This window comes from Megachile rotundata, chromosome 11 (genome assembly GCF_050947335.1).
Source record: "Megachile rotundata isolate GNS110a chromosome 11, iyMegRotu1, whole genome shotgun sequence".
Classification (NCBI taxonomy): domain Eukaryota; kingdom Metazoa; phylum Arthropoda; class Insecta; order Hymenoptera; family Megachilidae; genus Megachile; species Megachile rotundata.
The window spans coordinates 5,121,112-5,193,200 of record NC_134993.1 but is presented as its reverse complement, the minus strand read 5'-3'; the positions used below and the strand labels follow the sequence as shown (position 1 = coordinate 5,193,200).

At 42.9% G+C, this 72,089-nt stretch overlaps 1 protein-coding gene across 1 annotated transcript; it reads right to left on the bottom strand.

Moving 5' to 3' along the window:
- Window positions 1-53,988: 53,988 nt before the first annotated feature.
- LOC143265393 (uncharacterized) lies at window positions 53,989-58,321 on the bottom strand. Its single transcript, XM_076537220.1, has 3 exons — window positions 56,045-58,321; window positions 54,165-55,880; window positions 53,989-54,120 (listed from the first exon to the last, which is right to left on the bottom strand). The coding sequence occupies exons 1-3, from the start codon at window positions 58,319-58,321 to the stop codon at window positions 53,989-53,991; spliced, it is 4,125 nt and encodes a 1,374-aa protein (XP_076393335.1).
- Between the last annotated feature and the right edge of the window lie 13,768 nt (window positions 58,322-72,089).

Genomic DNA, 72,089 nt, shown 5'->3' with positions numbered 1-72,089 from the left:
TCGTGATTGTGTGATCGTGATTGTGTGACTGTGTGATTGTCTGATTGTGTTATTGTGGTTGTGTGATTGTGATTGTATGATTGTGATTGTGTGATCGTGACTGTGTGATCGCGACTGTGTGTTTGTGATTGTGTGATTGTGATTGTGTGATCGTGATTGTGTGATCGTGATTGTGTGACTGTGTGATTGTCTGATTGTGTGATTGTGATTGTGTGATCGTGACTGTGTGATCGTGATTGTGTGATCGTGATCGAGTGATCGCGACTGTGTGTTTGTGATTGTGTGAACGTGATTGTGTGATCGTGATTGTGTGATCGTGATTGTGTGGTCGTGATTGTGTGATGGTGATGGTGTGATCGTCATTGTGTGACCTTGATTGTGTGATTGTGATTGTGTTATCGTGATCGTGTGATCGTGATCGTGTGATCGCGACTGTGTGTTTGTGATTGTGTAATCGTGATTGCGTGAGCGTGATTGTGTGATCGTGATTGTGTGGTCGTGGTTGTGTGATGGTGATTGTGTGATCGTCATTGTGTGACCTTGATTGTGTGATTGTGATTGTGTGATGGTGATTGTGTGATCGTGATTGTGTGATCGTGATTGTGTGATCGTGATTGTGTGATGGTGATTGTGTGATCGTGATTGTGTGATCGTGATTGTGTGATCGTGATTGTGTGATCGTGATTGTGCGATTGTGATTGTGTGATCGTGACTGTGTGATCGTGATTGTGTGATCGTGATCGAGTGAACGCGACTGTGTGTTTGTGATTGTGTGAACGTGATTGTGTGATCGTGATTGTGTGATCGTGATTGTGTAGTCGAGATTGTGTGATGGTGATTGTGTGATCGTCATTGTGTGGCCTTGATTGTGTGATTGTGATTGTGTGATCGTGATCGTGTGATCGTGATCGTGTGATCGTGATCGTGTGATCGTGATCGTGTGATCGTGATCGTGTGATCGTGATCGTGTGATCGTGATCGTGTGATCGCGACTGTGTGTTTGTGATTGTGTGATTGTGATTGAGTGATCGTGATTGTGTGATCGTGATTGTGTGATTGTGATTGTGTGATCGTGATTGTGTGATGGTGATTGTGTGATCGTCATTGTGTGACCTTGATTGTGTGATTGTGATTGTGTGATTTTGATTGTGTGATTGTGATTGTGTGATTGTGATTGCGTGATCGTGATTGTGTGATCGTGATTGTGTGACCGTGATTGTGTGATCGTGATTGTGTGATCGTGATTGTGTGATCGTGATTGTGTGACTGTGTGATTGTCTGATTGTGTTAATGTGATTGTGTGATTGTGATTGTATGATTGTGATTGTGTGATCGTGACTGTGTGGTCGTGATTGTGGGATTGTGACTGTGTGATTGTGTGATTGTGGTTGTGTGATTGTGATTGTGTGACTCTGATTGTGTGAGCGTGACTGTGTGATCGTGATTGTGTGATCGTGACTGTGTGATCGTGGTTGTGTGATCGTGATCGTGTGATCGCGACTCTGTGTTTGTGATTGTGTGAACGTGATTGTGTGATCGTGATTGTGTGATCGTGATTGTGTGATCGTGATTGAGTGGTCGTGATTGTGTGATGGTGATTGTTCGATCGTCATTGTGTGACCTTGATTGTGTGATTGTGATTGTGTGATGGTGATTGTGTGATGGTGATTGTGTGATCGTGATTGTGTGATCGTGATTGTGTGATCGTGATTGTGTGATCGTGATTGTGTGATCGTGATAGTGTGATCGTGATTGTGTGGTTGTGTGATTGTGTGATTGTGTGATTGTGATTGTGTGATTGCGATTGTGATATTGTGATTGTGATTGTGTGATCGTGATTGTGTGGTCGTGATTGTGTGATGGTGATGGTGTGATCGTCATTGTGTGACCTTGATTGTGTGATTGTGATTGTGTGATCGTGATCGTGTGATCGTGATCGAGTGATCGCGACTGTGTGTTTGTGATTGTGTGAACGTGATTGTGTGATCGTGATTGTGTGATCGTGATTGTGTGGTCGTGATTGTGTGATTGTGATTGTCTGATCGTGATTGTGTGATGGTGATTGTGCGATCGTCATTGTGTGACCTTGATTATGTGATCGTGATGGTGTGTTCGTGACTGTGTGATCGTGATTGTGATTGTGATTGTGTGATTGTGATTGTGTGACTGTGATTGTGTGATCGTGATAGTGTGATCGCGACTGTGTGTTTGCGATTGTGTGAACGTGATTGTGTGATCGTGATTGTGTGATAGTGATTGTGTGGTCGTGATTGTGTGATGGTGATGGTGTGATCGTCATTGTGTGACCTTGATTGTGTGATTGTGATTGTGTGATCGTGATCGTGTGATCGTGGTCGTGTGATCGCGACTGCATGTTTGTGATTGTGTGATTGTGATTGTGTGATAGTGATTGTGTGATTGTGATTGTGTGATCGTGATTGTGTGATTGTGATTGTGTGATCGTGATTGTGTGATGGTGATTGTGTGATCGTCATTGTGTGATCGTGATTGTGTGATTGTGATTGTGTGATCGTGATTGTGTGACGGTGATTGTGTGATCGTCATTGTGTGACCTTGATTGTGTGATTGTGATTGTGTGATCGTGATCGTGTGATCGTGATCGTGTGATCGCGACTGTGTGTTTGTGATTGTGTGATTGTGATTGTGTGACTGTGATTGTGTGATCGTGATAGTGTGATCGTGATTGTGTGATCGTGATTGTGTGATCGTGATTGTGTGATGTTGATTGTGTGATCGTGATTGTGTGCTCGTGATTGTGTGATTGTGATTGTGTGATTGTTATTGTGTGATCGTGATCGTGTGATCGTGACTGTGTGATCCTGATTGTGTGATCGTGATTGTGGGATTGTGACAGTGTGATTGTGTGATAGGATTGTGTGACTCTGATTGTGTGATCGTGACTGTGCGATCGTGATTGTGTGATCGTGACTGTGTGATCGTGATTGTGTGATCGTGATCGTGTGATCGCAACTCTGTGATTGTGATTGTGTGATCGTGATTGTGTGATGGTGATTGTGTGATCGTCATTGTGTGACCTTGATTGTGTGATTCTGATTGTGTGATTGTGATTGTGTGATCCTGATTGTGTGATCGTGATCGTGTGATCGTGATCGTGTGATCGTGAGCGTGTGATCGTGAGCGTGTGATCGTGATCGTGTGATCGTGATCGTGTGATCGTGATCGTGTGATCGCGACTGTGTTTTTGTGATTGTGTGATTGTGATTGAGCGATCGTGTTTGTGTGATCGTGATTGTGTGATTGTGATTGTGTGATTGTGATTGTGTGATCGTGATTGCGTGATCGTGATTGTGTGATCGTGATTGTGTGATCGTGATTGTGTGGTCGTGATTGTGTGATCGCGACTGCATGTTTGTGATTGTGTGATTGTGATTGTGTGATAGTGATTGTGTGATCGTGATTGTGTGATTGTGATTGTGTGATCGTGATTGTGTGATCGTGATTGTGTGATGGTGATTGTGTGATCGTGATTGTGCGCTCGTGATTGTGTGATTGTGATTGTGTGATTGTTATTGTGTGATCGTGATCGTGTGATCGTGACTGTGTGATCGTGATTGTGTGATCGTGACTGTGTGATCGTGGTTGTGTGATCGTGATCGTGTGATCGCGACTCTGTGTTTGTGATTGTGTGAACGTGATTGTGTGATCGTGATTGTGTGATCGTGATTGTGTGATCGTGATTGAGTGGTCGTGATTGTGTGATGGTGATTGTTCGATCGTCATTGTGTGACCTTGATTGTGTGATTGTGATTGTGTGATGGTGATTGTGTGATGGTGATTGTGTGATCGTGATTGTGTGATCGTGATTGTGTGATCGTGATTGTGTGATCGTGATTGTGTGATCGTGATTGTGTGACCGTGATTGTGTGATCGTGATTGTGTGATCGTGATTGTGTGATCGTGATTGTGTGATTGTGATTGTGTGATTGTGATTGTGTGATCGTGATTGTGTGATCGTGATTGTGTGACCGTGATTGTGTGATCGTGATTGTGTGATCGTGATTGTGTGATCGTGATTGTGTGATCGTGATAGTGTGATCGTGATTGTGTGGTTGTGTGATTGTGTGATTGTGTGATTGTGATTGTGTGATTGCGATTGTGATATTGTGATTGTGATTGTGTGATCGTGATTGTGTGGTCGTGATTGTGTGATGGTGATGGTGTGATCGTCATTGTGTGACCTTGATTGTGTGATTGTGATTGTGTGATCGTGATCGTGTGATCGTGATCGAGTGATCGCGACTGTGTGTTTGTGATTGTGTGAACGTGATTGTGTGATCGTGATTGTGTGATCGTGATTGTGTGGTCGTGATTGTGTGATTGTGATTGTCTGATCGTGATTGTGTGATTGTGATTGTGTGATCGTCATTGTGTGACCTTGATTATGTGATCGTGATGGTGTGTTCGTGACTGTGTGATCGTGATTGTGATTGTGATTGTGTGATTGTGATTGTGTGACTGTGATTGTGTGATCGTGATAGTGTGATCGCGACTGTGTGTTTGCGATTGTGTGAACGTGATTGTGTGATCGTGATTGTGTGATAGTGATTGTGTGGTCGTGATTGTGTGATGGTGATGGTGTGATCGTCTTTGTGTGACCTTGATTGTGTGATTGTGATTGTGTGATCGTGGTCGTGTGATCGCGACTGCATGTTTGTGATTGTGTGATTGTGATTGTGTGATAGTGATTGTGTGATCGTGATTGTGTGATTGTGATTGTGTGATCGTGATTGTGTGATCGTGATTGTGTGGTGGTGATTGTGTGATCGTGATTGTGCGCTCGTGATTGTGTGATTGTGATTGTGTGATTGTTATTGTGTGATCGTGATCGTGTGATCGTGACTGTGTGATCGTGATTGTGTGATCGTGATTGTGGGATTGTGACAGTGTGATTGTGTGATTGTGATTGTGTGATTGTGATTGTGTGATCGTGATTGTGTGATCGTGATTGTGGGATTGTGACTGTGTGATTGTGTGATTGTGGGATTGTGATTGTGGGATTGTGATTGTGGGATTGTGATTGTGTGATTGTGATTGTGTGATTGTGATTGTGTGATTGTGATTGTGTGATTGTGATTGTGTGATTGTGATTGTGTGATTGTGATTGTGAGATTGTGATTGTGTGATTGTGATTGTCTGATCGTGATAGTGTGATCGTGATTGTGTGATCGTGATTGTGTGATCGTGATTGTGTGATCGTGATAGTGTGATCGTGATTGTGTGATTGTGTGATTGTGTGATTGTGTGATTGTGTGATTGTCTGATTGTGTTATTGAGATTGTGTGATTGCGATTGTGATATTGTGATTGTGTGATCGTCACTGTGTGATCGTGATTGTGTGATCGTGATCGAGTGATCGCGACTGTGTGTTTGTGATTGTGTGAACGTGATTGTGTGATCGTGACTGTGTGATCGTGATTGTGTGGTCGTGATTGTGTGATGGTGATGGTGTGATCGTCATTGTGTGACCTTGATTGTGTGATTGTGATTGTGTGATCGTGATCGTGTGATCGTGATCGTGTGATCGCGACTGTGTGTTTGTGATTGTGTGATTGTGATTGTGTGATCGTGATTGTGTGATTGTGATTGTGTGATCGTGATTGTGTGATGGTGATTGTGTGATCGTCATTGTGTGATCGTGATTGTGTGATTGTGATTGTGTGATCGTGATTGTGTGATGGTGATTGTGTGATCGTCATTGTGTGACCTTGATTGTGTGATTGTGATTGTGTGATCGTGATCGTGTGATCGTGATCGTGTGATCGCGACTGTGTGTTTGTGATTGTGTGATTGTGATTGTGTGACTGTGATTGTGTGATCGTGATAGTGTGATCGTGATAGTGTGATCGTGATTGTGTGATCGTGATTGTGTGATCGTGATTGTGTGATGGTGATTGTGTGATCGTGATTGTGTGCTCGTGATTGTGTGATTGTGATTGTGTGATTGTTATTGTGTGATCGTGATCGTGTGATCGTGACTGTGTGATCCTGATTGTGTGATCGTGATTGTGGGATTGTGACAGTGTGATTGTGTGATTGGATTGTGTGACTCTGATTGTGTGATCGTGACTGTGCGATCGTGATTGTGTGATCGTGACTGTGTGATCGTGATTGTGTGATCGTGATCGTGTGATCGCAACTCTGTGATTGTGATTGTGTGATCGTGATTGTGTGATGGTGATTGTGTGATCGTCATTGTGTGACCTTGATTGTGTGATTGTGATTGTGTGATTGTGATTGTGTGATCCTGATTGTGTGATCGTGATTGTGTGATCGTGATCGTGTGATCGTGAGCGTGTGATCGTGATCGTGTGATCGTGATCGTGTGATCGTGATCGTGTGATCGCGACTGTGTTTTTGTGATTGTGTGATTGTGATTGAGCGATCGTGTTTGTGTGATCGTGATTGTGTGATTGTGATTGTGTGATTGTGATTGTGTGATCGTGATTGCGTGATCGTGATTGTGTGATCGTGATTGTGTGATCGTGATTGTGTGATCGTGATTGTGTGATCGTGATTGTGTGACTGTGTGATTGTCTGATTGTGTTATTGTGATTGTGTGATTGTGATTGTATGATTGTGATTGTGTGATCGTGACTGTGTGGTCGTGATTGTGTGATTGTGATTGTGTGATTGTGATTGAGTGATCGTGATTGTGTGATCGTGATTGTGTGATTGTGATTGTGCGATTGTGATTGTGTGATCGTGGTTGTGTGATCGTGATTGTGTGATCGTGATTGTGTGATCGTGATTGTGTGGTCGTGATTGTGTGATGGTGATGGTGTGATCGTCATTGTGTGACCTTGATTGTGTGATTGTGATTGTGTGATCGTGATCGTGTGATCGTGATTGTGTGATGGTGACTGTGTGATCGTGATTGTGTGATCGTGATTGTGTGATCGCGACTGTGTGATCGTGATTGTGTGATCGTGATTGTGTGATCGTGATTGTGTGGTCGAGATTGTGTGATGGTGATTGTGTGATCGTCATTGTGTGGCGTTGATTGTGTGATTGTGATTGTGTGATCGTGATCGTGTGATCGTGATCGTGTGATCGTGATCGTGTGATCGTGATCGTGTGATCGCGACTGTGTGTTTGTGATTGTGTGATTGTGATTGGGTGATCGTGATTGTGTGATCGTGATTGTGTGATCGTGATTGTGTGATCGTGATTGTGTGATTGTGATTGTGTGATCGTTATTGTGTGATGGTGATTGTGTGATCTTCATTGTGTGACCTTGATTGTGTGACTGTGATTGTGTGGTTTTGATTGTGTGATTGTGATTGTGTGACTCTGATTGTGTGATCGTGACTGTGTGATCGTGATTGTGATTGTGATTGTGTGATTGTGATTGTGTGATCGTGATTGTGGGATTGTGATTGTGTGATTGTGATTGTGTGATGGTGATTGTGTGATGGTGATTGTGTGATCGTGATTGTGTGATCGTGATTGTGTGATCGTGATTGTGTGATCATGATTGTGTGATCGTGATTGTGTGATTGTGTGATTGTGTGATTGTCTGATTGTGCTATTGTGATTGTGTGATTGCGATTGTGATATTGTGATTGTGTGATTGTGATTGTGTGATCGTGACTGTGTGATCGTGATTGTGTGATCGTGATTGTGTGGTCGACATTGTGTGATGGTGATTGTGTGATCGTCATTGTGTGGCGTTGATTGTGTTATTGTGATTGTGTGATCGTGATTGTGTGACTCTGATTGTGTGATCGTGACTGTGTGATCGTGATTGTGTGATCGTGATTGTGTGGTCGAGATTGTGTGATGGTGATTGTGTGATCGTCATTGTGTGACCTTGATTGTGTGATTGTGATTGTGTGATGGTGATTGTGTGATGGTGATTGTGTGATCGTGATTGTGTGATCGTGATTGTGTGATCATGATTGTGTGATCGTGATTGTGTGATTGTGTGATTGTGTGATTGTCTGATTGTGTTATTGTGATTGTGTGATTGCGATTGTGATATTGTGATTGTGTGATTGTGATTGTGTGATCGTGACTGTGTGATCGTGATTGTGTGATCGTGATCGAGTGGTTGGGACTGTGTGTTTGTGATTGTGTGAACGTGATTGTGTGATCGTGATTGTGTGACCGTGATTGTGTGGTCGAGATTGTGTGATGGTGATTGTGTGATCGTCATTGTGTGGCGTTGATTGTGTGATTGTGATTGTGTGATCGTGATCATGTGATCGTGATTGTGTGATTGTGATTGTGTGATGGTGATTGTGTGATCGTCATTGTGTGACCTTGATTGTGTGATTGTGATTGTGTGATTTTGATTGTGTGATTGTGATTGTGTGATTGTGATTGTGTGATCGTGACTGTGTGATCGTGATTGTGATTGTGATTGTGTGATTGTGATTGTGTGATCGTGATTGTGGGATTGTGATTGTGTGATTGTGATTGTGTGATCGTGATTGTGTGATGGTGATTGTGTGATCGTGATTGTGTGATCGTGATTGTGGGATTGTGATTGTGTGATTGTGATTGTGTGATTGTGATTGTGTGATGGTGATTGTGTGATGGTGATTGTGTGATCGTGATTGTGTGATCGTGATTGTGTGATCGGGATTGTGTGGTCGAGATTGTGTGATGGTGATTGTGTGATCGTCATTGTGTGGCGTTGATTGTGTTATTGTGATTGTGTGATCGTGATTGTGTGACTCTGATTGTGTGATCGTGACTGTGTGATCGTGATTGTGTGATCGTGATTGTGTGGTCGAGATTGTGTGATGGTGATTGTGTGATCGTCATTGTGTGACCTTGATTGTGTGATTGTGATTGTGTGATGGTGATTGTGTGATGGTGATTGTGTGATGGTGATTGTGTGATCGTGATTGTGTGATCGTGATTGTGTGATCATGATTCTGTGATCGTGATTGTGTGATTGTGTGAATGTGTGATTGTCTGATTGTGTTATTGTGATTGTGTGATTGCGATTGTGATATTGTGATTGTGTGATCGTCACTGTGTGATCGTGATTGTGTGATCGTGATCGAGTGATCGCGACTGTGTGTTTGTGATTGTGTGAACGTGATTGTGTGATCGTGACTGTGTGATCGTGATTGTGTGGTCGTGATTGTGTGATGGTGATGGTGTGATCGTCATTGTGTGACCTTGATTGTGTGATTGTGATTGTGTGATCGTGATCGTGTGATCGTGATCGTGTGATCGCGACTGTGTGTTTGTGATTGTGTGATTGTGATTGTGTGATCGTGATTGTGTGATTGTGATTGTGTGATCGTGATTGTGTGATGGTGATTGTGTGATCGTCATTGTGTGATCGTGATTGTGTGATTGTGATTGTGTGATCGTGATTGTGTGATGGTGATTGTGTGATCGTCATTGTGTGACCTTGATTGTGTGATTGTGATTGTGTGATCGTGATCGTGTGATCGTGATCGTGTGATCGCGACTGTGTGTTTGTGATTGTGTGATTGTGATTGTGTGACTGTGATTGTGTGATCGTGATAGTGTGATCGTGATTGTGTGATCGTGATTGTGTGATCGTGATTGTGTGATGGTGATTGTGTGATCGTGATTGTGTGCTCGTGATTGTGTGATTGTGATTGTGTGATTGTTATTGTGTGATCGTGATCGTGTGATCGTGACTGTGTGATCCTGATTGTGTGATCGTGATTGTGGGATTGTGACAGTGTGATTGTGTGATTGGATTGTGTGACTCTGATTGTGTGATCGTGACTGTGCGATCGTGATTGTGTGATCGTGACTGTGTGATCGTGATTGTGTGATCGTGATCGTGTGATCGCAACTCTGTGATTGTGATTGTGTGATCGTGATTGTGTGATGGTGATTGTGTGATCGTCATTGTGTGACCTTGATTGTGTGATTGTGATTGTGTGATTGTGATTGTGTGATCCTGATTGTGTGATCGTGATTGTGTGATCGTGATCGTGTGATCGTGAGCGTGTGATCGTGATCGTGTGATCGTGATCGTGTGATCGTGATCGTGTGATCGCGACTGTGTTTTTGTGATTGTGTGATTGTGATTGAGCGATCGTGTTTGTGTGATCGTGATTGTGTGATTGTGATTGTGTGATTGTGATTGTGTGATCGTGATTGCGTGATCGTGATTGTGTGATCGTGATTGTGTGATCGTGATTGTGTGATCGTGATTGTGTGATCGTGATTGTGTGACTGTGTGATTGTCTGATTGTGTTATTGTGATTGTGTGATTGTGATTGTATGATTGTGATTGTGTGATCGTGACTGTGTGGTCGTGATTGTGTGATTGTGATTGTGTGATTGTGATTGAGTGATCGTGATTGTGTGATCGTGATTGTGTGATTGTGATTGTGCGATTGTGATTGTGTGATCGTGATTGTGTGATCGTGATTGTGTGATCGTGATTGTGTGATCGTGATTGTGTGGTCGTGATTGTGTGATGGTGATGGTGTGATCGTCATTGTGTGACCTTGATTGTGTGATTGTGATTGTGTGATCGTGATCGTGTGATCGTGATTGTGTGATGGTGACTGTGTGATCGTGATTGTGTGATCGTGATTGTGTGATCGCGACTGTGTGATCGTGATTGTGTGATCGTGATTGTGTGATCGTGATTGTGTGGTCGAGATTGTGTGATGGTGATTGTGTGATCGTCATTGTGTGGCGTTGATTGTGTGATTGTGATTGTGTGATCGTGATCGTGTGATCGTGATCGTGTGATCGTGATCGTGTGATCGTGATCGTGTGATCGCGACTGTGTGTTTGTGATTGTGTGATTGTGATTGGGTGATCGTGATTGTGTGATCGTGATTGTGTGATCGTGATTGTGTGATCGTGATTGTGTGATTGTGATTGTGTGATCGTTATTGTGTGATGGTGATTGTGTGATCTTCATTGTGTGACCTTGATTGTGTGACTGTGATTGTGTGGTTTTGATTGTGTGATTGTGATTGTGTGACTCTGATTGTGTGATCGTGACTGTGTGATCGTGATTGTGATTGTGATTGTGTGATTGTGATTGTGTGATCGTGATTGTGGGATTGTGATTGTGTGATTGTGATTGTGTGATGGTGATTGTGTGATGGTGATTGTGTGATCGTGATTGTGTGATCGTGATTGTGTGATCGTGATTGTGTGATCATGATTGTGTGATCGTGATTGTGTGATTGTGTGATTGTGTGATTGTCTGATTGTGCTATTGTGATTGTGTGATTGCGATTGTGATATTGTGATTGTGTGATTGTGATTGTGTGATCGTGACTGTGTGATCGTGATTGTGTGATCGTGATTGTGTGGTCGACATTGTGTGATGGTGATTGTGTGATCGTCATTGTGTGGCGTTGATTGTGTTATTGTGATTGTGTGATCGTGATTGTGTGACTCTGATTGTGTGATCGTGACTGTGTGATCGTGATTGTGTGATCGTGATTGTGTGGTCGAGATTGTGTGATGGTGATTGTGTGATCGTCATTGTGTGACCTTGATTGTGTGATTGTGATTGTGTGATGGTGATTGTGTGATGGTGATTGTGTGATCGTGATTGTGTGATCGTGATTGTGTGATCATGATTGTGTGATCGTGATTGTGTGATTGTGTGATTGTGTGATTGTCTGATTGTGTTATTGTGATTGTGTGATTGCGATTGTGATATTGTGATTGTGTGATTGTGATTGTGTGATCGTGACTGTGTGATCGTGATTGTGTGATCGTGATCGAGTGGTTGGGACTGTGTGTTTGTGATTGTGTGAACGTGATTGTGTGATCGTGATTGTGTGACCGTGATTGTGTGGTCGAGATTGTGTGATGGTGATTGTGTGATCGTCATTGTGTGGCGTTGATTGTGTGATTGTGATTGTGTGATCGTGATCATGTGATCGTGATTGTGTGATTGTGATTGTGTGATGGTGATTGTGTGATCGTCATTGTGTGACCTTGATTGTGTGATTGTGATTGTGTGATTTTGATTGTGTGATTGTGATTGTGTGATTGTGATTGTGTGATCGTGACTGTGTGATCGTGATTGTGATTGTGATTGTGTGATTGTGATTGTGTGATCGTGATTGTGGGATTGTGATTGTGTGATTGTGATTGTGTGATCGTGATTGTGTGATGGTGATTGTGTGATCGTGATTGTGTGATCGTGATTGTGGGATTGTGATTGTGTGATTGTGATTGTGTGATTGTGATTGTGTGATGGTGATTGTGTGATGGTGATTGTGTGATCGTGATTGTGTGATCGTGATTGTGTGATCGGGATTGTGTGGTCGAGATTGTGTGATGGTGATTGTGTGATCGTCATTGTGTGGCGTTGATTGTGTTATTGTGATTGTGTGATCGTGATTGTGTGACTCTGATTGTGTGATCGTGACTGTGTGATCGTGATTGTGTGATCGTGATTGTGTGGTCGAGATTGTGTGATGGTGATTGTGTGATCGTCATTGTGTGACCTTGATTGTGTGATTGTGATTGTGTGATGGTGATTGTGTGATGGTGATTGTGTGATGGTGATTGTGTGATCGTGATTGTGTGATCGTGATTGTGTGATCATGATTCTGTGATCGTGATTGTGTGATTGTGTGAATGTGTGATTGTCTGATTGTGTTATTGTGATTGTGTGATTGCGATTGTGATATTGTGATTGTGTGATTGTGATTGTGTGATCGTGACTGTGTGATCGTGATTGTGTGATCGTGATCGAGTGGTCGGGACTGTGTGTTTGTGATTGTGTGAACGTGATTGTGTGATCGTGATTGTGTGACCGTGATTGTGTGGTCGAGATTGTGTGATGGTGATTGTGTGATCGTCATTGTGTGACCTTGTTTGTGTGATTGTGATTGTGTGATCGTGATCCTGTGATCGTGATCGTGTGATCGCGACTGTGTGTTTGTGATTGTGTGATCGTGATTGCGTGAGCGTGATTGTGTGATCGTGATTGTGTGGTCGTGGTTGTGTGATGGTGATTGTGTGATCGTCATTGTGTGACCTTGATTGTGTGATTGTGATTGTGTGATGGTGATTGTGTGATCGTGATTGTGTGATCGTGATTGTGTGATCGTGATTGTGTGATGGTGATTGTGTGATCGTGATTGTGTGATCGTGATCGTGTGATCGTGATCGTGTGATCGTGATTGTGTGATGGTGACTGTGTGATCGTGATTGTGTGATCGTGATTGTGTGATCGCGACTGTGTGATCGTGATTGTGTGATCGTGATTGTGTGATCGTGATTGTGTGGTCGAGATTGTGTGATGGTGATTGTGTGATCGTCATTGTGTGGCGTTGATTGTGTGATCGTGATTGTGTGATCGTGATTGTGTGACTGTGTGATTGTCTGATTGTGTTATTGTGATTGTGTGATTGTGATTGTATGATTGTGATTGTGTGATCGTGACTGTGTGGTCGTGATTGTGTGATTGTGATTGTGTGATTGTGATTGAGTGATCGTGATTGTGTGATCGTGATTGTGTGATTGTGATTGTGCGATTGTGATTGTGTGATCGTGAGTGTGTGATCGTGATTGTGTGATCGTGATTGTGTGATCGTGATTGTGTGGTCGTGATTGTGTGATGGTGATGGTGTGATCGTCATTGTGTGACCTTGATTGTGTGATTGTGATTGTGTGATCGTGATCGTGTGATCGTGATCGTGTGATCGTGATTGTGTGATGGTGACTGTGTGATCGTGATTGTGTGATCGTGATTGTGTGATCGCGACTGTGTGATCGTGATTGTGTGATCGTGATTGTGTGATCGTGATTGTGTGGTCGAGATTGTGTGATGGTGATTGTGTGATCGTCATTGTGTGGCGTTGATTGTGTGATTGTGATTGTGTGATCGTGATCGTGTGATCGTGATCGTGTGATCGTGATCGTGTGATCGCGACTGTGTGTTTGTGATTGTGTGATTGTGATTGGGTGATCGTGATTGTGTGATCGTGATTGTGTGATCGTGATTGTGTGATTGTGATTGTGTGATCGTTATTGTGTGATGGTGATTGTGTGATCTTCATTGTGTGACCTTGATTGTGTGACTGTGATTGTGTGGTTTTGATTGTGTGATTGTGATTGTGTGACTCTGATTGTGTGATCGTGACTGTGTGATCGTGATTGTGATTGTGATTGTGTGATTGTGATTGTGTGATCGTGATTGTGGGATTGTGATTGTGTGATTGTGATTGTGTGATGGTGATTGTGTGATGGTGATTGTGTGATCGTGATTGTGTGATCGTGATTGTGTGATCGTGATTGTGTGATCATGATTGTGTGATCGTGATTGTGTGATTGTGTGATTGTGTGATTGTCTGATTGTGCTATTGTGATTGTGTGATTGCGATTGTGATATTGTGATTGTGTGATTGTGATTGTGTGATCGTGACTGTGTGATCGTGATTGTGTGATCGTGATTGTGTGGTCGACATTGTGTGATGGTGATTGTGTGATCGTCATTGTGTGGCGTTGATTGTGTTATTGTGATTGTGTGATCGTGATTGTGTGACTCTGATTGTGTGATCGTGACTGTGTGATCGTGATTGTGTGATCGTGATTGTGTGGTCGAGATTGTGTGATGGTGATTGTGTGATCGTCATTGTGTGACCTTGATTGTGTGATTGTGATTGTGTGATGGTGATTGTGTGATGGTGATTGTGTGATCGTGATTGTGTGATCGTGATTGTGTGATCATGATTGTGTGATCGTGATTGTGTGATTGTGTGATTGTGTGATTGTCTGATTGTGTTATTGTGATTGTGTGATTGCGATTGTGATATTGTGATTGTGTGATTGTGATTGTGTGATCGTGACTGTGTGATCGTGATTGTGTGATCGTGATCGAGTGGTTGGGACTGTGTGTTTGTGATTGTGTGAACGTGATTGTGTGATCGTGATTGTGTGACCGTGATTGTGTGGTCGAGATTGTGTGATGGTGATTGTGTGATCGTCATTGTGTGGCGTTGATTGTGTGATTGTGATTGTGTGATCGTGATCGTGTGATCGTGATTGTGTGATTGTGATTGTGTGATGGTGATTGTGTGATCGTCATTGTGTGACCTTGATTGTGTGATTGTGATTGTGTGATTATGATTGTGTGATTGTGATTGTGTGATTGTGATTGTGTGATCGTGACTGTGTGATCGTGATTGTGATTGTGATTGTGTGATTGTGATTGTGTGATCGTGATTGTGGGATCGTGATTGTGTGATTGTGATTGTGTGATCGTGATTGTGTGATGGTGATTGTGTGATCGTGATTGTGTGATCGTGATTGTGGGATTGTGATTGTGTGATTGTGATTGTGTGATTGTGATTGTGTGATGGTGATTGTGTGATGGTGATTGTGTGATCGTGATTGTGTGATCGTGATTGTGTGATCGGGATTGTGTGGTCGAGATTGTGTGATGGTGATTGTGTGATCGTCATTGTGTGGCGTTGATTGTGTTATTGTGATTGTGTGATCGTGATTGTGTGACTCTGATTGTGTGATCGTGACTGTGTGATCGTGATTGTGTGATCGTGATTGTGTGGTCGAGATTGTGTGATGGTGATTGTGTGATCGTCATTGTGTGACCTTGATTGTGTGATTGTGATTGTGTGATGGTGATTGTGTGATGGTGATTGTGTGATCGTGATTGTGTGATCGTGATTGTGTGATCATGATTCTGTGATCGTGATTGTGTGATTGTGTGAATGTGTGATTGTCTGATTGTGTTATTGTGATTGTGTGATTGCGATTGTGATATTGTGATTGTGTGATTGTGATTGTGTGATCGTGACTGTGTGATCGTGATTGTGTGATCGTGATCGAGTGGTCGGGACTGTGTGTTTGTGATTGTGTGAACGTGATTGTGTGATCGTGATTGTGTGACCGTGATTGTGTGGTCGAGATTGTGTGATGGTGATTGTGTGATCGTCATTGTGTGACCTTGTTTGTGTGATTGTGATTGTGTGATCGTGATCCTGTGATCGTGATCGTGTGATCGCGACTGTGTGTTTGTGATTGTGTGATCGTGATTGCGTGAGCGTGATTGTGTGATCGTGATTGTGTGGTCGTGGTTGTGTGATGGTGATTGTGTGATCGTCATTGTGTGACCTTGATTGTGTGATTGTGATTGTGTGATGGTGATTGTGTGATCGTGATTGTGTGATCGTGATTGTGTGATCGTGATTGTGTGATGGTGATTGTGTGATCGTGATTGTGTGATCGTGATTGTGTGATCGTGATTGTGTGATCGTGATTGTGCGATTGTGATTGTGTGATCGTGACTGTGTGATCGTGATTGTGTGATCGTGATCGAGTGAACGCGACTGTGTGTTTGTGATTGTGTGAACGTGATTGTGTAATCGTGATTGTGTGATCGTGATTGTGTGGTCGAGATTGTGTGATGGTGATTGTGTGATCGTCATTGTGTGGCCTTGATTGTGTGATTGTGATTGTGTGATCGTGATCGTGTGATCGTGATCGTGTGATCGTGATCGTGTGATCGCGACTGTGTGTTTGTGATTGTGTGATTGTGATTGAGTGATCGTGATTGTGTGATCGTGATTGTGTGATTGTGATTGTGTGATCGTGATTGTGTGATGGTGATTGTGTGATCGTCATTGTGTGACCTTGATTGTGTGATTGTGATTGTGTGATTTTGATTGTGTGATTGTGATTGTGTGATTGTGATTGTGTGATTGTGATTGTGTGATCGTGATTGTGTGATCGTGATTGTGTGACCGTGATTGTGTGATCGTGATTGTGTGATCGTGATTGTGTGATCGTGATTGTGTGACTGTGTGATTGTCTGATTGTGTTAATGTGATTGTGTGATTGTGATTGTATGATTGTGATTGTGTGATCGTGACTGTGTGGTCGTGATTGTGGGATTGTGACTGTGTGATTGTGTGATTGTGGTTGTGTGATTGTGATTGTGTGACTCTGATTGTGTGAGCGTGACTGTGTGATCGTGATTGTGTGATCGTGACTGTGTGATCGTGGTTGTGTGATCGTGATCGTGTGATCGCGACTCTGTGTTTGTGATTGTGTGAACGTGATTGTGTGATCGTGATTGTGTGATCGTGATTGTGTGATCGTGATTGAGTGGTCGTGATTGTGTGATGGTGATAGTGTGATCGTGATTGTGTGGTTGTGTGATTGTGTGATTGTGTGACTGTGATTGTGTGATTGCGATTGTGATATTGTGATTGTGATTGTGTGATCGTGATTGTGTGGTCGTGATTGTGTGATGGTGATGGTGTGATCGTCATTGTGTGACCTTGATTGTGTGATTGTGATTGTGTGATCGTGATCGTGTGATCGTGATCGAGTGATCGCGACTGTGTGTTTGTGATTGTGTGAACGTGATTGTGTGATCGTGATTGTGTGATCGTGATTGTGTGGTCGTGATTGTGTGATTGTGATTGTCTGATCGTGATTGTGTGATGGTGATTGTGTGATCGTCATTGTGTGACCTTGATTATGTGATCGTGATGGTGTGTTCGTGACTGTGTGATCGTGATTGTGATTGTGATTGTGTGATTGTGATTGTGTGACTGTGATTGTGTGATCGTGATAGTGTGATCGCGACTGTGTGTTTGCGATTGTGTGAACGTGATTGTGTGATCGTGATTGTGTGATAGTGATTGTGTGGTCGTGATTGTGTGATGGTGATGGTGTGATCGTCATTGTGTGACCTTGATTGTGTGATTGTGATTGCGTGATCGTGATCGTGTGATCGTGGTCGTGTGATCGCGACTGCATGTTTGTGATTGTGTGATTGTGATTGTGTGATAGTGATTGTGTGATCGTGATTGTGTGATTGTGATTGTGTGATCGTGATTGTGTGATCGTGATTGTGTGATGGTGATTGTGTGATCGTGATTGTGCGCTCGTGATTGTGTGATTGTGATTGTGTGATTGTTATTGTGTGATCGTGATCGTGTGATCGTGACTGTGTGATCGTGATTGTGTGATCGTGATTGTGGGATTGTGACAGTGTGATTGTGTGATTGTGATTGTGTGATTGTGATTGTGTGATCGTGATTGTGTGATCGTGATTGTGGGATTGTGACTGTGTGATTGTGTGATTGTGGGATTGTGATTGTGGGATTGTGATTGTGTGATTGTGATTGTGTGATTGTGATTGTGTGATTGTGATTGTGTGATTGTGATTGTGTGATTGTGATTGTGTGATTGTGATTGTGTGATTGTGATTGTGAGATTGTGATTGTGTGATTGTGATTGTCTGATCGTGATAGTGTGATCGTGATTGTGTGATCGTGATTGTGTGATCGTGATTGTGTGATCGTGATAGTGTGATCGTGATTGTGTGATTGTGTGATTGTGTGATTGTGTGATTGTGTGATTGTCTGATTGTGTTATTGAGATTGTGTGATTGCGATTGTGATATTGTGATTGTGTGATCGTGACTGTGTGATCGTGATTGTGTGATCGTGATCAAGTGATCGCGACTGTGTGTTTGTGATTGTGTGAACGTGATTGTGTGATCGTGACTGTGTGATCGTGATTGTGTGGTCGTGATTGTGTGATGGTGATGGTGTGATCGTCATTGTGTGACCTTGATTGTGTGATTGTGATTGTGTGATCGTGATCGTGTGATCGCGACTGTGTGTTTGTGATTGTGTGATTGTGATTGTGTGATCGTGATTGTGTGATTGTGATTGTGTGATCGTGATTGTGTGATGGTGATTGTGTGATCGTCATTGTGTGATCGTGATTGTGTGATTGTGATTGTGTGATCGTGATTGTGTGATGGTGATTGTGTGATCGTCATTGTGTGACCTTGATTGTGTGATTGTGATTGTGTGATCGTGATTGTGTGATCGTGATTGTGTGATCGCGATTGTGTGATGGTGACTGTGTGATCGTGATTGTGTGATCGTGATTGTGTGATCGCGATTGTGTGATCGTGATTCTCTGATCGTGATTGTGTGATCGTGATTGTGTGGTCGAGATTGTGTGATGGTGATTGTGTGATCGTCATTGTGTGGCGTTGATTGTGTGATTGTGATTGTGTGATCGTGATCGTGTGATCGTGATCGTGTGATCGTGATTGTGTGATGGTGACTGTGTGATCGTGATTGTGTGATCGTGATTGTGTGATCGCGATTGTGTGATCGTGATTCTCTGATCGTGATTGTGTGATCGTGATTGTGTGGTCGAGATTGTGTGATGGTGATTGTGTGATCGTCATTGTGTGGCGTTGACTGTGTGATTGTGATTGTGTGATCGTGATCGTGTGATCGTGATCGTGTGATCGTGATCGTGTGATCGCGACTGTGTGTTTGTGATTGTGTGATTGTGATTGGGTGATCGTGATTGTGTGATCGTGATTGTGTGATCGTGATTGTGTGATTGTGATTGTGTGATCGTTATTGTGTGATGGTGATTGTGTGATCGTCATTGTGTGACCTTGATTGTGTGACTGTGATTGTGTGGTTTTGATTGTGTGATTGTGATTGTGTGACTCTGATTGTGTGATCGTGACTGTGTGATCGTGATTGTGATTGTGATTGTGTGATTGTGATTGTGTGATCGTGATTGTGGGATTGTGATTGTGTGATTGTGATTGTGTGATGGTGATTGTGTGATGGTGATTGTGTGATCGTGATTGTGTGATCGTGATTGTGTGATCGTGATTGTGTGATCATGATTGTGTGATCGTGATTGTGTGATTGTGTGATTGTGTGATTGTCTGATTGTGTTATTGTGATTGTGTGATTGCGATTGTGATATTGTGATTGTGTGATTGTGATTGTGTGATCGTGACTGTGTGATCGTGATTGTGTGATCGTGATTGTGTGGTCGACATTGTGTGATGGTGATTGTGTGATCGTCATTGTGTGGCGTTGATTGTGTTATTGTGATTGTGTGATCGTGATTGTGTGACTCTGATTGTGTGATCGTGACTGTGTGATCGTGATTGTGTGATCGTGATTGTGTGGTCGAGATTGTGTGATGGTGATTGTGTGATCGTCATTGTGTGACCTTGATTGTGTGATTGTGATTGTGTGATGGTGATTGTGTGATGGTGATTGTGTGATCGTGATTGTGTGATCGTGATTGTGTGATCATGATTGTGTGATCGTGATTGTGTGATTGTGTGATTGTGTGATTGTCTGATTGTGTTATTGTGATTGTGTGATTGCGATTGTGATATTGTGATTGTGTGATTGTGATTGTGTGATCGTGACTGTGTGATCGTGATTGTGTGATCGTGATCGAGTGGTTGGGACTGTGTGTTTGTGATTGTGTGAACGTGATTGTGTGATCGTGATTGTGTGACCGTGATTGTGTGGTCGAGATTGTGTGATGGTGATTGTGTGATCGTCATTGTGTGGCGTTGATTGTGTGATTGTGATTGTGTGATCGTGATCGTGTGATCGTGATTGTGTGATTGTGATTGTGTGATCGTGATTGTGTGATGGTGATTGTGTGATCGTCATTGTGTGACCTTGATTGTGTGATTGTGATTGTGTGATTTTGATTGTGTGATTGTGATTGTGTGATTGTGATTGTGTGATCGTGACTGTGTGATCGTGATTGTGATTGTGATTGTGTGATTGTGATTGTGTGATCGTGATTGTGGGATTGTGATTGTGTGATTGTGATTGTGTGATCGTGATTGTGTGATGGTGATTGTGTGATCGTGATTGTGTGATCGTGATTGTGGGATTGTGATTGTGTGATTGTGATTGTGTGATGGTGATTGTGTGATGGTGATTGTGTGATCGTGATTGTGTGATCGTGATTGTGTGATCGTGATTGTGTGGTCGAGATTGTGTGATGGTGATTGTGTGATCGTCATTGTGTGGCGTTGATTGTGTTATTGTGATTGTGTGATCGTGATTGTGTGACTCTGATTGTGTGATCGTGACTGTGTGATCGTGATTGTGTGATCGTGATTGTGTGGTCGAGATTGTGTGATGGTGATTGTGTGATCGTCATTGTGTGACCTTGATTGTGTGATTGTGATTGTGTGATGGTGATTGTGTGATGGTGATTGTGTGATCGTGATTGTGTGATCGTGATTGTGTGATCATGATTCTGTGATCGTGATTGTGTGATTGTGTGATTGTGTGATTGTCTGATTGTGTTATTGTGATTGTGTGATTGCGATTGTGATATTGTGATTGTGTGATTGTGATTGTGTGATCGTGACTGTGTGATCGTGATTGTGTGATCGTGATCGAGTGGTCGGGACTGTGTGTTTGTGATTGTGTGAACGTGATTGTGTGATCGTGATTGTGTGACCGTGATTGTGTGGTCGAGATTGTGTGATGGTGATTGTGTGATCGTCATTGTGTGACCTTGTTTGTGTGATTGTGATTGTGTGATCGTGATCCTGTGATCGTGATCGTGTGATCGCGACTGTGTGTTTGTGATTGTGTGATCGTGATTGCGTGAGCGTGATTGTGTGATCGTGATTGTGTGGTCGTGGTTGTGTGATGGTGATTGTGTGATCGTCATTGTGTGACCTTGATTGTGTGATTGTGATTGTGTGATGGTGATTGTGTGATCGTGATTGTGTGATCGTGATTGTGTGATCGTGATTGTGTGATGGTGATTGTGTGATCGTGATTGTGTGATCGTGATTGTGTGATCGTGATTGTGTGATCGTGATTGTGCGATTGTGATTGTGTGATCGTGACTGTGTGATCGTGATTGTGTGATCGTGATCGAGTGAACGCGACTGTGTGTTTGTGATTGTGTGAACGTGATTGTGTGATCGTGATTGTGTGATCGTGATTGTGTGGTCGAGATTGTGTGATGGTGATTGTGTGATCGTCATTGTGTGGCCTTGATTGTGTGATTGTGATTGTGTGATCGTGATCGTGTGATCGTGATCGTGTGATCGTGATCGTGTGATCGTGATCGTGTGATCGTGATCGTGTGATCGTGATCGTGTGATCGTGATCGTGTGGTCGCGACTGTGTGTTTGTGATTGTGTGATTGTGATTGAGTGATCGTGATTGTGTGATCGTGATTGTGTGATTGTGATTGTGTGATCGTGATTGTGTGATGGTGATTGTGTGATCGTCATTGTGTGACCTTGATTGTGTGATTGTGATTGTGTGATTTTGATTGTGTGATTGTGATTGTGTGATTGTGATTGTGTGATTGTGATTGTGTGATCGTGATTGTGTGATCGTGATTGTGTGACCGTGATTGTGTGATCGTGATTGTGTGATCGTGATTGTGTGATCGTGATTGTGTGACTGTGTGATTGTCTGATTGTGTTAATGTGATTGTGTGATTGTGATTGTATGATTGTGATTGTGTGATCGTGACTGTGTGGTCGTGATTGTGGGATTGTGACTGTGTGATTGTGTGATTGTGGTTGTGTGATTGTGATTGTGTGACTCTGATTGTGTGAGCGTGACTGTGTGATCGTGATTGTGTGATCGTGACTGTGTGATCGTGGTTGTGTGATCGTGATCGTGTGATCGCGACTCTGTGTTTGTGATTGTGTGAACGTGATTGTGTGATCGTGATTGTGTGATCGTGATTGTGTGATCGTGATTGAGTGGTCGTGATTGTGTGATGGTGATTGTTCGATCGTCATTGTGTGACCTTGATTGTGTGATTGTGATTGTGTGATGGTGATTGTGTGATGGTGATTGTGTGATCGTGATTGTGTGATCGTGATTGTGTGATCGTGATTGTGTGATCGTGATTGTGTGATCGTGATTGTGTGACCGTGATTGTGTGATCGTGATTGTGTGATCGTGATTGTGTGATCGTGATTGTGTGATTGTGATTGTGTGATTTTGATTGTGTGATTGTGATTGTGTGAGAGTGATTGTGTGATCGTGATTGTGTGATCGTGATTGTGTGACCGTGATTGTGTGATCGTGATTGTGTGATCGTGATTGTGTGATCGTGATTGTGTGACTGTGTGATTGTCTGATTGTGTTAATGTGATTGTGTGATTGTGATTGTATGATTGTGATTGTGTGATCGTGACTGTGTGGTCGTGATTGTGGGATTGTGACTGTGTGATTGTGTGATTGTGGTTGTGTGATTGTGATTGTGTGACTCTGATTGTGTGAGCGTGACTGTGTGATCGTGATTGTGTGATCGTGACTGTGTGATCGTGGTTGTGTGATCGTGATCGTGTGATCGCGACTCTGTGTTTGTGATTGTGTGAACGTGATTGTGTGATCGTGATTGTGTGATCGTGATTGTGTGATCGTGATTGAGTGGTCGTGATTGTGTGATGGTGATTGTTCGATCGTCATTGTGTGACCTTGATTGTGTGATTGTGATTGTGTGATGGTGATTGTGTGATGGTGATTGTGTGATCGTGATTGTGTGATCGTGATTGTGTGATCGTGATTGTGTGATCGTGATTGTGTGATCGTGATTGTGTGATCGTGATTGTGTGATCGTGATAGTGTGATCGTGATTGTGTGGTTGTGTGATTGTGTGATTGTGTGATTGTGATTGTGTGATTGCGATTGTGATATTGTGATTGTGATTGTGTGATCGTGATTGTGTGGTCGTGATTGTGTGATGGTGATGGTGTGATCGTCATTGTGTGACCTTGATTGTGTGATTGTGATTGTGTGATCGTGATCGTGTGATCGTGATCGAGTGATCGCGACTGTGTGTTTGTGATTGTGTGAACGTGATTGTGTGATCGTGATTGTGTGATCGTGATTGTGTGATCGTGATTGTGTGGTCGTGATTGTGTGATTGTGATTGTCTGATCGTGATTGTGTGATCGTGATTGTGTGATCGTGATTGTGTGGTCGTGATTGTGTGATGGTGATCGTGTGATCGTGATCGTGTGATCGTGATCGTGTGATCGCGACTGTGTGTTTGTGATTGTGTGATTGTGATTGGGTGATCGTGATTGTGTGATCGTGATTGTGTGATCGTGATTGTGTGATTGTGATTGTGTGATCGTTATTGTGTGATGGTGATTGTGTGATCTTCATTGTGTGACCTTGATTGTGTGACTGTGATTGTGTGGTTTTGATTGTGTGATTGTGATTGTGTGACTCTGATTGTGTGATCGTGACTGTGTGATCGTGATTGTGATTGTGATTGTGTGATTGTGATTGTGTGATCGTGATTGTGGGATTGTGATTGTGTGATTGTGATTGTGTGATGGTGATTGTGTGATGGTGATTGTGTGATCGTGATTGTGTGATCGTGATTGTGTGATCGTGATTGTGTGATCATGATTGTGTGATCGTGATTGTGTGATTGTGTGATTGTGTGATTGTCTGATTGTGCTATTGTGATTGTGTGATTGCGATTGTGATATTGTGATTGTGTGATTGTGATTGTGTGATCGTGATCGTGTGATCGTGATCGTGTGATCGTGATCGTGTGATCGTGATTGTGTGATGGTGACTGTGTGATCGTGATTGTGTGATCGTGATTGTGTGATCGCGACTGTGTGATCGTGATTGTGTGATCGTGATTGTGTGATCGTGATTGTGTGCTCGAGATTGTGTGATGGTGATTGTGTGATCGTCATTGTGTGGCGTTGATTGTGTGATTGTGATTGTGTGATCGTGATCGTGTGATCGTGATCGTGTGATCGTGATCGTGTGATCGCGACTGTGTGTTTGTGATTGTGTGATTGTGATTGGGTGATCGTGATTGTGTGATCGTGATTGTGTGATCGTGATTGTGTGATTGTGATTGTGTGATCGTTATTGTGTGATGGTGATTGTGTGATCTTCATTGTGTGACCTTGATTGTGTGACTGTGATTGTGTGGTTTTGATTGTGTGATTGTGATTGTGTGACTCTGATTGTGTGATCGTGACTGTGTGATCGTGATTGTGATTGTGATTGTGTGATTGTGATTGTGTGATCGTGATTGTGGGATTGTGATTGTGTGATTGTGATTGTGTGATGGTGATTGTGTGATGGTGATTGTGTGATCGTGATTGTGTGATCGTGATTGTGTGATCGTGATTGTGTGATCATGATTGTGTGATCGTGATTGTGTGATTGTGTGATTGTGTGATTGTCTGATTGTGCTATTGTGATTGTGTGATTGCGATTGTGTGATTGTGATTGTGTGATTGTGATTGTGTGATTGTGATTGTGTGATCGTGATTGTGTGATTGTGATTGTGTGATCGTGATTGTGTGATGGTGATTGTGTGATCGTCATTGTGTGACCTTGATTGTGTGATTGTGATTGTGTGATTTTGATTGTGTGATTGTGATTGTGTGATTGTGATTGTGTGATTGTGATTGTGTGATCGTGATTGTGTGATCGTGATTGTGTGACCGTGATTGTGTGATCGTGATTGTGTGATCGTGATTGTGTGATCGTGATTGTGTGACTGTGTGATTGTCTGATTGTGTTAATGTGATTGTGTGATTGTGATTGTATGATTGTGATTGTGTGATCGTGACTGTGTGGTCGTGATTGTGGGATTGTGACTGTGTGATTGTGTGATTGTGGTCGTGTGATTGTGATTGTGTGACTCTGATTGTGTGAGCGTGACTGTGTGATCGTGATTGTGTGATCGTGACTGTGTGATCGTGGTTGTGTGATCGTGATCGTGTGATCGCGACTCTGTGTTTGTGATTGTGTGAACGTGATTGTGTGATCGTGATTGTGTGATCGTGATTGTGTGATCGTGATTGAGTGGTCGTGATTGTGTGATGGTGATAGTGTGATCGTGATTGTGTGGTTGTGTGACTGTGTGATTGTGTGACTGTGATTGTGTGATTGCGATTGTGATATTGTGATTGTGATTGTGTGATCGTGATTGTGTGGTCGTGATTGTGTGATGGTGATGGTGTGATCGTCATTGTGTGACCTTGATTGTGTGATTGTGATTGTGTGATCGTGATCGTGTGATCGTGATCGAGTGATCGCGACTGCATGTTTGTGATTGTGTGATTGTGATTGTGTGATAGTGATTGTGTGATCGTGATTGTGTGATTGTGATTGTGTGATCGTGATTGTGTGATCGTGATTGTGTGATGGTGATTGTGTGATCGTGATTGTGCGCTCGTGATTGTGTGATTGTGATTGTGTGATTGTTATTGTGTGATCGTGATCGTGTGATCGTGACTGTGTGATCGTGATTGTGTGATCGTGATTGTGGGATTGTGACAGTGTGATTGTGTGATTGTGATTGTGTGATTGTGATTGTGTGATCGTGATTGTGTGATCGTGATTGTGGGATTGTGACTGTGTGATTGTGTGATTGTGGGATTGTGATTGTGGGATTGTGATTGTGTGATTGTGATTGTGTGATTGTGATTGTGTGATTGTGATTGTGTGATTGTGATTGTGTGATTGTGATTGTGTGATTGTGATTGTGTGATTGTGATTGTGAGATTGTGATTGTGTGATTGTGATTGTCTGATCGTGATAGTGTGATCGTGATTGTGTGATCGTGATTGTGTGATCGTGATTGTGTGATCGTGATAGTGTGATCGTGATTGTGTGATTGTGTGATTGTGTGATTGTGTGATTGTGTGATTGTCTGATTGTGTTATTGAGATTGTGTGATTGCGATTGTGATATTGTGATTGTGTGATCGTGACTGTGTGATCGTGATTGTGTGATCGTGATCGAGTGATCGCGACTGTGTGTTTGTGATTGTGTGAACGTGATTGTGTGATCGTGACTGTGTGATCGTGATTGTGTGGTCGTGATTGTGTGATGGTGATGGTGTGATCGTCATTGTGTGACCTTGATTGTGTGATTGTGATTGTGTGATCGTGATCGTGTGATCGTGATCGTGTGATCGCGACTGTGTGTTTGTGATTGTGTGATTGTGATTGTGTGATCGTGATTGTGTGATTGTGATTGTGTGATCGTGATTGTGTGATGGTGATTGTGTGATCGTCATTGTGTGATCGTGATTGTGTGATTGTGATTGTGTGATCGTGATTGTGTGATGGTGATTGTGTGATCGTCATTGTGTGACCTTGATTGTGTGATTGTGATTGTGTGATCGTGATCGTGTGATCGTGATCGTGTGATCGCGACTGTGTGTTTGTGATTGTGTGATTGTGATTGTGTGACTGTGATTGTGTGATCGTGATAGTGTGATCGTGATTGTGTGATCGTGATTGTGTGATCGTGATTGTGTGATGGTGATTGTGTGATCGTGATTGTGTGCTCGTGATTGTGTGATTGTGATTGTGTGATTGTTATTGTGTGATCGTGATCGTGTGATCGTGACTGTGTGATCCTGATTGTGTGATCGTGATTGTGGGATTGTGACAGTGTGATTGTGTGATTGGATTGTGTGACTCTGATTGTGTGATCGTGACTGTGCGATCGTGATTGTGTGATCGTGACTGTGTGATCGTGATTGTGTGATCGTGATCGTGTGATCGCAAATCTGTGATTGTGATTGTGTGATCGTGATTGTGTGATGGTGATTGTGTGATCGTCATTGTGTGACCTTGATTGTGTGATTGTGATTGTGTGATTGTGATTGTGTGATCCTGATTGTGTGATCGTGATCGTGTGATCGTGATCGTGTGATCGTGAGCGTGTGATCGTGATCGTGTGATCGTGATCGTGTGATCGTGATCGTGTGATCGTGATCGTGTGATCGTGATCGTGTGATCGTGATCGTGTGATCGCGACTGTGTTTTTGTGATTGTGTGATTGTGATTGAGCGATCGCGTTTGTGTGATCGTGATTGTGTGATTGTGATTGTGTGATTGTGATTGTGTGATCGTGATTGCGTGATCGTGATTGTGTGATCGTGATTGTGTGATCGTGATTGTGTGATCGTGATTGTGTGATCGTGATTGTGTGACTGTGTGATTGTCTGATTGTGTTATTGTGATTGTGTGATTGTGATTGTATGATTGTGATTGTGTGATCGTGACTGTGTGGTCGTGATTGTGTGATTGTGATTGTGTGATTGTGATTGAGTGATCGTGATTGTGTGATCGTGATTGTGTGATTGTGATTGTGCGATTGTGATTGTGTGATCGTGACTGTGTGATCGTGATTGTGTGATCGTGATCGTGTGATCGCGACTGTGTGTTTGCGATTGTGTGAACGTGATTGTGTGATCGTGATTGTGTGATCGTGATTGTGTGGTCGAGATTGTGTGATGGTGATTGTGTGATCGTCATTGTGTGGCGTTGATTGTGTGATTGTGATTGTGTGATCGTGATCGTGTGATCGTGATCGTGTGATCGCGACTGTGTGTTTGTGATTGTGTGATTGTGATTGAGTGATCGTGATTGTGTGATCGTGATTGTGTGATTGTGATTGTGTGATCGTGATTGTGTGATGGTGATTGTGTGATCGTCATTGTGTGACCTTGATTGTGTGATTGTGATTGTGTGGTTTTGATTGTGTGATTGTGATTGTGTGATTGTGATTGTGTGATCGTGATTGTGTGATCGTGATTGTGTGATCGCGATTGTGTGATCGTGATTGTGTGATCGTGATTGTGTGATCGTGATTGTGTGGTCGAGATTGTGTGATGGTGATTGTGTGATCGTCATTGTGTGGCGTTGATTGTGTGATTGTGATTGTGTGATCGTGATCGTGTGATCGTGATCGTGTGATCGCGACTGTGTGTTTGTGATTGTGTGATTGTGATTGGGTGATCGTGATTGTGTGATCGTGATTGTGTGATCGTGATTGTGTGATTGTGATTGTGTGATCGTTATTGTGTGATGGTGATTGTGTGATCGTCATTGTGTGACCTTGATTGTGTGACTGTGATTGTGTGGTTTTGATTGTGTGATTGTGATTGTGTGATTGTGTTTGTGTGATCGTGATCGTGTGATCGCGACTGTGTGTTTGTGATTGTGTGATTGTGATTGTGTGATCGTGATTGTGTGATGGTGATTGTGTGATTGCGATTGTGATATTGTGATTGTGTGATTGTGATTGTGTGATCGTGACTGTGTGATCGTGATTGTGTGATCGTGATCGAGTGGTCGGGACTGTGTGTTTGTGATTGTGTGAACGTGATTGTGTGATCGTGATTGTGTGACCGTGATTGTGTGGTCGAGATTGTGTGATGGTGATTGTGTGATCGTCATGGTGTGGCGTTGATTGTGTGATTGTGATTGTGTGATCGTGATCGTGTGATCGTGATTGTGTGATTGTGATTGTGTGATCGTGATTGTGTGATGGTGATTGTGTGATCGTCATTGTGTGACCTTGATTGTGTGATTGTGATTGTGTGATTTTGATTGTGTGATTATGATTGTGTGATTGTGATTGTGTGATCGTGACTGTGTGATCGTGATTGTGATTGTGATTGTGTGATTGTGATTGTGTGATCGTGATTGTGGGATTGTGATTGTGTGATTGTGATTGTGTGATGGTGATTGTGTGATGGTGATTGTGTGATCGTGATTGTGTGATCGTGATTGTGTGATCGTGATTGTGTGATCATGATTGTGTGATCGTGATTGTGTGATTGTGTGATTGTGTGATTGTCTGATTGTGTTATTGTGATTGTGTGATTGCGATTGTGATATTGTGATTGTGTGATTGTGATTGTGTGATCGTGACTGTGTGATCGTGATTGTGTGATCGTGATTGTGTGGTCGAGATTGTGTGATGGTGATTGTGTGATCGTCATTGTGTGGCGTTGATTGTGTTATTGTGATTGTGTGATCGTGATTGTGTGACTCTGATTGTGTGATCGTGACTGTGTGATCGTGATTGTGTGATCGTGATTGTGTGGTCGAGATTGTGTGATGGTGATTGTGTGATCGTCATTGTGTGACCTTGATTGTGTGATTGTGATTGTGTGATGGTGATTGTGTGATGGTGATTGTGTGATCGTGATTGTGTGATCGTGATTGTGTGATCATGATTGTGTGATCGTGATTGTGTGATTGTGTGATTGTGTGATTGTCTGATTGTGTTATTGTGATTGTGTGATTGCGATTGTGATATTGTGATTGTGTGATTGTGATTGTGTGATCGTGATTGTGTGATCGTGATCGAGTGGTCGGGACTGTGTGTTTGTGATTGTGTGAACGTGATTGTGTGATCGTGATTGTGTGACCGTGATTGTGTGGTCGAGATTGTGTGATGGTGATTGTGTGATCGTCATTGTGTGGCGTTGATTGTGTGATTGTGATTGTGTGATCGTGATCGTGTGATCGTGATTGTGTGATTGTGATTGTGTGATCGTGATTGTGTGATGGTGATTGTGTGATCGTCATTGTGTGACCTTGATTGTGTGATTGTGATTGTGTGATTTTGACTGTGTGATTGTGATTGTGTGATTGTGATTGTGTGATCGTGATTGTGTGATCGTGATTGTGTGATCGCGATTGTGTGATCGTGATTGTGTGATCGTGATTGTGTGACTGTGTGATTGTCTGATTGTGTTATTGTGATTGTGTGATTGTGATTGTGTGACCGTGACTCTGTGGTCGTGATTGTGTGATCGTGATTGTGGGATTGTGACTGTGTGATTGTGTGATTGTGGTTGTGTGATTGTGATTGTGTGACTCTGATTGTGTGATCGTGATTGTGTGATTGTGATTGTGTGATCGTGATTGTGTGATCGTGATTGTGTGATCGTGATTGTGTGATCGTGATTGTGTGATCGTGATTGTGTGATCGTGATTGTGTGATCGTGATTGTGTGATCGTGATTGTGTGACTGTGTGATTGTCTGATTGTGTTATTGTGATTGTGTGATTGTGATTGTATGATTGTGATTGTGTGATCGTGACTGTGTGGTCGTGATTGTGTGATCGTGATTGTGGGATTGTGACTGTGTGATTGTGTGATTGTGGTTGTGTGATTGTGATTGTGTGACTCTGATTGTGTGATCGTGACTGTGCGATCGTGATTGTGTGATCGTGACTGTGTGATCGTGATTGTGTGATCGTGATCGTGTGATCGCAACTCTGTGTTTGTGATTGTGTGAACGTGATTGTGTGATCGTGATTGTGTGATCGTGATTGAGTGGTCGTGATTGTGTGATGGTGATTGTGTGATCGTCATTGTGCGACCTTGATTGTGTGATTGTGATTGTGTGATGGTGATTGTGTGATCGTGATTGTGTGATCGTGATTGTGTGATCGTGATTGTGTGATCATGATTGTCTGATCGTGATTGTGTGATTGTGTGATTGTGTGATTGTCTGATTGTGTTATTGTGATTGTGTGATTGCGATTGTGATATTGTGATTGTGTGATTGTGATTGTGTGATCGTGACTGTGTGACCGTGATTGTGGGATCGTGATTGTGTGGTCGAGATTGTGTGATGGTGATTGTGTGATCGTCATTGTGTGGCGTTGATTGTGTTATTGTGATTGTGTGATCGTGATTGTGTGACTCTGATTGTGTGATCGTGACTGTGTGATCGTGATTGTGATTGTGATTGTGTGATTGTGATTGTGTGACTGTGATTGTGTGATCGTGATAGTGTGATCGTGATTGTGTGATCGTGATTGTGTGATCGTGATTGTGTGATGGTGATTGTGTGATCGTGATTGTGTGCTCGTGATTGTGTGATTGTGATTGTGTGATTGTTATTGTGTGATCGTGATCGTGTGATCGTGACTGTGTGATCCTGATTGTGTGATCGTGATTGTGGGATTGTGACAGTGTGATTGTGTGATTGGATTGTGTGATTGTGATTGTGTGATCGTGATTGTGTGATCGTGATTGTGTGATCGTGATTGTGGGATTGTGACTGTGTGATTGTGGGATTGTGATTGTGGGATTGTGATTGTGGGATTGTGATTGTGGGATTGTGATTGTGTGATTGTGATTGTGTGATTGTGATTGTGTGATTGTGATTGTGTGATTGTGATTGTGTGATTGTGATTGTGTGATTGTGATTGTGTGATTGCGATTGTGATATTGTGATTGTGTGATTGTGATTGTGTGATCGTGACTGTGTGATCGTGATTGTGTGATCGTGATCGAGTGATCGCGACTGTGTGTTTGTGATTGTGTGAACGTGATTGTGTGATTGTGATTGTGTGATCGTTATTGTGTGATCGTGATTGTGTGATTGTGATTGTGTGATTGTTATTGTGTGATCGTGATCGTGTGATCGCGACTGTGTGATCGTGATTGTGTGATCGTGATTGTGGGATTGTGATTGTGTGATCGTGATTGTGTGATGGTGATTGTGTGATTGTGATTGTGTGATTGGTATTGTGTGATCGTGATCGTGTGATCGTGACTGTGTGATCGTGATTGTGTGATCGTGATTGTGGGATTGTGATTGTGTGATCGTGATTGTGTGATGGTGATTGTGTGATCGTCATTGTGTGACCTTGATTGTGTGATTGTGATTGTGTGATTTTGATTGTGTGATTGTGATTGTGTGATTGTGATTGTGTGATTGTGATTGTGTGATCGTGATTGTGTGATCGTGATTGTGTGATCGCGATTGTGTGATCGTGATTGTGAGATCGCGATTGTGTGATCGTGATTGTGTGACTGTGTGATTGTCTGATTGTGTTATTGTGATTGTGTGATTGTGATTGTGTGACCATGACTGTGTGGTCGTGATTGTGTGATCGTGATTGTGGGATTTTCACTGTGTGATTGTGTGATTGTGGTTGTGTGATTGTGATTGTGTGGCTCTGATTGTGTGATCGTGACTGTGTGATCGTGATTGTGATTGTGATTGTGATATTGTGATTGTGTGATTGTGATTGTGTGATCGTGACTGTGTGATCGTGATTGTGTGATCGTGATCGAGTGGTCGGGACTGTGTGATTGTGATTGTGTGAACGTGATTGTGTGATCGTGATTGTGTGATCGTGATTGTGTGGTCGAGATTGTGTGATGGTGATTGTGTGATCGTCATTGTGTGACCTTGATTGTGTGATTGTGATTGTGTGATGGTGATTGTGTGATGGTGATTGTGTGATCGTGATTGTGTGATCGTGATTGTGTGATCATGATTGTGTGATCGTGATTGTGTGATTGTGTGATTGTGTGATTGTCTGATTGTGTTGTTGTGATTGTGTGATTGCGATTGTGATATTGTGATTGTGTGATTGTGATTGTGTGATCGTGACTGTGTGATCGTGATTGTGTGATCGTGATCGAGTGGTCGGGACTGTGTGTTTGTGATTGTGTGAACGTGATTGTGTGATCGTGATTGTGTGACCGTGATTGTGTGGTCGAGATTGTGTGATGGTGATTGTGTGATCGTCATTGTGTGGCGTTGATTGTGTGATTGTGATTGTGTGATCGTGATCGTGTGATCGTGATTGTGTGATTGTGATTGTGTGATCGTGATTGTGTGATGGTGATTGTGTGATCGTCATTGTGTGACCTTGATTGTGTGATTGTGATTGTGTGATTTTGATTGTGTGATTGTGATTGTGTGATTGTGATTGTGTGATCGTGATTGTGTGATCGTGATTGTGTGATCGCGATTGTGTGATCGTGATTGTGTGATCGTGATTGTGTGACTGTGTGATTGTCTGATTGTGTTATTGTGATTGTGTGATTGTGATTGTGTGACCGTGACTCTGTGGTCGTGATTGTGTGATCGTGATTGTGGGATTGTGACTGTGTGATTGTGTGATTGTGGTTGTGTGATTGTGATTGTGTGACTCTGATTGTGTGATCGTGACTGTGTGATCGTGATTGTGATTGTGATAGTGTGATCGTGATTGTGTGATCGTGATTGTGTGACTGTGATTGTGTGATTGTGATTGTGTGATTGTCATTGTGTGATTGTGATTGTGAGATCGTGATTGTGTGATCGTGATTGTGGGACTGTGACTGTGTGATTGTGTGATTGTGGGATTGTGATTGTGGGATTGTGATTGTGGGATTGTGATTGTGTGATTGTGATTGTGTGATTGTGATAGTGTGACTGTGATTGTGTGATTGTGATTGCGTGATTGTGACTGTGTGATTGTGACTGTGAGATTGTGATTGTGTGATTGTGACTGTGTGATTGTGATTGTGTGATTGTGATTGTGTGATTGTGATTGTGTGATTGTGATTGTGTGATCGTGATTGTGTGATTGTGATCGAGTGATCGCGACTGTGTGTTTGTGATTGTGTGAACGTGATTGTGTGATCGTGATTATGTGATCGTGACTGTGTGATCCTGATTGTGTGATCGTGATTGTGGGATTGTGACAGTGTGATTGTGTGATTGGATTGTGTGATTGTGATTGTGTGATCGTGATTGTGTGATCGTGAATGTGGGATTGTGACTGTGTGATTGTGGGATTGTGATTGTGGGATTGTGATTGTGGGATTGTGATTGTGTGATTGTGATTGTGTGATTGTGATTGTGATTGTGTGATTGTGATTGTGTGATTGTGATTGTGTGATTGTGATTGTGTGATTGTGATTGTGTGGTTGTGATTGTGTGATTGTGATTGTGTGATTGCGATTGTGATATTGTGATTGTGTGATTGTGATTGTGTGATCGTGACTGTGTGATCGTGATTGTGTGATCGTGATCGAGTGATCGCGACTGTGTGTTTGTGATTGTGCGAACGTGATTGTGTGATCGTGATTATGTGATCGTGATTGTGTGGTCGTGATTGTGTGATGGTGATGGTGTGATCGTCATTGTGTGACCTTGATTGTGTGATTGTGATTGTGTGATTTTGATTGTGTGATTGTGATTGTGTGAACGTGATTGTGTGATCGTGATTGTGTGATCATGATTGTGTGGTCGAGGTTGTGTGATCGTGATTGTGTGATCGTGATTGTGGGACTGTGACTGTGTGATTGTGTGATTGTGGAATTGTGATTGTGGGATTGTGATTGTGGGATTGTGATTGTGTGATTGTGATTGTGTGATTGTGATTGTGTGACTGTGATTGTGTGATTGTGATTGCGTGATTGTGACTGTGTGATTGTGACTGTGAGATTGTGATTGTGTGATTGTGACTGTGTGATTGTGATTGTGTGATTGTGATTGTGTGATTGTGATTGTGTGATCGTGATTGTGTGATCGTGATCGAGTGATCGCGACTGTGTGTTTGTGATTGTGTGAACGTGATTGTGTGATCGTGATTATGTGATCGTGATTGTGTGGTCGTGATTGTGTGATGGTGATGGTGTGATCGTCATTGTGTGACCTTGATTGTGTGATTGTGATTGTGTGATCGTGATCGTGTGATCGTGATCGTGTGATCGCGACTGTGTGTTTGTGATTGTGTGATTGTGATTGTGTGATCGTGATTGTGTGATCGTGATTGTGGGATTGTGACAGTGTGATTGTGTGATTGTGATTGTGTGATTGTGATTGTGTGATCGTGATTGTGTGACCTTGATTGTGTGATCGTGATTGTGATTGTGATTGTGTGATCGTGATTGTGTGATCGTGATTGTGTGATCGCGATTGTGTGGTCGTGATTGTGTGATCGTGATTGTGGGATTGTGACTGTGTGATTGTGTGATTGTGATTGTGTGATTGTGATTGTGTGACTCTGATTGTGTGATCGTGACTGTGTGATCGTGATCGTGTGATCGTGACTGTGTGATCGTGATTGTGTGATCGTGATTGTGGGATTGTGACAGTGTGATTGTGTGATTGTGATTGTGTGATTGTGATTGTGTGATCGTGATTGTGTGATCGTGATTGTGTGATTGTGATTGTCTGATCGTGATTGTGTGATGGTGATTGTGTGATCGTCATTGTGTGACCTTGATTGTGTGATCGTGATGGTATGTTCGTGACTGTGTGATCGTGATTGTGATTGTGATTGTGTGATTGTGATTGTGTGACTGTGATTGTGTGATCGTGATAGTGTGATCGCGACTGTGTGTTTGTGATTGTGTGAACGTGATTGTGTGAACGTGATTGTGTGATCGTGATTGTGTGGTCGTGATTGTGTGATGGTGATGGTGTGATCGTCATTGTGCGACCTTGTTTGTGTGATTGTGATTGTGTGATCGTGATCCTGTTATCGTGATCGTGTGATCGCGACTGTGTGTTTGTGATTGTGTGATCGTGGTTGCGTGAGCGTGATTGTGTGATCGTGATTGTGTGATTGTGATTGTGTGATTGTGATTGTGTGATTGTGATTGTGTGATTGTGATTGTGTGATTGTGATTGTGTGATTGTGATTGTGTGATTGTGATTGTGTGATTGTGATTGTGTGATTGTGATTGTGAGATTGTGATTGTGTGATTGTGATTGTATGATTGTGATTGTGTGATTGTGATTGTGATTGTGTGATTGTGATTGCGTGATTGTGATTGTGAGATCGTGATTGTGTGATCGTGATTGTGTGATCGTGATTGTGTGATCGTGATTGTGTGATGGTGATTGTGTGATGGTGATTGTGGGATGGTGATTGTGTGATCGTGATTGTGTGATAACGATTGTGTGATTGTGATTGTGTGATCGTGATCGTGTGATCGTGATGGTGTGATCGTGACTGTGTGATCGTGATTGTGATTGTGATTGTGTGATTGTGATTGTGTGACTGTGATTGTGTTATCGTGATAGTGTGATCGTGATTGTGTGATCGTGATTGTGTGATCGTGATTGTGTGATCGTGATAGTGTGATCGTGATTGTGTGATTGTGTGATTGTGTGATTGTGTGATTGTGTGATTGTCTGATTTTGTTATTGTGATTGTGTGATTGCGATTGTGATATTGTGATTGTGTGATTGTGATTGTGTGATCGTGACTGTGTGATCGTGATTGTGTGATCGTGATTGTGTGATCGTGATTGTGTGTTTGTGATTGTCTGATTGTGATTGTGATTCTGTGACTGTGTGATTGTGATTTTGTGATAGTGATTGTGTGATCGTGATTGTGTGATCGTGATTGTGTGATCGCGACTGTGTGTTTGTGATTGTGTGATTGTGATTGTGTGATCGTGACTGTGTGAACGTGATTGTGTGATCGTGATTGTGTGATCGTTATTGTGTGGTCGTGATTGTGTGATGGTGATGGTGTGATCGTCATTGTGTGACCTTGATTGTGTGATTGTGATTGTGCGATCGTGATCGTGTGATCGTGATCGTGTGATCGCGACTGTGTGTTTGTGATTGTGTGATTGTGATTGTGTGATCGTGATTGTGTGATTGTGATTGTGTGATCGTGATTGTGTGATGGTGATTGTGTGATCGTCATTGTGTGATCGTGATTGTGTGATTGTGATTGTGTGATCGTGATTGTGTGAATGTGATTGTGTGATCGTCATTGTGTGACCTTGATTGTGTGATTGTGATTGTGTGATCGTGATCGTGTGATCGTGATCGTGTGATCGCGACTGTGTGTTTGTGATTGTGTGATTGTGATTATGTGATCGTGATCGTGTGATCGTGATGGTGTGATCGTGACTGTGTGATCGTGATCGTGTGATCGTGATGGTGTGATCGTGACTGTGTGATCGTGATTGTGATTGTGATTGTGTGTTTGTGATTGTGTGATCGTGATTGTGTGATCGTGATTGTGTGTTTGTGATTGTCTGATTGTGATTGTGATTCTGTGACTGTGTGATTGTGATTTTGTGATAGTGATTGTGTGATCGTGATTGTGTGATCGTGATTGTGTGACCGTGATTGTGTGATCGTGATAGTGTGATCGTGATTGTGTGATCGTGATTGTGTGATCGTGATTGTGTGATCGTGATTGTGTGATGGTGATTGTGTGATGGTGATTGTGTGATCGTGATTGTGTGATCGTGATTGTGTGATCGTGATTGTGTGATCGTGATTGTGTGATCGTGATTGTGTGATCGTGATTGTGTGATCGTGACTGTGTGATCGTGATTGTGTGATTGGGACTGTGTGATTGTGATTGTGTGACTGTGATTGTGTGACTGTGATTGTGTGATCGTGATTGTGTGATCGTGATTGTGTGACTGTGTGATTGTCTGATTGTGTTATTGTGATTGTGTGATTGCGATTGTGATATTGTGATTGTGTGATTGTGATTGTGTGATCGTGACTGTGTGATCGTGATTGTGTGATCGTGATCGAGTGGTCGGGACTGTGTGTTTGTGATTGTGTGAACGTGATTGTGTGATCGTGATTGTGTGATCGTGATTGTGTGGTCGAGATTGTGTGATGGTGATTGTGTGATCGTCACTGTGTGGCGTTGATTGTGTGATTGTGATTGTGTGATCGTGATCGTGTGATCGTGATTGTGTGACTCTGATTGTGTGATCGTGACTGTGTGATCGTGATTGTGATTGTGATTGTGTGATTGTGATTGTGTGACTGTGATTGTGTGATCGTGATAGTGTGATCGTGATTGTGTGATCGTGATGGTGTGATCGTCATTGTGTGACCTTGATTGCGTGATTGTGATTGTGTGATCGTGATCGTCTGATCGCGACTGTGTGTTTGTGATGGTGTGATTGTGATTGTGTGATCGTGATTGTGTGATCGTGATTGTGTGATTGTGATTGTGTGATTGTTATTGTGTGATCGTGATCGTGTGATCGTGACTGTGTGATCGTGATTGTGTGATCGTAATTGTGGGATTGTGATTGTGTGATCGTGATTCTGTGATGGTGATTGTGTGACTGTGATTGTGTGATTGTTATTGTGTGATCGTGATCGTGTGATCGTGACTGTGTGATGGTGATTGTGGGATGGTGATTGTGTGATCGTGATTGTGTGATAACGATTGTGTGATTGTGATTGTGTGATCGTGATCGTGTGATCGTGATGGTGTGATTGTGATTGTGTGATTTTGATTGTGTGATTGTGATTGTGTGATTGTGATTGTGTGATCGTGATTGTGTGATCGTTATTGTGTGATCGCGATTGTGTGATCGTGATTGTGGGATTGTGACTGTGTGATTGTGTGATTGTGATTGTGTGACTGTGATTGTGTGATTGTGATTGTGGGATTGTGATTGTGTGATTGTGTGATTGTGATTGTGATTGTGATTGTGATTGTGATTGTGATTGTGATTGTAATCGTGATTGTGATAGTGTGACTGCGTGATCGTGATTGTGTGATCGTGATTGTGTGATCGTGATTATGTGATCGTGATTGTGTGATCGTGATTGTGTGATCGTGATTGTGTGATCGGGATTGTGTGATCGTGATTGTGTGATCGTGATTGTGTGATCGTGATTGTGTGATCGCAATTGTGTGGTCGTGATTGTGTGATCGTGATTGTGGGATTGTGACTGTGTGATCGTGATTGTGTGATCGTGATTGTGTGATTGTGATTGTCTGATCGTGATTGTGTGATGGTGATTGTGTGATCGTCATTGTGTGACCTTGATTGTGTAATCGTGATGGTGTGTTCGTGACTGTGTGATCGTGATTGTGACTGTGATTGTGCGATTGTGATTGTGTGACTGTGATTGTGTGATCGCGATAGTGTGATCGCGACTGTGTGTTTGTGATTGTGTGAACGTGATTGTGTGATCGTGATTGTGTGATCGTGATTGTGTGATCGTGATTATGTGATCGTGATTGTGTGATCGTGATTGTGTGATCGTGATTGTGTGATCGGGATTGTGTGATCGTGATTGTGTGATCGTGATTGTGTGATCGTGATTGTGTGATCGCAATTGTGTGGTCGTGATTGTGTGATCGTGTTTGTGGGATTGTGACTGTGTGATCGTGATTGTGTGATCGTGATTGTGTGATTGTGATTGTCTGATCGTGATTGTGTGATGGTGATTGTGTGATCGTCATTGTGTGACCTTGATTGTGTAATCGTGATGGTGTGTTCGTGACTGTGTGATCGTGATTGTGACTGTGATTGTGCGATTGTGATTGTGTGACTGTGATTGTGTGATCGTGATAGTGTGATCGCGACTGTGTGATTGTGATTGTGTGATCGTGATTGTGTGATCGTGATTGTGGGATTGTGACTGTGTGATTGTGTGATTGTTTGATTGTGATTGTGGGATTGTGATTGTGGGATTGTGATTGTGTGATTGTGATTGTGTGATCGTGATCGTGTGATCGTGATGGTGTGATCGTGACTGTGTGATCGTGATTGTGATTGTGATTGTGTGATTGTGATTGTGTGACTGTGATTGTCTGATCGTGATAGTGTGATCGTGATTGTGTGATCGTGATTGTGTGATCGTGATTGTGTGATCGTGATAGTGTGATCGTGATTGTGTGATTGTGTGATTGTGTGATTGTGTGATTGTCTGATTGTGTTAATGTGATTGTGTGATTGCGATTGTGATATTGTGATTGTGTGATTGTGATTGTGTGATCGTGACTGTGTGATCGTGATTGTGTGATCGTGATCGAGTGATCGCGACTGTGTGTTTGTGATTGTGTGAACGTGATTGTGTGATTGTGATTGTGTGATCGTTATTGTGTGATCGTGATTGTGTGATTGTGATTGTGTGATCGTGATTGTGTGATGGTGATTGTGTGATTGTGATTGTGTGATTGGTATTGTGTGATCGTGATCGTGTGATCGTGACTGTGTGATCGTGATTGTGTGATCGTGATTGTGGGATTGTGATTGTGTGATCGTGATCGAGTGGTCGGGACTGTGTGATTGTGATTGTGTGAACGTGATTGTGTGATCGTGATTGTGTGATCGTGATTGTGGGATTGTGACTGTGTGATTGTGTGATTGTGGGATTGTGATTGTGGGATTGTGATTGTGGGATTGTGATTGTGGGATTGTGATTGTGGGATTGTGATTGTGTGATTGTGATTGTGTGATTGTGATTGTGTGATTGTGATTGTGTGATTGTGATTGTGTGATTGTGATTGTGTGATTGTGATTGTGTGATTGTGATTGTGTGATTGTGATTGTGTGATTGTGATTGTGAGATTGTGATTGTGTGATTGTGATTGTATGATTGTGATTGTGTGATTGTGATTGTGATTGTGTGATTGTGATTGCGTGATTGTGATTGTGAGATCGTGATTGTGTGATCGTGATTGTGTGATCGTGATTGTGTGATCGTGATTGTGTGATGGTGATTGTGTGATGGTGATTGTGGGATGGTGATTGTGTGATCGTGATTGTGTGATAACGATTGTGTGATTGTGATTGTGTGATCGTGATCGTGTGATCGTGATGGTGTGATCGTGACTGTGTGATCGTGATTGTGATTGTGATAGTGTGATTGTGATTGTGTGACTGTGATTGTGTTATCGTGATAGTGTCATCGTGATTGTGTGATCGTGATTGTGTGATCGTGATTGTGTGATCGTGATAGTGTGATCGTGATTGTGTGATTGTGTGATTGTGTGATTGTGTGATTGTCTGATTTTGTTATTGTGATTGTGTGATTGCGATTGTGATATTGTGATTGTGTGATTGTGATTGTGTGATCGTGACTGTGTGATCGTGATTGTGTGATCGTGATTGTGTGATCGTGATTGTGTGTTTGTGATTGTCTGATTGTGATTGTGATTCTGTGACTGTGTGATTGTGATTTTGTGATAGTGATTGTGTGATCGTGATTGTGTGATCGTGATTGTGTGATCGCGACTGTGTGTTTGTGATTGTGTGATTGTGATTGTGTGATCGTGACTGTGTGAACGTGATTGTGTGATCGTGATTGTGTGATCGTTATTGTGTGGTCGTGATTGTGTGATGGTGATGGTGTGATCGTCATTGTGTGACCTTGATTGTGTGATTGTGATTGTGCGATCGTGATCGTGTGATCGTGATCGTGTGATCGCGACTGTGTGTTTGTGATTGTGTGATTGTGATTGTGTGATCGTGATTGTGTGATTGTGATTGTGTGATCGTGATTGTGTGATGGTGATTGTGTGATCGTCATTGTGTGATCGTGATTGTGTGATTGTGATTGTGTGATCGTGATTGTGTGAATGTGATTGTGTGATCGTCATTGTGTGACCTTGATTGTGTGATTGTGATTGTGTGATCGTGATCGTGTGATCGTGATCGTGTGATCGCGACTGTGTGTTTGTGATTGTGTGATTGTGATTATGTGATCGTGATCGTGTGATCGTGATGGTGTGATCGTGACTGTGTGATCGTGATCGTGTGATCGTGATGGTGTGATCGTGACTGTGTGATCGTGATTGTGATTGTGATTGTGTGTTTGTGATTGTGTGATCGTGATTGTGTGATCGTGATTGTGTGATCGTGATTGTGTGTTTGTGATTGTCTGATTGTGATTGTGATTCTGTGACTGTGTGATTGTGATTTTGTGATAGTGATTGTGTGATCGTGATTGTGTGATCGTGATTGTGTGACCGTGATTGTGTGATCGTGATAGTGTGATCGTGATTGTGTGATCGTGATTGTGTGATCGTGATTGTGTGATGGTGATTGTGTGATGGTGATTGTGTGATCGTGATTGTGTGATCGTGATTGTGTGATCGTGATTGTGTGATCGTGATTGTGTGATCGTGATTGTGTGATCGTGATTGTGTGATCGTGATTGTGTGATCGTGACTGTGTGATCGTGATTGTGTGATTGGGAGTGTGTGATTGTGATTGTGTGACTGTGATTGTGTGACTGTGATTGTGTGATCGTGATTGTGTGATCGTGATTGTGTGACTGTGTGATTGTCTGATTGTGTTATTGTGATTGTGTGATTGCGATTGTGATATTGTGATTGTGTGATTGTGATTGTGTGATCGTGACTGTGTGATCGTGATTGTGTGATCGTGATCAAGTGGTCGGGACTGTGTGTTTGTGATTGTGTGAACGTGATTGTGTGATCGTGATTGTGTGATCGTGATTGTGTGGTCGAGATTGTGTGATGGTGATTGTGTGATCGTCACTGTGTGGCGTTGATTGTGTGATTGTGATTGTGTGATCGTGATCGTGTGATCGTGATTGTGTGACTCTGATTGTGTGATCGTGACTGTGTGATCGTGATTGTGATTGTGATTGTGTGATTGTGATTGTGTGACTGTGATTGTGTGATCGTGATAGTGTGATCGTGATTGTGTGATCGTGATGGTGTGATCGTCATTGTGTGACCTTGATTGCGTGATTGTGATTGTGTGATCGTGATCGTGTGATCGCGACTGTGTGTTTGTGATGGTGTGATTGTGATTGTGTGATCGTGATTGTGTGATCGTGATTGTGTGATTGTGATTGTGTGATTGTTATTGTGTGATCGTGATCGTGTGATCGTGACTGTGTGATCGTGATTGTGTGATCGTAATTGTGGGATTGTGATTGTGTGATCGTGATTCTGTGATGGTGATTGTGTGACTGTGATTGTGTGATTGTTATTGTGTGATCGTGATCGTGTGATCGTGACTGTGTGATGGTGATTGTGGGATGGTGATTGTGTGATCGTGATTGTGTGATAACGATTGTGTGATTGTGATTGTGTGATCGTGATCGTGTGATCGTGATGGTGTGATTGTGATTGTGTGATTTTGATTGTGTGATTGTGATTGTGTGATTGTGATTGTGTGATCGTGATTGTGTGATCGTTATTGTGTGATCGCGATTGTGTGATCGTGATTGTGGGATTGTGACTGTGTGATTGTGTGATTGTGATTGTGTGACTGTGATTGTGTGATTGTGATTGTGGGATTGTGATTGTGTGATTGTGTGATTGTGATTGTGATTGTGATTGTGATTGTGATTGTGATTGTGATTGTAATCGTGATTGTGATAGTGTGACTGCGTGATCGTGATTGTGTGATCGTGATTGTGTGATCGTGATTATGTGATCGTGATTGTGTGATCGTGATTGTGTGATCGTGATTGTGTGATCGGGATTGTGTGATCGTGATTGTGTGATCGTGATTGTGTGATCGTGATTGTGTGATCGCAATTGTGTGGTCGTGATTGTGTGATCGTGATTGTGGGATTGTGACTGTGTGATCGTGATTGTGTGATCGTGATTGTGGGATTGTGACAGTGTGATTGTGTGATTGTGATTGTGTGATTGTGATTGTGTGATCGTGATTGTGTGATCGTGATTGTGTGATTGTGATTGTCTGATCGTGATTGTGTGATGGTGATTGTGTGATCGTCATTGTGTGACCTTGATTGTGTAATCGTGATGGTGTGTTCGTGACTGTGTGATCGTGATTGTGACTGTGATTGTGCGATTGTGATTGTGTGACTGTGATTGTGTGATCGTGATAGTGTGATCGCGACTGTGTGTTTGTGATTGTGTGAACGTGATTGTGTGATCGTGATTGTGTGATCGTGATTGTGTGGTCGAGATTGTGTGATGGTGATTGTGTGATCGTCATTGTGTGGCCTTGATTGTGTGATTGTGATTGTGTGATCGTGATCGTGTGATCGTGATCGTGTGATCGTGATCGTGTGATCGTGATCGTGTGATCGTGATCGTGTGATCGCGACTGTGTGTTTGTGATTGTGTGATTGTGATTGAGTGATCGTGATTGTGTGATCGTGATTGTGTGATTGTGATTGTGTGATCGTGATTGTGTGATGGTGATTGTGTGATCGTCATTGTGTGACCTTGATTGTGTGATTGTGATTGTGTGATTTTGATTGTGTGATTGTGATTGTGTGATGGTGATTGTGTGATCGTGATTGTGTGATCGTGATTGTGTGACCGTGATTGTGTGATCGTGATTGTGTGATCGTGATTGTGTGATCGTGATTGTGTGATCGTGATTGTGTGATCGTGATTGTGTGATCGTGATAGTGTGATCGTGATTGTGTGATTGTGTGATTGTGTGATTGTGATTGTGTGATTGCGATTGTGATATTGTGATTGTGATTGTGATTGTGTGATCGTGATTGTGTGGTCGTGATTGTGTGATGGTGATGGTGTGATCGTCATTGTGTGACCTTGATTGTGTGATTGTGATTGTGTGATCGTGATCGTGTGATCGTGATCGAGTGATCGCGACTGTGTGTTTGTGATTGTGTGAACGTGATTGTGTGATCGTGACTGTGTGATCGTGATTGTGTGGTCGTGATTGTGGGATTGTGATTGTCTGATCGTGATTGTGTGATGGTGATTGTGTGATCGTCATTGTGTGACCTTGATTATGTGATCGTGATGGTGTGTTCGTGACTGTGTGATCGTGATTGTGATTGTGATTGTGTGATTGTGATTGTGTGACTGTGATTGTGTGATCGTGATAGTGTGATCGCGACTGTGTGATTGTGATTGTGTGATCGTTATTGTGTGATCGTGATTGTGGGATTGTGACTGTGTGATTGTGTGATTGTTTGATTGTGATTGTGGGATTGTGATTGTGTGACTGTGATTGTCTGATCGTGATAGTGTGATCGTGATTGTGTGATCGTGATTGTGTGATCGTGATTGTGTGATCGTGATAGTGTGATCGTGATTGTGTGATTGTGTGATTGTGTGATTGTGTGATTGTCTGATTGTGTTAATGTGATTGTGTGATTGCGATTGTGATATTGTGATTGTGTGATTGTGATTGTGTGATCGTGACTGTGTGATCGTGATTGTGTGATCGTGATCGAGTGATCGCGACTGTGTGTTTGTGATTGTGTGAACGTGATTGTGTGATCGTGATTGTGTGGTCGTGATTGTGTGATGGTGATGGTGTGATCGTCATTGTGTGACCTTGATTGTGTGATTGTGATTGTGTGATCGTGATCGTGTGATCGTGATCGTGTGATCGCGACTGTGTGTTTGTGATTGTGTGATTGTGATTGTGTGATCGTGATTGTGTGATTGTGATTGTGTGATCGTGATTGTGTGATGGTGATTGTGTGATCGTCATTGTGTGATCGTGATTGTGTGATTGTGATTGTGTGATCGTGATTGTGTGATGGTGATTGTGTGATCGTCATTGTGTGACCTTGATTGTGTGATTGTGATTGTGTGATCGTGATCGTGTGATCGTGATCGTGTGATCGCGACTGTGTGTTTGTGATTGTGTGATTGTGATTGTGTGATCGTGATCGTGTGATCGTGATGGTGTGATCGTGACTGTGTGATCGTGATTGTGATTGTGATTGTGTGATTGTGATTGTGTGACTGTGATTGTCTGATCGTGATAGTGTGATCGTGATTGTGTGATCGTGATTGTGTGATCGTGATTGTGTGATCGTGATAGTGTGATCGTGATTGTGTGATTGTGTGATTGTGTGATTGTGTGATTGTCTGATTGTGTTATTGTGATTGTGTGATTGCGATTGTGATATTGTGATTGTGTGATTCTGATTGTGTGATCGTGACTGTGTGATCGTGATTGTGTGATCGTGATCGTGTGATCGCGACTGTGTGTTTGTGATTGTGTGATCGTGATTGTGTGATCGTGATTGTGTGACCGTGATTGTGTGTTTGTGATTGTCTGATTGTGATTGTGATTCTGTGACTGTGTGATTGTGATTTTGTGATAGTGATTGTGTGATCGTGATTGTGTGATCGTGATTGTGTGACCGTGATTGTGTGATCGTGATAGTGTGATCGTGATTGTGTGATCGTGATTGTGTGATCGTGATTGTGTGATCGTGATTGTGTGATCGTGATTGTGTGATGGTGATTGTGTGATGGTGATTGTGTGATCGTGATTGTGTGATCGTGATTGTGTGATCGTGATTGTGTGATCGTGATTGTGTGATCGTGATTGTGTGATCGTGATTGTGTGATCGTGATTGTGTGATCGTGATTGTGTGATTGGGAGTGTGTGATTGTGATTGTGTGATTGTGATTGTGATTGTGATTGTGATTGTGATTGTGATTGTGATTGTGTGACTGTGTGATTGTGATATTGTGATCGTGATTGTGTGATCGTGATTGTGTGATCGTGATTGTGTGATAGCGATTGTGTGATAGCGATTGTGTGATCGTGGTTGTGTGATCGTGATTGTGTGATCGTGACTGTGTGATCATGATCGTGTGATCGTGATCGTGTGGTCGTGACTGTGTGATCGTGATTGTGATTGTGTGATTGTGATTGTGTGACTGTGATTGTGTGATCGTGATAGTCTGATCGTGATTGTGTGATCGTGATTGTGTGATCGTGATTGTGTGATGGTGATTGTGTGATGGTGATTGTGTGATCGTGATTGTGTGATTGTGATTGTGTGATAGCGATTGTGTGATAGCGATTGTGTGATCGTGATTGTGTGATCGTGATTGTGTGATCGTGATCGTGTGATCGTCATCGTGTGATCGTGATTGTGTGATCGTGATTGTGGGATTGTGACTGTGTGATTGTGTGATTGTGATTGTGTGACTGTGATTGTTTGATTGTGATTGTGGGATTGTGATTGTGTGATTGTGTGATTGTGATTGTGATTGTGATTGTGATTGTGATTGTGATTGTGATAGTGTGACTGCGTGATTGTGATTGTGTGATCGTGATTGTGTGATTGTGATTGTGTGATTGTGATTGTGTGATCGTGATTGTGGGATTGTGACTGTGTGATTGTGTGATTGTGATTGCGTGATTGTGTGATTGTGTGATAGTGATTGTGTGATCGTGATTGTGTGATCGTGATTGTGTGATCGTGTTTGTGTAATTGTGATTGTGTGATCGTGATTGTGATTGTGATTGTGTGATTGTGATTGTGTGACTGTGATTGTGTGATCGTGATAGTCTGATCGTGATTGTGTGATCGTGCTTGTGTGATCGTGATTGTGTGATGGTGATTGTGTGATGGTGATTGTGTGATCGTGATTGTGTGATTGTGATTGTGTGATAGCGATTGTGTGTTAGCGATTGTGTGATCGTGATTGTGTGATCGTGATTGTGTGATCGTGATCGTGTGATCGTGATCGTGTGATCGTGACTGTGTGATCGTGATTGTGATTGTGATTGTGTGATTGTGATTGTGTGACTGTGATTGTGTGATCGTGATCGTGTGATCGTGACTGTGCGATCGTGATTGTGTGATCGTGATTATGGGATTGTGACTGTGTGATTGTGTGATGGTGATTGTGTGATCGTGATTGTGTGATTGTGATTGTGTGATTGTGATTGTGTGATTGTGATTGTGTGATTGTGATTGTGTGATTGTGATTGTGTGATTGTGATTGTGTGATTGTGATTGTGTGATTGTGATTGTGTGATCGTGATCGTGTGATCGTGGCTGTGCGATCGTGATTGTGAAGATCGTGATTGTGGGATTGTGACTGTGTGATTGTGTGATCGTGACTGTGTAATCGTGATTGTGGGATTGTGACAGTGTGATTGTGTGATTGTGATTGTGTGATGGTGATTGTGTGATTGTGATTGTGAGATTGTGATTGTGTGATTGTGATTGTATGATTGTGATTGTGCGATTGTGATTGTGTGATTGTGATTGCGTGATTGTGATTGTGTGATCGTGATTGTGTGATTGTGATTGTGTGATCGTGATTGTGTGATCGTGATTGTGTGATGGTGATTGTGTGATCGTGATTGTGTGCTCGTGATTGTGTGATTGTGATTGTGTGATTGTTATTGTGTGATCGTGATCGTGTGATCGTGACTGTGTGATCGTGATTGTGTGATCGTGATTGTGGGATTGTGACAGTGTGATTGTCTGATTGTGATTGTGTGATTGTGATTGTGTGATCGTGATTGTGTGATCGTGATTGTGGGATTGTGATTGTGTGATTGTGATTGTGTGATCGTGATCGTGTGATCGTGGCTGTGCGATCGTGATTGTGAAGATCGTGATTGTGGGATTGTGACTGTGTGATTGTGTGATCGTGACTGTGTAATCGTGATTGTGGGATTGTGACAGTGTGATTGTGTGATTGTGATTGTGTGATGGTGATTGTGTGATTGTGATTGTGAGATTGTGATTGTGTGATTGTGATTGTATGATTGTGATTGTGCGATTGTGATTGTGTGATTGTGATTGCGTGATTGTGATTGTGTGATCGTGATTGTGTGATTGTGATTGTGTGATCGTGATTGTGTGATCGTGATTGTGTGATGGTGATTGTGTGATCGTGATTGTGTGCTCGTGATTGTGTGATTGTGATTGTGTGATTGTTATTGTGTGATCGTGATCGTGTGATCGTGACTGTGTGATCGTGATTGTGTGATCGTGATTGTGGGATTGTGACAGTGTGATTGTCTGATTGTGATTGTGTGATTGTGATTGTGTGATCGTGATTGTGTGATCGTGATTGTGGGATTGTGATTGTGGGATTGTGATTGTGGGATTGTGATTGTGTGATTGTGATTGTGTGATCGTGATTGTGTGATCGTGATTGTGGGATTGTGATTGTGTGATTGTGATTGTGTGATTGTGATTGTGTGATTGTGATTGTGTGATTGTGATTGTGTGATTGTGATTGTGTGATTGTGATTGTGTGATTGTGATTGTGTGATTGTGATTGTGAGATTGTGATTGTGTGATTGTGATTGTATGATTGTGATTGTGTGATTGTGATTGTGTGATTGTGATTGCGTGAAGGTGATTGTGTGATCGTGATTGTGTGATCGTGATCGTGTGATCGTGATCGTGTGATCGTGACTGTGTGATCGTGATTGTGATTGTGATTGTGTGATTGTGATTGTGTGACTGTGATTGTGTGATCGTGATCGTGTGATCGTGACTGTGCGATCGTGATTGTGTGATCGTGATTGTGGGATTGTGACTGTGTGATTGTGTGATGGTGATTGTGTGATCGTGATTGTGCGATTGTGATTGTGTGATTGTGATTGTGTGATTGTGATTGTGTGATTGTGATTGTGTGATCGTGATCGTGTGATCGTGACTGTGCGATCGTGATTGTGTGATCGTGATTGTGGGATTGTGACTGTGTGATTGTGTGATCGTGACTGTGTGATCGTGATTGTGGGATTGTGACAGTGTGATTGTGTGATTGTGATTGTGTGATGGTGATTGTGTGATGGTGATTGTGTGATTGTGATTGTGTGATCGTGATTGTGTGATCGTGATTGTGGGATTGTGATTGTGGGATTGTGATTGTGGGATTGTGATTGTGGGATTGTGATTGTGGGATTGTGATTGTGGGATTGTGATTGTGGGATTGTTATTGTGGGATTGTGATTGTGGGATTGTGATTGTGTGATTGTGATTGTGTGATCGTGATTGTGTGATCGTGATCGTGTGATCGTGATCGTGTGATCGTGACTGTGTGATCGTGATTGTGATTGTGATTGTGTGATTGTGATTGTGTGACTGTGATTGTGTGATCGTGATCGTGTGATCGTGACTGTGCGATCGTGATTGTGTGATTGTGATTGTGGGATTGTGACTGTGTGATTGTGTGATGGTGATTGTGTGATCGTGATTGTGCGATTGTGATTGTGTGATTGTGATTGTGTGATTGTGATTGTGTGATTGTGATTGTGTGATCGTGATCGTGTGAACGTGACTGTGCGATCGTGATTGTGTGATCGTGATTGTGGGATTGTGACTGTGTGATTGTGTGATCGTGACTGTGTGATCGTGATTGTGGGATTGTGACAGTGTGATTGTGTGATTGTGATTGTGTGATGGTGATTGTGTGATGGTGATTGTGTGATTGTGATTGTGTGATCGTGATTGTGTGATCGTGATTGTGGGATTGTGATTGTGGGATTGTGATTGTGGGATTGTGATTGTGGGATTGTGATTGTGGGATTGTGATTGTGGGATTGTGATTGTGGGATTGTGATTGTGGGATTGTGATTGTGGGATTGTGATTGTGTGATTGTGATTGTGTGATTGTGATTGTGTGATTGTGATTGTGTGATTGTGATTGTGTGATTGTGATTGTGTGATTGTGATTGTGTGATTGTGATTGTGAGATTGTGATTGTGTGATTGTGATTGTATGATTGTGATTGTGTGATTGTGATTGTGTGATTGTGATTGCGTGATTGTGATTGTGTGATCGTGATTGTGTGATCGTGATTGTGTGATCGTAATTGTGTGATCGTGATTGTGTGGTGGTGATTGTGTGATGGTGATTGTGTGATGGTGATTGTGGGATGGTGATTGTGTGATCGTGATTGTGTGATAACGATTGTGTGATTGTGATTGTGTGATCGTGATCGTGTGATCGTGATGGTATGATCGTGACTGTGTGATCGTGATAGTGTGATCGTGATTGTGTGATTGTGTGATTGTGTGATTGTGTGATTGTGTGATTGTCTGATTGTGTTATTGTGATTGTGTTATTGTGATTGTGTGATTGCGATTGTGATATTGTGATTGTGTGATTGTGACTGTGTGATCGTGATTGTGTGATCGTGATCGTGTGATCGCGACTGTATGTTTGTGATTGTGTGATCGTGATTGTGTGATCGTGATTGTGTGACCGTGATTGTGTGTTTGTGATTGTCTGATTGTGATTGTGATTCTGTGACTGTGTGATTGTGATTTTGTGATAGTGATTGTGTGATCGTGATTGTGTGATCGTGATAGTGTGACCGTGATTGTGTGATCGTGATAGTGTGATCGTGATTGTGTGATCGTTATTGTGTGATCTTGATTGTGTGATCGTGATTGTGTGATCGTGATTGTGTGACCGTGATTGTGTGTTTGTGATTGTCTGATTGTGATTGTGATTCTGTGACTGTGTGATTGTGATTTTGTGATAGTGATTGTGTGATCGTGATTGTGTGATCGTGATTGTGTGATCGTGATAGTGTGATCGTGATTGTGTGATCGTGATTGTGTGATCGTGATTGTGTGATCGTGATTGTGTGATCGTGATTGTGTGATGGTGATTGTGTGATGGTGATTGTGTGATCGTGATTGTGTGATCGTGATTGTGTGATCGTGATTGTGTGATCGTGATTGTGTGATCGTGATTGTGTGATCGTGATTGTGTGATCGTGATTGTGTGATCGTGATTGTGTGATTGGGAGTGTGTGATTGTGATTGTGTGGCTGTGATTGTGTGACTGTGATTGTGTGACTGTGATTGTGTGATCGTGATTGTGTGATCGTGTTTGTGTGATCGTGATTGTGTGATCGTGATTGTGTGATCGTGATTGTGTGATCGTGATTGTGTGATCGTGATTGTGTGATCGCGATTGTGTGATCGTGATTGTGTGATCGTGATTGTGTGATCGTGATTGTGTGATCGTGTTTGTGTAATTGTGATTGTGTGATCGTGATTGTGATTGTGATTGTGTGATTGTGATTGTGTGACTGTGATTGTGTGATCGTGATAGTCTGATCGTGATTGTGTGATCGTGATTGTGTGATCGTGATTGTGTGATCGTGATTGTGTGATCGTGATTGTGTGATCGTGATTGTGTGATCGTGTTTGTGTGATCGTGATTGTGTGATCGTGATTGTGTGATTGTGACTGTGTGATCATGATCGTGTGATCGTGATCGTGTGGTCGTGACTGTGTGATCGTGATTGTGATTGTGTGATTGTGATTGTGTGACTGTGATTGTGTGATCGTGATAGTCTGATCGTGATTGTGTGATCGTGATTGTGTGATCGTGATTGTGTGATGGTGATTGTGTGATGGTGATTGTGTGATCGTGATTGTGTGATTGTGATTGTGTGATAGCGATTGTGTGATAGCGATTGTGTTCGGGGAATTTGTTCGATAGAGAAATCTCGAATTCAAATTGTCTGCCCGAAATGAAGATTTGCCGGTCTGCACGAACGAAGCTACTCGTTATTCGTTTGTAAGGGTTGGAAGACTGAAAGAGTGTTTTAAAAAGAGATTTAAATGTATTTAAAGAATATAAGTTTACAAAAAAAGACTGTTGACGTTTACTCGCTCGCTTCTATTTACGTACTAGACTCGATCGCGATTACCCCTCCCTTTATACTGGTCTTCCAGGAACTCTCCAGAACTTTGGCGTTACTCGAAATTTCACGATGTCTCGCGGCTGCCCTCCCGCTCCGCACCACTTTCCCCGAGGCCTACGAGGCGGGAAGTACACAAACGGAAGGGAAGCTCGTCGAGACATCGTTCGTCAAATTTAAAAACAAAACACAAACGTTCTGGGAATTTCTGGAGCGATCCTTGACCGTTTCTTGAACATACCGCCCGCCTTCTTCGTAAAGCGAAGAATCGGCTATAGAAAAAGAAAGTAAAAAAGAAAAACAAAAAAAGAAATCCAATGTCGTGATCGCAAGTGTACAAAGGGGGTAAATCGCATAAGCATAAGAAACTAAATGAACATAGCAAAAATGCAAGAAACTAAGAAAGAAATATAAAGAAATCTACCGCGAGCTTACTGTTAAAATATATATATATGTATATATACAGAGCGAAAGAGTATATTAAGAGTTGGTGGTAAGGCGTGTCGCTCGCTAAGCCTTTTCTCAGAATTCGGTCGAGCCGAAAGATTGGAATGTGAGAACCACCGATTAGAGAGGATGGGTGTCAACAAGCCCTACCACCATCTCACGCGAACAGTGTTCACGCGGAATTTTCCGAGCTAAGTGGCGTCCGAAGGAGGCACCGGGAGAGGGCAGATTTTGACGATGGGCCGCGTTACGAGGCCGTTGGCAGTTCGCACGGTAACGACTCGTGTGTGTCCATCAGTCCCCGGGTGTAATGTTTCGATTCTACCCATTGACCATTTTGCTGGCGGTTGCAGCTCGTCTCGAAGAAGTACAAGTCTGCCAATCTCCAAGTTTTCCTTCTGGTGCCGCCACTTAGGGAGTTGTTGGAGCGTGTGCAGGTATTCGTTTCTCCACCTACGCCAAAATTGAGAACGCATATTAGAAATTAATCGCCATCGCGTAGTGAGTGACATTAGGGGAGCGGATGGATCGGTCTCTGGTGTTACGCATGTCGGTTCCCCTATAAGAAAGTGTCCTGGTGTAAGTGCAGAGAAATCCGATGGATCTTCGGACAGTGCGTAGAGTGGCCTTGAATTTAGGCAAGCTTCGATTTGGCAAAGCAGTGTCGACATTTCCTCGAAGGTAAGTTTTGACTCGCCGATTATTCTTCGTAGATGGTATTTGACTGACTTTACGCCTGCTTCCCAGAGACCTCCGAAGTGCGGGGCGTAAGGTGGAATGAAACGCCAAGTAGTGCCGTCCTTTTCTAACGCCAGGGCGGTCTCCTGGTAGAAGGTAGAGGCGGCGTTAAACCTTTGCGTCAGTTCCCTGTCGGCGCCGCGGAAGACGGTGGCATTGTCGCTGTAGAGGGTGGCGCAGCGTCCTCGTCGTCCAATAAACCTTTGGAAAGCGGCTAGAAAAGAAGCGGAGGTTAAATCGGACACGACTTCTAGATGGACGGCTCTCGTGGTAAGACAAACAAATAAGCAGATATATCCTTTATACGCCTTATGCCCTCGTCCCGACGTCGTGCGTAGCATAATCGGTCCCGCGTAATCTACGCCCGAGATGAGGAATGGTCGGTGGGGCGTGATGCGGTCCAGCGGCAATGAACTCATTAATTGAGAAGCAGGACGACCGCTGAATCGAGCGCAGCGGACACAGTCCCGAATAACCGAGCGTACCAAAGCGCCTCCACGCAGAATCCAGAATTTCCGTAAAAGTAAACTTCTTGTTAATTGTGGTCCTCCATGAAGCGTGCGGTGATGCTCATCCAGAATAAGAAGTATTGCAAGGGGGCAGGATTTTGCCACGATGATGGGATGTTTTTCATCGTAGGAGAGCATTGCGTTGGTTAACCGCCCTCCGACTCGAAGCAACCCTTCCTTGTCGAGAAATGGTCGGAGCGAAGCCAATGGAGAACCCTTGGACAGTTCTCGACCTTGACGGAGTTGTTCGATGTCCTTTTCGAAGTGATTACGTTGAGATATCCGGAGAGCGGCTCGCAGGGCGTGAGCTCGCTCTAGAGTGCGGATGGGACCCTTTTCGCACGGCTTCCTCTGAACTAGTCTTGCAAATCTAAAACAATAGGATAGAACTTGTAAAAGACGTGTTAACGAGGAGAAGCGGGAAAAGAGTTCTTCCTCGGTCCTGTTCGTATGCACGTTAACAGTGACCCTCCTCTTTTCCAGGTCGATGGAGTCATCTTCTTCTGGAAGACTAGTTGGCCAGAGGTTTGATGCCTGAGCTAGCCAGGAAGGTCCGTGCCACCAACGCCTAGAGTCCAGCAGTTCCGAAGGTGAAATACCGCGCGTTGCTAAGTCCGCGGGATTGCTGGACGATTGCACGTGCCTCCACCGATCCGCCGGAATGCGTGTTTGAATGGTAGACACTCGATGCGCCACAAAAGGTTTCCAGAGCGATGCATGGCCTCGTATCCAGCTCAGAGCCACACTGGAATCGGTCCAAGCGGTCAACGTTGCCGGTAAGTCCAGACCGTCCCTTACTTGGGTCATGAGTTTTGACAAAAGTACCGCGCTGCACAGCTCTAGCCTTGGTATTGTCAGGGCTTTGACTGGGGCCACCTTGGTCTTCGCCACCAAAAGCATGGTTGAAATTTCTCCCTTATGCATTACTCGCAGATAGACGGCTGCAGCGTAGGCCCTTTGAGATGCATCGCAGAACCCGTGCAACTCCACCTTCTCGGTGCGATCTCCCAAGTAGCGAGTCCAGCGTGGAATTGAAAGAGCGTCAAGCTGGCTAAGGGAGGTCCTGAAGGAGTGCCAAGTGGTTTGGATAGCTTCAGGTAGGTCTTGGTCCCAATCGATACCGAGTAGCCAGAGATCTTGTAATAATATTTTGGCGTAAATTAACACAGGTGCTGTCCAGCCCAGTGGATCGAAGAAGCTCGCCACCTCCGAGAGGATCGATCTTTTTGAGATTTTATCCGATTGGCTCATTGGACCGGCGACCCGAAGAGAAAAAGTGTCGTCGCGGGGACACCAGATTACACCCAAGGTACTAACTCCTGTTTTCTCATGAAAGCGGTGGGATTCAGTACTGTCCTCTTCCTGGAGCTGCGGTAGATTCGAAGCCCACTTACTTAGTTCGAATCCACCAGCTCTAAAGATAGATATAACCTGGCGTTTTAATTCGAATGCATTTTCTAAATCATCCGCTCCGGCTAGAATATCGTCGACATATGTATGTCGTTGTATCGCTCGAGCTCCAAGGGGAAAACGACCTCCTTCATCCTTAACCAGTTGTGCCAGCACCCTCAATGCCAAAAAGGGGGCACAGGCGGTCCCATAGGTGACTGTGGTTAATTGGTAATCTTGCACTGAAACGCCAGGGTTCGGACGCCATAAAATCCTTTGCCAATCCGCATCTGCCTGGTGTACCTTTATTTGACGAAACATTTTAATAATGTCAGTAGTAAAAGCTATACGAAATAGACGCCAGCGAGTCAGAATGAGCCATAAGTCTGTTTGCATTTTAGGTCCAGTTGCCAAGCAATCATTCAGGGAGTATCCTGAAGCGGTCCGGAACGACGCGTTGAAGAAACCCGAATCTTCGCAGTGGGATCGTGCTTCTTCACAACAGCGTGATGCGGTAAATAGTACGCCGGATGCTGGGGATCCGGTTCTGGTGCAACCTGCATATGATTCAAGGTTAGATACTCCTTCATAAAGTTACCATAGCTTTCCTTCAAGCTGTCATTTGACACAAGCCGACGTTCACAGTTTAACATTAATTTTAGAGCTGTCGACCTGGAAGGTTTGAGTGTGGCAACTGGATCTCGGATGAATGGTAAGCAAACAATATACCGACCGTTTGAATCCCGCGTATGAGTTTCCTGGAAATGCCTCTCGCACCTCTCCTCTTCCTCTGATAGTGGGGTTGGCTCCCTAACCTCCTCCACTTCCCAGAACCGTTGGAGAAGCTTGGTGACGGAGTCCTCCGTCTGAGTGTGAAAGCTACGAGCTGTCCCAGTTACCAAAGAGTTGTCTAAGGAAGTGGTCCCCATTAACACCCAGCCGAAAGGGGTGAGTTTGGCGATAGGCGATCCTTCGGGTCCCACACGAGTTCCTTCCTGGAAGAGGCTCCCGCACACATCGGCTCCAAGAATAAGATCCACACGAGATGGCACTCCAAAGTCTGGGTCTGCCAAAGGAAGGCCATGAAGGTGAGGCCAAGAAGAGCCTTTGACTTGGTGTGTCGGCAACAAAGAAGTGAGCTTCCTTAGCACTAGAGCGCGAACGGACAGCCGGAAGTCTTCGGAATGACGGGAACGGACGACAAAGTTCACTTCACGGGTTGCAACTCCACTTTCCTGTTCCTGGACTCCCGAAATTGCGACCCGTACCGCCCGCCGTGGCAAGCGCAGGGCTTGGGCGACCCAGGAGGTCACGAAGGACGAGTCCGACCCAGTGTCAAGAAGAGCTCGGACTTCGATCATTTCTCCAGACGGCGCCTCCAACTTGACACGGGCTGTAGCTAACAGTGCGACTGAACGGGAAGCTATTAGAGCAAGAGCGTTTGCAATAGAAGGGCCTTGCTCGGAAGATAAGCCAGCGGTGTCACCAGACGTTGATGCCTTTTGTACCATCTTTGTTGGAGACGGGCTCGATGTCATTGCATCATGCAGCAGAGTGTGGTGTCGTCGACTGCAGGCCAAGCATTTCTGCGAGGAAGGACACTTCTGCTGCTCGTGTCCAGTGTTCAGGCAGTTGTAGCAAACACCCAGTTCTTCTGCGCGTCCCTTGCGTTTGGCCGGAGATAATGTTTTAAACTTTGTACAATATCCTAGTCCATGATTGCCAGAACAAGAGGGGCATTTCCGGGAAGCCGTATTTTTCGTTGTGTGGAAAGTCGATGCAGACTTCTTAACGGCGGTACCCCCTTTAATTTTAGACTTGCCGTCGTTGCTGGGAGTAGCCTGAGCAGCAGGGTCTGTCATCTGAGCGGCATCCAACGCCTGGATGCGGTTTTCCAGGAACTTAGACAGCTCATAGAATGATGGTATCTCCCTAGAATTCACCAAGGAAGTTTCCCAGGCCAGGTGAGTAACTTTGTCCAATTTTTGGGTTAATAGGTAGACGAACCATTCATCCCAGGCTGTGACTGGTTTCTTCAAGGTAGTATATGCTCGAATCGTTTGTCGAAATGTATCGAGCAGTCGTTTTAACTCCGAAGCCGATTGTTGTTTTGCAGGTGGGCAGGCGAGGAGAGCACGATGATGCGAAAATGATAATAAGCGAGAATTTCCGTATCGTAGCTCTAAATCCTCCCAAGCCCCACGGTAACCAGCCTCCGTAATGGGGGTATTTTGAATCACTTCCGCCGCACTTCCGGTCAAACTTGACTTCAGATAGAGGAGTTTTTTAACATCCGATAAGTGGGGTACGTCATGTACCAGGCTCTTAAATAAGTCGCGGAAGCTTTCCCACTGTAGGGGGTCACCGGAGAAGGTCGGAAGATCAATTTTTGGCAGCTGTGGCTGCGCTGCAATCTGCTCGACCACAGAGCGTAGCGAAGGAGTTCGATCCGCGAGCTGCTGCGCTATCATTGCCGACGTGTTTAAATAGGCCTCCTCTATCGCTGAAAAAACGTCTTGTTGCACATAAGAACTTGCTGCGGCTTCTTTGCATCGCATCAAAGCTCGATGCCCGGAAAAGAAGGAGCTCCAGTAGCGGTCAAGGAGACCCATTCGCTGCTCCAATACGGCGCGAGTTATTTTATCCTTCCCCGGTTTGCAAAGGTTGCTCCAGAACCGCTGGATCCAGCCGGCGAGTTCTTCCTGTTCACGTAGGAGGTCGGAGAATAAGGCGGTGTTCGGCATGATGAGATTTTTTTTTTTTTGAAGTTCTCACTTAAGTATAATTTTTTAAAATATTTCAGATGCAGCTGTTGAAACCACCGATAGTTGTCACCGAATTTGGATCGACTTCTAGAAGTATCAGCTGTCGCGAGTTTGTAAACACTGACTGGTCGGCCGACACCGAAACGACAACAAGTGACGTCACAGCACGAGTACGAAAGAGAAAAGAAGCGAGGCAACGCGAGCGAATTGAGTTTAGCAGAACCGAAGAAGCGGAAAACACACTCCACTTTTCGAAAAGGCACTCACTAGTTCTCCAGCACAACACTAGTCACTTCCACTCAGGGCACGAAGGAACGGGTTCGTTTCTCGCATCCGGCTCGAAGGACCAAATGTTCGGGGAATTTGTTCGATAGAGAAATCTCGAATTCAAATTGTCTGCCCGAAATGAAGATTTGCCGGTCTGCACGAACGAAGCTACTCGTTATTCGTTTGTAAGGGTTGGAAGACTGAAAGAGTGTTTTAAAAAGAGATTTAAATGTATTTAAAGAATATAAGTTTACAAAAAAAGACTGTTGACGTTTACTCGCTCGCTTCTATTTACGTACTAGACTCGATCGCGATTACCCCTCCCTTTATACTGGTCTTCCAGGAACTCTCCAGAACTTTGGCGTTACTCGAAATTTCACGATGTCTCGCGGCTGCCCTCCCGCTCCGCACCACTTTCCCCGAGGCCTACGAGGCGGGAAGTACACAAACGGAAGGGAAGCTCGTCGAGACATCGTTCGTCAAATTTAAAAACAAAACACAAACGTTCTGGGAATTTCTGGAGCGATCCTTGACCGTTTCTTGAACAGATTGTGTGATCGTGATTGTGTGATCGTGATTGTGTGATCGTGATCGTGTGATCGTCATCGTGTGATCGTGATTGTGTGATCGTGATTGTGGGATTGTGACTGTGTGATTGTGTGATTGTGATTGTGTGACTGTGATTGTTTGATTGTGATTGTGGGATTGTGATTGTGTGATTGTGTGATTGTGATTGTGATTGTGATTGTGATTGTGATTGTGATTGTGATTGTGATTGAGATAGTGTGACTGCGTGATTGTGATTGTGTGATCGTGATTGTGTGATTGTGATTGTGTGATTGTGATTGTGTGATCGTGATTGTGGGATTGTGACTGTGTGATTGTGTGATTGTGATTGCGTGATTGTGTGATTGTGTGATAGTGATTGTGTGATCGTGATTGTGTGATCGTGATTGTGTGATCGTGTTGGTGTAATTGTGATTGTGTGATCGTGATTGTGATTGTGATTGTGTGATTGTGATTGTGTGACTGTGATTGTGTGATCGTGATAGTCTGATCGTGATTGTGTGATCGTGATTGTGTGATCGTGATTGTGTGATGGTGATTGTGTGATGGTGATTGTGTGATCGTGATTGTGTGATTGTGATTGTGTGATAGCGATTGTGTGTTAGCGATTGTGTGATCGTGATTGTGTGATCGTGATCGTGTGATCGTGATGGTATGATCGTGACTGTGTGATCGTGATAGTGTGATCGTGATTGTGTAATTGTGTGATTGTGTGATTGTGTGATTGTGTGATTGTCTGATTGTGTTATTGTGATTGTGTTATTGTGATTGTGTGATTGCGATTGTGATATTGTGATTGTGTGATTGTGATTGTGTGATCGTGATCGTGTGATCGTGGTCGTGTGATCGCGACTGTGTGTTTGTGATTGTGTGATTGTGATTGTGTGATCGTGATTGTGTGATTGTGATTGTGTGATCGTGATTGTGTGATGGTGATTGTGTGATCGTCATTGTGTGATCGTGATTGTCTGATTGTGATTGTGTGATCGTGATTGTGTGATGGTGATTGTGTGATCGTCATTGTGTGACCTTGATTGTGTGATTGTGATTGTGCGATCGTGATCGTGTGATCGTGATCGTGTGATCACGACTGTGTGTTTGTGATTGTGTGATTGTGATTGTGTGATCGTGATCGTGTGATCGTGATGGTGTGATCGTGACTGTGTGATCGTGATTGTGATTGTGATTGTGTGATTGTGATTGTGTGACTCTGATTGTCTGATCGTGATAGTGTGATCGTGATTGTGTGATCGTGATTGTGTGATCGTGATAGTGTGATCGTGATTGTGTGATTGTGTGATTGTGTGATTGTGTGATTGTGTGATTGTGTGATTGTGAGATTGTGATTGTGTGATTGTGATTGTGTGATTGTGATTGTGATATTGTGATTGTGTGATTGTGATTGCGTGATTGTGATTGTGTGATCGTGATTGTGTGATCGTGACTGTGTGATCGTGATTGTGTGATCGTGATTGTGTGATCGTGATTGTGTGATCGTGATTGTGTGATCGTGATTGCGTGATCGTGATTGCGTGATCGTGATTGTGTGATTGGGAGTGTGTGATTGTGATTGTGTGACTGTGATTGTGTGGTCGTGATTGTGTGATCGTGATTGTGTGATCGTGATTGTGATTGTGATTGTGATTGTGATTGTGATTGTGATTGTGATTGTGATTGTGATTGTGATTGTGATTGTGATTGTGATTGTGATTGTGATTGTGATTGTGATTGTGATTGTGATTGTGATTGTGATTGTGATTGTGATTGTGATTGTGATTGTGATTGCGATTGTGATTGTGATTGTGATTGTGATTGTGTGACTGTGTGATTGTGATTCTGTGATCGTGATTGTGATTGTGATTGTGATTGTGATTGTGATTGTGATTGTGATTGTGATTGTGATTGTGATTGTGATTGTGTGACTGTGTGATTGTGATATTGTGATTGTGATTGTGTGATCGTGATTGTGTGATCGTGATTGTGTGATAGCGATTGTGTGATAGCGATTGTGTGATAGCGATTGTGTGATCGTGGTTGTGTGATCGTGATTGTGTGATCGTGATTGTGTGATCGTGATTGTGTGATCGTGATTGTGTGATTGTGACTGTGTGATCATGATCGTGTGATCGTTATCGTGTGGTCGTGACTGTGTGATCGTGATTGTGATTGTGTGACTGTGATTGTGTGATCGTGATAGTCTGATCGTGATTGTGTGATCGTGATTGTGTGATCGTGATTGTGTGATGGTGATTGTGTGATGGTGATTGTGTGATCGTGATTGTGTGATTGTGATTGTGTGATAGCGATTGTGTGATAGCGATTGTGTGATCGTGATTGTGTGATCGTGATTGTGTGATCGTGATCGTGTGATCGTCATCGTGTGATCGTGATTGTGTGATCGTGATTGTGGGATTGTGACTGTGTGACTGCGTGATTGTGATTGTGTGATCGTGATTGTGTGATTGTGATTTTGTGATTGTGATTGTGTGATCGTGATTGTGGGATTGTGACTGTGTGATTGTGTGATTGTGTGATAGTGATTGTGTGATCGTGATGGTATGATCGTGACTGTGTGATCGTGATAGTGTGATCGTGATTGTGTGATTGTGTGATTGTGTGATTGTGTGATCGTGTGATTGTCTGATTGTGTTATTGTGATTGTGTTATTGTGATTGTGTGATTGCGATTGTGATATTGTGATTGTGTGATTGTGATTGTGTGATCGTGATCGTGTGATCGTGGTCGTGTGATCGCGACTGTGTGTTTGTGATTGTGTGATTGTGATTGTGTGATCGTGATTGTGTGATTGTGATTGTGTGATCGTGATTGTGTGACGGTGATTGTGTGATCGTCATTGTGTGATCGTGATTGTCTGATTGTGATTGTGTGATCGTGATTGTGTGATGGTGATTGTGTGATCGTCATTGTGTGACCTTGATTGTGTGATTGTGATTGTGCGATCGTGATCGTGTGATCGTGATCGTGTGATCGCGACTGTGTGTTTGTGATTGTGTGATTGTGATTGTGTGATCGTGATCGTGTGATCGTGATGGTGTGATCGTGACTGTGTGATCGTGATTGTGATTGTGATTGTGTGATTGTGATTGTGTGACTGTGATTGTCTGATCGTGATAGTGTGATCGTGATTGTGTGATCGTGATTGTGTGATCGTGATAGTGTGATCGTGATTGTGTGATTGTGTGATTGTGTGATTGTGTGATTGTGTGATTGTGTGATTGTGTGATTGTGTGATTGTGAGATTGTGATTGTGTGATTGTGATTGTGTGATTGTGATTGTGATATTGTGATTGTGTGATTGTGATTGCGTGATTGTGATTGTGTGATCGTGATTGTGTGATCGTGACTGTGTGATCGTGATTGTGTGATCGTGATTGTGTGATCGTGATTGTGTGATCGTGATTGTGTGATCGTGATTGCGTGATCGTGATTGCGTGATCGTGATTGTGTGATTGGGAGTGTGTGATTGTGATTGTGTGACTGTGATTGTGTGGTCGTGATTGTGTGATCGTGTTTGTGTGATCGTGATTGTGTGATCGTGATTGTGTGATCGTGATTGTGTGATCGTGACTGTGTGATCGTGATTGTGTGATCGTGATTGTGTGATCGTGATTGTGTGATCGTGATTGTGTGATCGTGATTGTGTGATCGTGGTTGTGTGATCGTGATTGTGTGATCGTGATTGTGTGATCGTGATTGTGATTGTGATTGTGATTGTGATTGTGATTGTGATTGTGATTGTGATTGTGATTGTGATTGTGATTGTGATTGTGATTGTGATTGTGATTGTGATTGTGATTGTGATTGTGATTGTGATTGTGATTGTGATTGTGATTGTGATTGTGATTGTGATTGCGATTGTGATTGTGATTGTGATTGTGATTGTGTGACTGTGTGATTGTGATTCTGTGATCGTGATTGTGATTGTGATTGTGATTGTGATTGTGATTGTGATTGTGATTGTGATTGTGATTGTGATTGTGTGACTGTGTGATTGTGATATTGTGATTGTGATTGTGTGATCGTGATTGTGTGATCGTGATTGTGTGATAGCGATTGTGTGATAGCGATTGTGTGATAGCGATTGTGTGATCGTGGTTGTGTGATCGTGATTGTGTGATCGTGATTGTGTGATCGTGATTGTGTGATCGTGATTGTGTGATTGTGACTGTGTGATCATGATCGTGTGATCGTTATCGTGTGGTCGTGACTGTGTGATCGTGATTGTGATTGTGTGACTGTGATTGTGTGATCGTGATAGTCTGATCGTGATTGTGTGATCGTGATTGTGTGATCGTGATTGTGTGATGGTGATTGTGTGATGGTGATTGTGTGATGGTGATTGTGTGATCGTGATTGTGTGTTTGTGATTGTGTGATAGCGATTGTGTGATAGCGATTGTGTGATCGTGATTGTGTGATCGTGATTGTGTGATCGTGATCGTGTGATCGTCATCGTGTGATCGTGATTGTGTGATCGTGATTGTGGGATTGTGACTGTGTGACTGCGTGATTGTGATTGTGTGATCGTGATTGTGTGATTGTGATTGTGTGATTGTGATTGTGTGATCGTGATTGTGGGATTGTGACTGTGTGATTGTGTGATTGTGTGATAGTGATTGTGTGATCGTGATTGTGTGATCGTGATTGTGTGATCGTGTTTGTGTAATTGTGATTGTGTGATCGTGATTGTGATTGTGATTGTGTGATTGTGATTGTGTGACTGTGATTGTGTGATCGTGATAGTCTGATCGTGATTGTGTGATCGTGATTGTGTGATCGTGATTGTGTGATGGTGATTGTGTGATGGTGATTGTGTGATCGTGATTGTGTGATGGTGATTGTGTGATCGTCATTGTGTGACCTTGATTGTGTGATTGTGATTGTGCGATCGTGATCGTGTGATCGTGATCGTGTGATCGCGACTGTGTGTTTGTGATTGTGTGATTGTGATTGTGTGATCGTGATCGTGTGATCGTGATGGTGTGATCGTGACTGTGTGATCGTGATTGTGATTGTGATTGTGTGATTGTGATTGTGTGACTGTGATTGTCTGATCGTGATAGTGTGATCGTGATTGTGTGATCGTGATTGTGTGATCGTGATAGTGTGATCGTGATTGTGTGATTGTGTGATTGTGTGATTGTGTGATTGTGTGATTGTGTGATTGTGTGATTGTGTGATTGTGTGATTGTGAGATTGTGATTGTGTGATTGTGATTGTGTGATTGTGATTGTGTGATTGTGATTGTGATATTGTGATTGTGTGATTGTGATTGCGTGATTGTGATTGTGTGATCGTGATTGTGTGATCGTGACTGTGTGATCGTGATTGTGTGATCGTGATTGTGTGATCGTGATTGTGTGATCGTGATTGTGTGATCGTGATTGTGTGATCGTGATTGCGTGATCGTGATTGCGTGATCGTGATTGTGTGATTGGGAGTGTGTGATTGTGATTGTGTGACTGTGATTATGTGGTCGTGATTGTGTGATCGTGTTTGTGTGATCGTGATTGTGTGATCGTGATTGTGTGATCGTGATTGTGTGATCGTGATTGTGTGATCGTGATTGTGTGATCGTGATTGTGTGATCGTGATTGTGTGATCGTGATTGTGTGATCGTGATTGTGTGATCGTGATTGTGTGATCGTGATTGTGTGATCGTGATTGTGTGATCGTGGTTGTGTGATCGTGATTGTGTGATCGTGATTGTGTGATCGTGATTGTGTGATGTGATTGTGTGATTGTGATTGTGATTGTGATTGTGATTGTGATTGTGATTGTGATTGTGATTGTGATTGTGATTGTGATTGTGATTGTGATTGTGATTGTGATTGTGATTGTGATTGTGATTGCGATTGCGATTGTGATTGTGATTGTGTGACTGTGTGATTGTGATTCTGTGATCGTGATTGTGATTGTGATTGTGATTGTGATTGTGATTGTGATTGTGATTGTGTGACTGTGTGATTGTGATATTGTGATTGTGATTGTGTGATCGTGATTACGTGATCGTGATTGTGTGATAGCGATTGTGTGATAGCGATTGTGTGATAGCGATTGTGTGATCGTGGTTGTGTGATCGTGATTGTGTGATCGTGATTGTGTGATCGTGATTGTGTGATCGTGATTGTGTGATTGTGACTGTGTGATCATGATCGTGTGATCGTGATCGTGTGGTCGTGACTGTGTGATCGTGATTGTGATTGTGTGATTGTGATTGTGTGACTGTGATTGTGTGATCGTGATAGTCTGATCGTGATTGTGTGATCGTGATTGTGTGATCGTGATTGTGTGATGGTGATTGTGTGATGGTGATTGTGTGATCGTGATTGTGTGATTGTGATTGTGTGATAGCGATTGTGTGATAGCGATTGTGTGATCGTGATTGTGTGATCGTGATTGTGTAATCGTGATCGTGTGATCGTCATCGTGTGATCGTGATTGTGTGATCGTGATTGTGGGATTGTGACTGTGTGATTGTGTGATTGTGATTGTGTGACTGTGATTGTTTGATTGTGATTGTGGGATTGTGATTGTGTGATTGTGTGATTGTGATTGTGATTGTGATTGTGATTGTGATTGTGATAGTGTGACTGCGTGATTGTGATTGTGTGATCGTGATTGTGTGATTGTGATTGTGTGATTGTGATTGTGTGATCGTGATTGTGGGATTGTGACTGTGTGATTGTGTGATTGTGTGATAGTGATTGTGTGATCGTGATTGTGTGATCGTGATTGTGTGATCGTGTTTGTGTAATTGTGATTGTGTGATCGTGATTGTGATTGTGATTGTGTGATTGTGATTGTGTGACTGTGATTGTGTGATCGTGATAGTCTGATCGTGATTGTGTGATCGTGATTGTGTGATCGTGATTGTGTGATGGTGATTGTGTGATGGTGATTGTGTGATCGTGATTGTGTGATTGTGATTGTGTGATAGCGATTGTGTGTTAGCGATTGTGTGATCGTGATTGTGTGATCGTGATCGTGTGATCGTGATCGTGTGATCGTGACTGTGTGATCGTGATTGTGATTGTGATTGTGTGATTGTGATTGTGTGACTGTGATTGTGTGATCGTGATCGTGTGATCGTGACTGTGCGATCGTGATTGTGTGATCGTGATTGTGGGATTGTGACTGTGCGATTGTGTGATGGTGATTGTGTGATCGTGATTGTGTGATTGTGATTGTGTGATTGTGATTGTGTGATTGTGATTGTGTGATTGTGATTGTGTGATCGTGATCGTATGATCGTGACTGTGCGATCGTGATTGTGTGATCGTGATTGTGGGATTGTGACTGTGTGATTGTGTGATCGTGACTGTGTGATTGTGATTGTGGGATTGTGACAGTGTGATTGTGTGATTGTGATTGTGTGATGGTGATTGTGTGATTGTGATTGTGAGATTGTGATTGTGTGATTGTGATTGTATGATTGTGATTGTGCGATTGTGATTGTGTGATTGTGATTGCGTGATTGTGATTGTGTGATCGTGATTGTGTGATTGTGATTGTGTGATCGTGATTGTGTGATCGTGATTGTGTGATGGTGATTGTGTGATCGTGATTGTGTGCTCGTGATTGTGTGATTGTGATTGTGTGATTGTTATTGTGTGATCGTGATCGTGTGATCGTGACTGTGTGATCGTGATTGTGTGATCGTGATTGTGGGATTGTGACAGTGTGATTGTGTGATTGTGATTGCGTGATTGTGATTGTGTGATCGTGATTGTGTGATTGTGATTGTGTGATCGTGATTGTGTGATCGTGATTGTGTGATGGTGATTGTGTGATCGTGATTGTGTGCTCGTGATTGTGTGATGGTGATTGTGTGATCGTGATTGTGTGCTCGTGATTGTGTGATTGTGATTGTGTGATTGTGATTGTGTGATTGCGATTGTGATATTGTGATTGTGTGATTGTGATTGTGTGATCGTGATTGTGTGATCGTGACTGTGTGATCGTGATTGTGTGATCGTGATTGTGTGATCGTGATTGTGTGATCGTGATTGTGTGATCGTGATTGCGTGATCGTGATTGCGTGATCGTGATTGTGTGATTGGGAGTGTGTGATTGTGATTGTGTGACTGTGATTGTGTGGTCGTGATTGTGTGATCGTGTTTGTGTGATCGTGATTGTGTGATCGTGATTGTGTGATCGTGATTGTGTGATCGTGACTGTGTGATCGTGATTGTGTGATCGTGATTGTGTGATCGTGATTGTGTGATCGTGGTTGTGTGATCGTGATTGTGTGATCGTGATTGTGTGATCGTGATTGTGATTGTGATTGTGATTGTGATTGTGATTGTGATTGTGATTGTGATTGTGATTGTGATTGTGATTGTGATTGTGATTGTGATTGTGATTGTGATTGTGATTGTGATTGTGATTGTGATTGTGATTGTGATTGTGATTGTGATTGTGATTGTGATTGTGATTGTGATTGTGATTGCGATTGTGATTGTGATTGTGATTGTGATTGTGTGACTGTGTGATTGTGATTCTGTGATCGTGATTGTGATTGTGATTGTGATTGTGATTGTGATTGTGATTGTGATTGTGATTGTGATTGTGATTGTGTGACTGTGTGATTGTGATATTGTGATTGTGATTGTGTGATCGTGATTGTGTGATCGTGATTGTGTGATAGCGATTGTGTGATAGCGATTGTGTGATAGCGATTGTGTGATCGTGGTTGTGTGATCGTGATTGTGTGATCGTGATTGTGTGATCGTGATTGTGTGATCGTGATTGTGTGATTGTGACTGTGTGATCATGATCGTGTGATCGTTATCGTGTGGTCGTGACTGTGTGATCGTGATTGTGATTGTGTGACTGTGATTGTGTGATCGTGATAGTCTGATCGTGATTGTGTGATCGTGATTGTGTGATCGTGATTGTGTGATGGTGATTGTGTGATGGTGATTGTGTGATCGTGATTGTGTGATTGTGATTGTGTGATAGCGATTGTGTGATAGCGATTGTGTGATCGTGATTGTGTGATCGTGATTGTGTGATCGTGATCGTGTGATCGTCATCGTGTGATCGTGATTGTGTGATCGTGATTGTGGGATTGTGACTGTGTGACTGCGTGATTGTGATTGTGTGATCGTGATTGTGTGATCGTGATTGTGTGATTGTGATTGTGTGATTGTGATTGTGTGATCGTGATTGTGGGATTGTGACTGTGTGATTGTGTGATTGTGTGATAGTGATTGTGTGATCGTGATTGTGTGATCGTGATTGTGTGATCGTGTTTGTGTAATTGTGATTGTGTGATCGTGATTGTGATTGTGATTGTGTGATTGTGATTGTGTGACTGTGATTGTGTGATCGTGATAGTCTGATCGTGATTGTGTGATCGTGATTGTGTGATCGTGATTGTGTGATGGTGATTGTGTGATGGTGATTGTGTGATCGTGATTGTGTGATTGTGATTGTGTGATAGCGATTGTGTGTTAGCGATTGTGTGATCGTGATTGTGTGATCGTGATCGTGTGATCGTGATCGTGTGATCGTGACTGTGTGATCGTGATTGTGATTGTGATTGTGTGATTGTGATTGTGTGACTGTGATTGTGTGATCGTGATCGTGTGATCGTGACTGTGCGATCGTGATTGTGTGATCGTGATTGTGGGATTGTGACTGTGCGATTGTGTGATGGTGATTGTGTGATCGTGATTGTGTGATTGTGATTGTGTGATTGTGATTGTGTGATTGTGATTGTGTGATTGTGATTGTGTGATCGTGATCGTATGATCGTGACTGTGCGATCGTGATTGTGTGATCGTGATTGTGGGATTGTGACTGTGTGATTGTGTGATCGTGACTGTGTGATTGTGATTGTGGGATTGTGACAGTGTGATTGTGTGATTGTGATTGTGTGATGGTGATTGTGTGATTGTGATTGTGAGATTGTGATTGTGTGATTGTGATTGTATGATTGTGATTGTGCGATTGTGATTGTGTGATTGTGATTGCGTGATTGTGATTGTGTGATCGTGATTGTGTGATTGTGATTGTGTGATCGTGATTGTGTGATCGTGATTGTGTGATGGTGATTGTGTGATCGTGATTGTGTGCTCGTGATTGTGTGATTGTGATTGTGTGATTGTTATTGTGTGATCGTGATCGTGTGATCGTGACTGTGTGATCGTGATTGTGTGATCGTGATTGTGGGATTGTGACAGTGTGATTGTGTGATTGTGATTGCGTGATTGTGATTGTGTGATCGTGATTGTGTGATTGTGATTGTGTGATCGTGATTGTGTGATCGTGATTGTGTGATGGTGATTGTGTGATCGTGATTGTGTGCTCGTGATTGTGTGATGGTGATTGTGTGATCGTGATTGTGTGCTCGTGATTGTGTGATTGTGATTGTGTGATTGTGATTGTGTGATTGTGATTGTGTGATTGCGATTGTGATATTGTGATTGTGTGATTGTGATTGTGTGATCGTGATTGTGTGATCGTGACTGTGTGATCGTGATTGTGTGATCGTGATTGTGTGATCGTGATTGTGTGATCGTGATTGTGTGATCGTGATTGCGTGATCGTGATTGCGTGATCGTGATTGTGTGATTGGGAGTGTGTGATTGTGATTGTGTGACTGTGATTGTGTGGTCGTGATTGTGTGATCGTGTTTGTGTGATCGTGATTGTGTGATCGTGATTGTGTGATCGTGATTGTGTGATCGTGACTGTGTGATCGTGATTGTGTGATCGTGATTGTGTGATCGTGATTGTGTGATCGTGGTTGTGTGATCGTGATTGTGTGATCGTGATTGTGTGATCGTGATTGTGATTGTGATTGTGATTGTGATTGTGATTGTGATTGTGATTGTGATTGTGATTGTGATTGTGATTGTGATTGTGATTGTGATTGTGATTGTGATTGTGATTGTGATTGTGATTGTGATTGTGATTGTGATTGTGATTGTGATTGTGATTGTGATTGTGATTGTGATTGCGATTGTGATTGTGATTGTGATTGTGATTGTGATTGTGTGACTGTGTGATTGTGATTCTGTGATCGTGATTGTGATTGTGATTGTGATTGTGATTGTGATTGTGATTGTGATTGTGATTGTGATTGTGTGACTGTGTGATTGTGATATTGTGATTGTGATTGTGTGATCGTGATTGTGTGATCGTGATTGTGTGATAGCGATTGTGTGATAGCGATTGTGTGATAGCGATTGTGTGATCGTGGTTGTGTGATCGTGATTGTGTGATCGTGATTGTGTGATCGTGATTGTGTGATCGTGATTGTGTGATTGTGACTGTGTGATCATGATCGTGTGATCGTTATCGTGTGGTCGTGACTGTGTGATCGTGATTGTGATTGTGTGACTGTGATTGTGTGATCGTGATAGTCTGATCGTGATTGTGTGATCGTGATTGTGTGATCGTGATTGTGTGATGGTGATTGTGTGATGGTGATTGTGTGATCGTGATTGTGTGATTGTGATTGTGTGATAGCGATTGTGTGATAGCGATTGTGTGATCGTGATTGTGTGATCGTGATTGTGTGATCGTGATCGTGTGATCGTCATCGTGTGATCGTGATTGTGTGATCGTGATTGTGGGATTGTGACTGTGTGACTGCGTGATTGTGATTGTGTGATCGTGATTGTGTGATTGTGATTGTGTGATTGTGATTGTGTGATTGTGATTGTGTGATCGTGATTGTGGGATTGTGACTGTGTGATTGTGTGATTGTGTGATAGTGATTGTGTGATCGTGATTGTGTGATCGTGATTGTGTGATCGTGTTTGTGTAATTGTGATTGTGTGATCGTGATTGTGATTGTGATTGTGTGATTGTGATTGTGTGACTGTGATTGTGTGATCGTGATAGTCTGATCGTGATTGTGTGATCGTGATTGTGTGATCGTGATTGTGTGATGGTGATTGTGTGATGGTGATTGTGTGATCGTGATTGTGTGATTGTGATTGTGTGATAGCGATTGTGTGTTAGCGATTGTGTGATCGTGATTGTGTGATCGTGATCGTGTGATCGTGATCGTGTGATCGTGATCGTGTGATCGTGACTGTGTGATCGTGATTGTGATTGTGATTGTGTGATTGTGATTGTGTGACTGTGATTGTGTGATCGTGATCGTGTGATCGTGACTGTGCGATCGTGATTGTGTGATCGTGATTGTGGGATTGTGACTGTGCGATTGTGTGATGGTGATTGTGTGATCGTGATTGTGTGATTGTGATTGTGTGATTGTGATTGTGTGATTGTGATTGTGTGATTGTGATTGTGTGATCGTGATCGTATGATCGTGACTGTGCGATCGTGATTGTGTGATCGTGATTGTGGGATTGTGACTGTGTGATTGTGTGATCGTGACTGTGTGATTGTGATTGTGGGATTGTGACAGTGTGATTGTGTGATTGTGATTGTGTGATGGTGATTGTGTGATTGTGATTGTGAGATTGTGATTGTGTGATTGTGATTGTATGATTGTGATTGTGCGATTGTGATTGTGTGATTGTGATTGCGTGATTGTGATTGTGTGATCGTGATTGTGTGATTGTGATTGTGTGATCGTGATTGTGTGATCGTGATTGTGTGATGGTGATTGTGTGATCGTGATTGTGTGCTCGTGATTGTGTGATTGTGATTGTGTGATTGTTATTGTGTGATCGTGATCGTGTGATCGTGACTGTGTGATCGTGATTGTGTGATCGTGATTGTGGGATTGTGACAGTGTGATTGTCTGATTGTGATTGTGTGATTGTGATTGTGTGATCGTGATTGTGTGATCGTGATTGTGGGATTGTGATTGTGGGATTGTGATTGTGGGATTGTGATTGTGGGATTGTGATTGTGGGATTGTGATTGTGGGATTGTGATTGTGTGATTGTGATTGTGTGATTGTGA

Coding starts and splice junctions, on each gene's coding strand:
- LOC143265393 (XM_076537220.1), bottom strand. CDS start 58,321: ATGCCGAACACCGCCTTATTCTCCGACCTCCTACGTGAACAGGAAGAA. Junction 55,881..56,044: donor ATCCCACTGCGAAGATTCGG/GTTTCTTCAACG, acceptor CGTCAAATAAAG/GTACACCAGGCAGATGCGGA. Junction 54,121..54,164: donor TTCTGCGTGGAGGCGCTTTG/GTACGCTCGGTT, acceptor CGCTCGATTCAG/CGGTCGTCCTGCTTCTCAAT.